The sequence below is a fragment of the Coregonus lavaretus genome (genome assembly GCF_964263955.1).
Source record: "Coregonus lavaretus genome assembly, chromosome: 20".
NCBI classification, from domain to species: domain Eukaryota; kingdom Metazoa; phylum Chordata; class Actinopteri; order Salmoniformes; family Salmonidae; genus Coregonus; species Coregonus lavaretus.
The window spans coordinates 26151454-26223542 of NC_140007.1; the positions used below are offsets into that span (position 1 = coordinate 26151454).

Genomic DNA, 72089 nt, shown 5'->3' on the forward strand with positions numbered 1-72089 from the left:
TTCCTGCTCCCCGCACCAAGCCAGTGGTGCGCGTCGCCAGCCTGGCCCGGCCTGTTCCTGCTCCCCGCACCAAGTCAGTGGTGCGCGTTGTCAGTCTGGTACAGCCCGTGCCTGTTCCACCGGTGCCTGGTCAGTTACCGGTCAGCTGCTCCACACCGGAGCCTAAGCAATCCGCTCCACCGATGTCCAGTCCAGCTCCAGCCAGCGGGGCCAGACCAGACCAGGGGCGCTACGGGGGGGTAGCTAGAGAGTGGTGGTCACGCCCGGAGCCGGATCCGCCTCCGAGGCGGAATGCCCACCCGGCCCCTCCCCTGTTGGGTTTAGTTGGCGCGGTCGCAGTCCGCGCCTTTGGGGGGGGGGGGGGGGGGTACTGTCATGCCCTGGCTCTGGGGACTCTTATATGTTAAGCCAGGGTGTTAGTTTCTATGTTTAGTGTTCTATGTTCATGTTCTAGTTTATTTGTTTCTATGTTGGCCGGGGTGGTTCCCAATCAGAGGCAGCTGTGGCTTGTTGTCTCTGATTGGGAACCATACTTAGACAGCCTGTTTTGCACTTGTCATTTGTGGGATCTTGTTCCGGAGAGGTTTGTGTTTTGTTAACCTTAGGACTTCACGTATCGTTTTATTGTTGAAAAGTACTCATTAAAAGATGTACGCATATCACGCTGCGCCTTGGTCCATTACTTACGACGTTCGTGACACTGTATTAGTGATTTAAATACTTCCTCCAGCTAAATCAAGACAAGACCGAGGTACTTATTGTTGGAGCCAAAGCACAGAGAGAGAATCTGGCCGCACATTTTAAATCATGGGCATTAAAGATCAAACACCAGGTAAAAAACCTAGGTGTTATTTTAGATTCTGAACTCAATTTCAAATCACACATTAGGAATGTGACCGAAATTGCTTTTTACCACATAAGGAACATTGCCAAGGTGCGGCCTTTTCTCTCTCAAGCTGATACAGAGAGACTCATCCATGCTTTTATTACAAGCAGGCTTGACTACTGTAATGCTCTCCTGTCTGGTCTACCCAAGAAAGCCATAGGTCAACTGCAAAATACAGAATGCTGCAACTCGAGTACTGACCAAGACCAGACGGAGAGCACACATTACACTGGTTAATTTTAAGATTCTTCCATTGGTTTTTAAATCAATCCACAATTGTGCACCCCAATACAGTGGGGAAAAAAAGTATTTAGTCAGCCACCAATTGTGCAAGTTCTCCCACTTAAAAAGATGAGAGAGGCCTGTAATTTTCATCATAGGTACACGTCAACTATGACAGACAAATTGAGATTTTTTTTCTCCAGAAAATCACATTGTAGGATTTTTTATGAATTTATTTGCAAATTATGGTGGAAAATAAGTATTTGGTCACCTACAAACAAGCAAGATTTCTGGCTCTCACAGACCTGTAACTTCTTCTTTAAGAGGCTCCTCTGTCCTCCACTCGTTACCTGTATTAATGGCACCTGTTTGAACTTGTTATCAGTATAAAAGACACCTGTCCACAACCTCAAACAGTCACACTCCAAACTCCACTATGGCCAAGACCAAAGAGCTGTCAAAGGACACCAGAAACAAAATTATAGACCTGCACCAGGCTGGGAAGACTGAATCTGCAATAGGTAAGCAGCTTGGTTTGAAGAAATCAACTGTGGGAGCAATTATTAGGAAATGGAAGACATACAAGACCACTGATAATCTCCCTCGATCTGGAGCTCCACGCAACATCTCACCCTGTGTGGTCAAAATGATCACAAGAACGGTGAGCAAAAATCCCAGAACCACACGGGGGGACCTAGTGAATGACCTGCAGAGAGCTGGGGCCAAAGTAACAAAGCCTACCATCAGTATCACACTACGCCGCCAGGGACTCAAATCCTGCAGTGCCAGACGTGTCCCCCTGCTTAAGCCAGTACATGTCCAGGCCCGTCTGAAGTTTGCTAGACTGCATTTGGATGATACAGAAGAGGATTGGGAGAATGTCATATGGTCAGATGAAACCAAAATATAACTTTTTGGTAAAAACTCAACTCGTCGTGTTTGGAGGACAAAGAATGCTGAGTTGCATCCAAAGAACACCATACCTACTGTGAAGCATGGGGGTGTAAACATCATGCTTTGGGGCTGTTTTTCTGCAAAGGGACCAGGACGACTGATCCGTCTAAAGGAAAGAATGAATGGGGCCATGTGTCGTGAGACATTGAAGATGAAACGTGGCTGGGTCTTTCAGCATGACAATGATCCCAAACACACCGCCCGGGCAACGAAGGAGTGGCTTCGTAAGAAGCATTTCAAGGTCCTGGAGTGGCCTAGCCAGTCTCCAGATCTCAACCCCATAGAAAATCTTTGGAGGGAGTTGAAAGTCCATGTTGCCCAGCGACAGCCCCAAAACATCACTGCTCTAGAGGAGATCTGCATGGAGGAATGGGCCAAAATACCAGCAACAGTGTGTGAAAACCTTGTGAAGACTTACAGAAAACGTTTGACCTGTGTCATTGCCAACAAAGGGTATATAACAAAGTATTGAGAAACTTTTGTTATTGACGAAATACTTATTTTCCACCATAATTTGCAAATAAATTCATAAAAAATCCTACAATGTGATTTTCTGGAATTTTTTTCTCATTTTGTCTGTCATAGTTGACGTGTACCTATGATGAAAATTACAGGCCTCTCTCATCTTTTTAAGTGGGAGAACTTGCACAATTGGTGGCTGACTAAATACTTTTTTTCCCCACTGTACATGTCAGACATGCTTTTAAAATATGTACCCAGTAGGTCCCTCAGGTCCTCTGGCACTGGCCTTTTAACTATCCCAAATCCTAGGACCAAGAGGCATGGAGAGGCAGCCTTTAGTTCAGGGATCGTCAACTAGATTCAGCCGCTGGCTGATTTTTTTTCGGGAGCGGATGGTCGGGGTCCGGAACATAATTACAAATAATTTGTAGACTGCAAATTGACCGCAAGAAGCCCAAACAGATATAATGTTTGACTAAAACATAATCATTTCAAACCTTGCTTACATTTGTATAGAATCACGTGTCTCTCTATTACGCGTGGGAATACTTGGGAACAGAGTTCTTAAATTAAAATCAATTGGAACTGATTTCCTGTTTTTTTTACAGTCTTTTATGTCTGTCATAGAAAAAAAAATTTTTTGCTTAGAAGACTTGGTGGGCCAAATAAAACCACCCTCGGGCCACCTGTTGGGGAACCCTTCTTTAGTTACTATGCCCCCAGCCTCTGGAATAGCCTGCCAGAGAACCTGAGGGGGGACGAAACTGTGGACATTGTTAAAAGAGATCTTATAACACACCTTTTTAGCTTTGCTTTTCCTTAGGGTGCTTTTTAGTCATTCAGCTTTTATTGTTATTCTTTTGTTTTTTATCCTCTTATGTTTGTTGTGTAGTAAATATTTCAGTTTTTATTTTAATTGTTTTTATTAGTTTTTTTCCTGTAAAGCACATTGCGTTGCATTCCATGTCTGAAATGTGCTGTATGAATAAATCTTGATTTGGTTTGATATGTAATGTCCTCTTATGACAGCAAACCTATTCACTCCAATACCTCCTTTGTTCAGCAACACCTCCAAATTACTTGCTGGCTTAAATTGACCAAGGACAATAAATATTAGAGATACCCCATGATGAGGTTGTTCCCTCTGGAATCAATAGTTTTGCTTTGTCACATAGTAGCCATAGAAGGTTGCACTCGGCAGATCAATTATTCTCTATGTTCTAGTCAGGATCGTGAAAGGGCAATTCCACGGTAACACAATGACGCTGAGACTCCGATTGTTCACTTTAAAAGTATGACAAAGCCAAAACCATTGATTGCAAAGTTAAACAAACCATAAAACTCTATGCACAAGGACTACTTTTAGCAATTTCCACAGATTTTGTTGACAAAAACACATTTACTCGAAGAACAGTGCAGATGTATAGTTTGGTAACAGAATGACAGTACAATCTCCCTCAGTTTTTTATGTGACTACGTTTTCCAAAAACTCTGTTAAATGTTTACTCCGAATTAAGATTCAAGATGCAGAAATAATGGGGTGTCAGCTATGATATGACACCTTGAGTTTGAAAGTGAAGTGGATTAACACCCGGTAACGGAATGATGGTAATAGAATGACATCATCGGTCCCAGATCTGTACTATACAGAAATGCATAATTATCAGTGGCATTCTCTTTATGGTGATGTATCCTGAATAAGTACACAAAGGTAGAAAATATATTATAGAGTTAAATCCTTGTTTACATGTTTGGGTATTATTCTACACACTGGCCATTATTCTAATGAGGACCAAATCTTTACCAATCATAGACGTTTATGTTTCACAAGTTTGGACATCACAGTAGAGCACAGTAGAAATCAGTAGAGTAGAGTACAGTACAGCACAGCACAGTACGGTACAGAAGAGTTCAGGACAGTAATGTACAGTACAGTAGAGTTCAGTAAAGTACCTTACAATACAGTAAATTATACTGATTATACTGTACTCTACTCTAGTGTGCTCTACTGTACTGTACTAAACTCTACTCTACTGTACTTTACTGACATACAGTCCAGTCAAAAGTTTGGACATTCAAGGGTTTTCTTTATTTTTACTATTTTCTACATTGTAGAATAATAGTGAAGACATCAATCCTATGAAATAACACATATGTAGTAACCAAAAAAGTTTAACAAATCAAAATATATTTTATATTTGAGACTCTTCAAACGAGCCACCCTTTGCCTTGAAGACAGCTTTGCACACTCTTGGCATTCTCTCAACCAGCTTCACCTGGAATGCTTTTCCAACAGTCTTGAAGGAGTTCCCACATATGCTGAGCACTTGTTGGCTGCTTTTCCTTCACTCTGCGGTCCAACTCAACCCACACCATCTCAATTGGGTTGAGGTCAGGTGATTGTGGAGGCCAGGTCATCTGATGCAGCACTCCATCACTCTCCTTCTTGGTCAAATAGCCCTTACACAGCTTGGAGGTGTGTTGGGTCATTGTCCTGTTGAAAAACAAATTATAGTCCCACTAAGCGCAAACCAGATGGGATGGTGTGATAAAGAAAAACCCTTGAATGAGTAGGTGTGTCCAAACTTTTGACTGGTACTGTATACTCTACTATACTCTACTTTTCTTACCTGTACTGTACTTGTGAAACAGACGTTTATGATTGGTTCAGATTTGGAATTACCAAATTTTAAGTACTTTTCAACGTCCATGGACATCCGGTGTCGGTCTGTACTCAGTGGGTGAGAGGGCTGGTTACAGTAAATGTAAAGAGAGGGGGCTCATGGGTAGTTGGCCGGGAGAGGTGACATTAACGAGAGAGAGTGAGCGTGAGAGTGAGAGTGAGAGTGAGTGTGAGAGTGAGAGTGAGAGTAAGAGTGGGTGTGAGAGAGAGAGAGAGAGAGAGGCACCCCCCAGTGGTGTGTACTTAGCCCCCTCCAGTACTCCCTGTTCACCCACAACTGCGCGGCCACGCACGACTCCCACTCAATCATCAAGTTTGCTGACGACACAACAGTGGTAGGCCTGATCAGCAACAACGACGAGACAGCCTACATGGAGGAGGTTAGAGCCCTGGTGGAGTGGTGTCAGGACTATAACCTCTCCCTCAATGTCAACAAAACCAAGGAGCTGATCGTGGACTACAGGAGATAGATCAGAGAGCAAGCCCCCATCCACATCGACTGGGCTATAGTGTGGAGGGTCAAAAGCTTCAAGTTCCTCGGTGTCCAGTCACTGAGGACCTGAAATGGTCCCATCACATCGACACCGCAGTGAAGAAGGCACAACAGTGCCTCTTTAACATCAGTCGGCTGAAGAAATTCGGCATGGCCCCTAAGAACCTCATGTACTTCTACATATGCACCATTGAGCGCATTCTGTCTGGCTGCATCACTGTATGGTACGGCAACTGCACCGTCCTCAACCGCATGGCTCTTCAGAGGGTGGTGTGGTCAGCCCAACACACCATCAGGGGCACACTGCCTGCCCTCCAGGATATTTACAGCACTCGGTGTCGAAGGAAGGCTAAGAAGATCATTAAGGACCTATGCCACCCGGGCCACAGACTGTTGACTCTGCTACGGTCTGGCAGACGGTACAGGTTCATCAGAGCCGTGACCAAGAGGTTTGGAAACAGCTTTTATCACTAGGCCATCAGACCATTGAACACCTATCACTAGCCATCTTCCTGCCCGGTACTCTGTCCTGCAGCTTAGATACTTTTTTGCACACATACTCCAACACACTCACACAAAACATACACACAAGCTCACACACACACACCACATACACATGCAGACTCTTGCACTCACATATACACTCACACACATGCATACGCCCATACTCATAAACACACACACATACACACACACTCACACACACACACACACACAGCCAATGCTGCTGTCCCATGTATATAGAGACATTAAACACTGGAACCTTCCCGTTTCTTTTATACTGTTTTTCACACTGTTTATTTATATACTGTATTCTCGACATAGCTCATTCTAATATATCTACTACTGTACATCACATTTTAATTACACTGTTTATACACACCACATATTTATATACTGGATTCTTGTCATAGATAATATAGCTACTGCTGTACATACATATCATTCTTAGTATATATTTTCGGTGTTTATATACATAGATTGCATTTGGATTACTGATACAGTCTTATTTGGGTTGTTAATTAGATTCGTTCTGACATTTCTTGATTTCCAGAAGGCATTTCTGGCAAAAAAACACATTTTGATAAAACATAAATGTTTACATTCAAATGCTGCTCCTGTGAAGTAGTGACGTGCGACATATGCCTAGTTTATTGAAACGAGTCACATATTTCCTAAACTTATAGAAGGCATGTAAAGTGTGGTGTACCGCACGGCAGCTCTATAGGCCCTCTACTCTTTTCTATTTTTTTACCAATGTCCTGCCACTGGCATTAAACAAAGCATGTATGTCCATGTATGCTGATTATTCAACTGTATACACATCAGCAACCACAGCTAATGAAGTCACTGAAACTCTTAACAAAGAGTTGCAGTCTGTTTTGGAATGGGTGGCCAGTAATAAACTGGTCCTGAACATCTCTAAAACTAAGAACATTGTATTTGGTACAAATCATTCCGTAAGTTCTAGACCTCTTACTGAATCTGGTAATGAATGGTGTGGCTGTTGAACAAGTTGAGGAGACTAAATTACTTGGTGTTACCTTAGATTGTAAACTATCATGGTCAAAACATATAGATTCAATGGTTGTAAAGATGGGGAGAGGTCTCTGTAATAAAGAGAGGCTCTAGTTTTATCTTATCTTCATTTATTGTCCAGTCATATGGTCAAGTGCTGCAAAGAAAGACCTAGTTAAGCTGCAGCGGACCCAGAACAGAGCAGCACATCTTGCTCTTCATTGTAATCATAGGGCTAATATTAATACTATGCATGGCAGTCTCTCTTGGCTAAGAGTTGAGGAAAGACTGACTGCATCACTTCTTGTTTTATAAGAAACATTAATGTGTTAGAAATTCCAAATTGTTTGCATAGTCAATTTACACACAGCACTGACACACACACTTACCCCACCAGACATGCCACCAGGGGTCTTTTCACAGTCCCCAGGTCCAGAACAAATTCAAGGAAACGTTCAGTATTAAACAGAGCCATGAGTGCATGGAACTCTCTTCCATTTTGTAAAGCGCAAGTGAACAGCAGACCTGGTTTAAAAAAATAAATAAAGCAACCCCTCACGGCACAACGCCTCTCCCCCATGTGACCGACTTCTTGTGTATATGTACTGACATGTACAGTATGTGTAACTGATAGATGCACACACACACACATACTACATGTTAATGTTTTTAAATGTATGTAAATGTCACGATCGTCGGAGGAAGTGGACCAATGCGCAGCGTGATAAGTGAACATACTTATTTATTGAACGAACAAAACAACAAACGATACGAAACGTGAAGTCCTTGGTTACAATACACACCATACGGAACAAGATCCCACAAATGACAATGCCCAAACGGCTGCCTAAGTATGGTTCCCAATCAGAGACAACAAGCAACAGCTGATTCACGTTGCCTCTGATTGAGAACCACCCCGGCGAACATAGAAACACAAGCACTAGAACTTAACCACAGAACACAAACACATAGAAACTACACACCCTGGCTCAACATATAAGAGTCCCAGAGCCAGGGCGTGACAGTACCCCCCCCCCAAAGGCGCGGACCGCGCCAAACATAAACCGAACAGGGGAGGGCATTCCTCCTCGGAGGCGGTTCCGGCTCCGGGCTTGACCCCCACCCTCCAAACAACCCCCCAAAGCGCCCCTGGTCCGGTCTGGCCCTGCTGGCCGGAGCTGGACTGAACACTGGTGGAGCGGATTGCTCTAGCTCCGGAGTGGAGCAGCTGACCGGTGCCGGACCAGGCTTGGTGCGGGGAGCAGGGACGGGCCGAACCAAGCTGACGAAGCGCACCACTGGCTTGGTGCGGGGAGCAGGAACAGGCCGGACCGGGCTGACGAAGCGCACCACTGGCTTGGTGCGGGGAGCAGGAACAGGCCGGACCGGGCTGACGACGCGCACCACAGGCTTGGTGCGGGGAGCAGGGACGGGCCGAACCGGGCTGACGAAGCGCACCAAGTATTTTGTCTGTAATGTATTTTTCATTATGTGTCGGACCCCGGTAAGACTAGCTGTCGCCATTGGTGTCGGCTAATGGGGATCCTAATAAATCAAATAAAAAATCTAATAATTTCTGCAAAACTAAATATAAATGTTGATATTAGTTGGCAGGGGTCTTTATTTCAACATGATTGTGTTTTGATGTATTTATAATACCTTTTAAGACTTTAAGACCCCTTTTCCCATCTGGTTGATCAAAAATCAAAGCATTTGCTTATTCAATTGTTTAGGATGGAAAATGGTTGGAAAATGTATATATGCTTATAAAAAAAAGGTTTCGACTCTTAGCTTTCTTTTGACACCAAATGTGATGTGCTCTTATGGGGCAGTGTCCTGTTTACTGATATCAATAACAACAAGTGGAGGATTTGAAAACAGTACAATTTCACAGGTGTTAAAATGTAACATGTTTTTTTTACACAATACTAGTATGAATGGAGTTTTAATTATGATGATAATGATGACTAAAGTGATAAAGAATGTATTCCTTTGAATGTTAAAGGTAGTATTGGGGCGATATCCTGTTTATAGATATCAATAACAAACAAAAAATGTAATCTGCTAATACCACCACTAAGCCCTCCCTTGAGACATGCCCATAATTAGGAGCCAATGGTGGCAGGTTTGACAGATTTGAAGTCTGTTGTTGTTGATATTTTATAAACAGGAAGTGGCCCCGCTGTGCACGCTGATGTCGTGTCTCTGAGTCTACCTTTAAGTTTTCTTATTCAATATCAAGCCATGTCTAATTCTGACTTTATATTATATGACACCCTTCAGTGCTATCTCGCAGCATAATCAAATTGCCCTTTGGGAATCAAGATGACATTCTATGCTGAATATTATGATCAGCTAAACTAGGCCTGACCTTTTCTTTTTACAGTTAATCATGACTGGATTGAAGAAGTAAACTTGTAAAATCAAGGATAAGTTCTTGCTGCATTTGACAGCACAAAGCAGTAGGTTAAAGCCTTAATCTTTTAAAATGTATTACACTATTTATTTAGTGTCTGACATTTGTCATTTCAGGTGCTCCATTAAACTAATTATTATCGGAGTTCAATTTGCCAGAGTTTAGTTAGTCAGAGAGCAGAACTTTGCCTGAGAGGAGAATCAGGTCAGTCTGGAATACAGATGCGGACCTACACAATGTTACATCGATATACGTTTTAGAACCGTTTCATTGTGTAGGTAACTAGACCTTCATCAACGTAACTTCTGTGATGACAATCTCACAGTTAGAAAACACTTTGGGCTGGTTTTCTGATGTAGATTAGGCCTAAAGTGCTTTTTAGTCTAGGATTAGGCTTAATGCATGTCTGGGAAACCAATCCTTCTTCTACAAAACTACTACTATCACTTTTGGTTTTAAATGTGCACCAACATCAAATCTAAAATGGCCTCTCTCCTTTTCTCCCCAGTCTGATGTCTGCTCTACGGCCGGGGAGCTGTCTAGGGCGTCGGGTGTGGATCCTCCTGGCCATGACCCACCTGACCCTGGATTTCTCCCTGTGTAGCCCCCTCAGTCAGGGCCTGGGGATCAAGCTCATCCCCAAACCTGTGCCTCGCCCCCGGCCCCGCTCGGCGCCCCTCTGGGATACTCCCAACATTCTCCACTGGAGGACTGTAAGCACTCTGGCGCACCGGCTCCTCAACCCCGTCCCACTACCGGACAGCAGGGGAGGGCCAGGGCCAAAGGTCAGGGGTCAAAAGTACAGGAGACTGGCACACAAAGGACAGCCATGTAAGGAGTGCCGGTTGAAATACACATCCACCGAGGCGGGGGATTCTGCAGCGTCGGCAGCAGCGGTAGGTCTTCCCAGGGGGAGCAAAACAGACGTGGTGAGGTTGTTACGGAGGGCGAGGAGACAGCTGAAATGGGACGCTGACGACAAATCTCAGGATGGCAGGACCACGACGGTGGCCGGATATATCGACTGGGGACCCACAGGGACGGAGGACAACTTTGACGACGGTGAGGGGAAAACAGCGGCCAACTCCACGCTGTCCACCAAGGCCTTGACTACTACTGTGGCCACCACCACTACTACCACCACCACCACCACCACCACCAAGAGCCCCCAGAGGACATTCGCGGTGGTGACCACCCCGCACCCTAGGAGGCTGAGCACCACCAAGGCCAGCGTCAGTTTAGGGGAGACTGTCAAACCACCAAAGCCATACGGAGACACACCAGGTAAAACTCCTTTCCTATGTTTTCTATCATGCTATTTTGAAAGTATTTCATCTGTATTTCTATCCTGTTAAGCATTCCACTGTTAAGTGAATAATAGTCCTACTGCAAGGAGTGCAGATGGATTTGGCGTGTCAAGGCTAGTCAGGAAGACAGCAGGAGTATATCACGTTATTATACACCAATTGCTAACTGTGAGAAGCAAGATTTTGGCATGAAGTGCTGTTGTCTGGGACAGATAAGTAAAGAGTGGGTTGAATATTTGTGTAAAAGAAGTGAAATATCATTCAGTGATGTAAATGTTCTCCTTTTGACATATCTAGGGTATTGAGAGGGATGGGCCCCTCAAAATTGTTCAACTATTCAAAGCACATCTTCCCTAACCATCGGCCAATTAATATTTTAGGACACTTAATCTCTCCCCTGAACTTAAAGGAGCTGTGACTAAGAGCAAACTGTTTTATTCAACAGTTTGTGGTTTCAGAATAGGCTTCTGCCATGTTTATACCTCTGTAGATACAGTGCCTATCGTAAGTATTCACCCCCCCTTAGATTTCTTTACATTTTATTGTGGGATTAAAATGGATTTAATTGTCATTTTTTGTCAACGATCTACACAAAATACTTTAATGTCAAAGTGGATGGAAAATTCTAAATGTTTTTTAAACAATTATGAAAAATAAAAAATTAGTATATCTTGAGTATTCACCCCCCTTAGTCAATACATGTTAGAAACACCTTTGGCAGCGATTACAGCTGTGAGTCTATTTAGGTAAGTCTCTGAGCTTTGCACACCTGGATTGTGCAATATTGGCACATTATTCTTTTCAAAAGTCTTCAAGCTTTGTCAACTTGGTTGTTGATGGTTGGTAGACAGCCATTTTCAAGTCTTGCCATAGATCATGAATTATTGTAACGCAACAAAATGTGAAAACAATTCAAGGGGGGTGATTTCTTATGATAGGCACTGTAGGTCTATTCGTTTATACACCCATTGTATGACTGATTTGATAAGTGTAGAATATATTGTGATTTGCAGGTAGAGCATTGTTAAATAGTTCTTACCAAATGCTTGTGGTACAATGGTATGATGAAATATATATGTAAGTTCTACACTATGTTGTAGATCATATTTAGGGCTTAAATGTTATTACCGAAAATTACTGTCCATTTGATGTACTTCTTCACAAAAGCAATGTGTGATTTTATGGTGAAGTCTCTCCATGCCGCGAACACATGAAGTTGACTGTCTATGCACATTAGATTTACCATTTCATTAAATCAACGAAGAGGCTCGGCTTCTTAAATGGACTATGCAGGTGGCCATAAAACCAGAGTCATGTTTAACGGTGTATGACCTAGCACTATGTTAATTGACTTTTCCCAGTTAGTAGATTTACATTAATGTCAGACAATCATGTTCCCACTGCAGAGGGCAACCAAAGGGTCCGCTGGAATATATTGACCACTAAACTGTACGTGTTAAAACATCTCAAGACATTGTGGTTTATGGACATTTGGCTAGATGTGGTAAATGCCAATACAGTACTATATGTACAGCAGGATGATGTCATTGAACATACAGTGCCTTCAGAAAGTATTCATACCCCTTGACTATTCCACATTTTGTTGTGTAACAGCCTGAATTCAAAATGGATTAAATATTTGTGTTTTCTCACCAATCTACACACAATACCCCATAATGACAAAGTGAAGACATGTTTTTAGAAATTTTTGCAAATGTATTGAAAATGAAATACACAAATATCATTTACATACAGTGGGGAGAACAAGTATTTGATACACTGCCGATTTTGCAGGTTTTCCTACTTACAAAGCATGTAGAGGTCTGTAATTACTATCATAGGTACACTTCAACTGTAAGAGACAGAATCTAAAACAAAAATCCAGAAAATCACATTGTATGATTTTTAAGTAATTAATTTGCATTTTATTGCATGACATAAGTATTTGATACATCAGAAAAGCAGAACTTAATATTTGGTACAGAAACCTTTGTTTGCAATTACAGAGATCATACGTTTCCTGTAGGTCTTGACCAGGTTTGCACACACTGCAGCAGGGATTTTGGCCCACTCCTCCATACAGACCTTCTCCAGATCCTTCAGGTTTCGGGGCTGTCGCTGGGCAATACGGACTTTCAGCTCCCTCCAAAGATTTTCTATTGGGTTCAGGTCTTGAGACTGGCTAGGCCACTCCAGGACCTTGAGATGCTTCTTATGGAGCCACTCCTTAGTTGCCCTGGCTGTGTGTTTCAGGTCGTTGTCATGCTGGAAGACCCAGCCACGACCCATCTTCAATGCTCTTACTGAGGGAAGGAGGTTGTTGGCCAAGATCTTGCGATACATGGCCCCATCCATCCTCCCCTCAATACGGTGCAGTCGTCCTGGCCCCTTTGCAGAAAAGCATCCCCAAAGAATGATGTTTCCACCTCCATGCTTCACGGTTGGGATGGTGTTCTTGGGGTTGTACTCATCCTTCTTCTTCCTCCAAACATGGCGAGTGGAGTTTAGACCAAAAAGCTCAATTTTTGTCTCATCAGACCACATGACCTTCTCCCATTCCTTCTCTGGATCATCCAGATGGTAATTGGCAAACTTCAGACGGGCCTGGACATGCGCTGGCTTGAGCAGAGGGACCTTGCATGCACTGCAGGATTTTAATCCATGACGGCGTGGTGTGTTACTAATGGTTTTCTTTGAGACTGTGGTCCCAGCTCTCTTCAGGTCATTGACCAGGTCCTGCCGTGTAGTTCTGTGCTGATCCCTCACCTTCCTCATGAGCATTGATGCCCCACGAGGTGAGATCTTGCATGGAGCCCCAGACCGAGGGTGATTGACCGTCATCTTGAACGTCTTCCATTTTCTAATAATTGCGCCAACAGTTGTTGCCTTCTCACCAAGCTGCTTGCCTATTGTCCTATAGCCCATCCCAGCCTTGTGCAGGTCTACAATTTTATCCCTGATGTCCTTACACAGCTCTCTGGTCTTGGCCATTGTGGAGAGGTTGGAGTCTGTTTGATTGAGTGTGTGGACAGGTGTCTTTTATACAGGTAACAAGTTCAAACAGGTGCAGTTAATACAGGTAATGAGTGGAGAACAGGAGCGTTTCTTAAAGAAAAACTAACAGGTCTGTGAGAGCCGGAATTCTTACTGGTTGGTAGGTGATCAAATACTTATGTCATGCAATAAAATGCAAATTAATTACTTAAAAATCATACAATGTGATTTTCTAGATTTTTGTTTTAGATTCCGTCTCTCACAGTTGAAGTGTACCTATGATAAAAATTACAGACCTCTACATGCTTTGTAAGTAGGAAAACCTGCAAAATCGGCAGTGTATCAAATACTTGTTCTCCCCACTGTAAGTATTCACACCCCTGAGTCAATACATGTTAGAATAACCTTTGGCAGCAATAACAGCTATGAGTCATTCTGAGTAAGTTTCTAAGAGCTTTGCACACCTGGATTGTACAATATTTGCACATTATTATGTTTCAAATTCTTCAAGCTCTGTCGTTGGTTGTTGATCATTGCTAGAGAGCCATTAAAAACTGTAATATCTTATGTTTCACCGAGTCGTGGCTGAACGACGACATGGACAACATACAGCTAGCGGGCTATACGCTACATCGGCAGGATAGAACGGCTGACTCTGGTAAGACAAGGGGTGGCGGTCTGTGTATATTTGTAAACAACAGCTGGTGCACAAAATCAAATACTAAGGAAGTGTCGAGGTTTTGCTCGCCTGAGGTAGAGTACCTTATGATAAGCTGTAGACAACACTATTTACCAAGAGAGTTTTCATCTATATTTTTCATAGCTGTCTATTTACCACCACAAACCAATGCTTGCATTAAGATTGCACTCAATGAGCTGTATAAGGCCATAACTTAACAGGAAAACGCTCATACAGAGGCAGCGCTCCTAGTGGCCGGGGACTTTAATGCAGGGAAACTTAAATCCGTTCTACCTAATTTCTACCAGCATGTTAAATGTGCAACCAGAGGAGAAAAAAAACTCTAGACAACCTTTACTCCTCACACAGAGACGCATACAAAGCTCTCCCTCGCCCTCCATTTGGCAAATCTGACCATAACTCTATCCTCCTGATTCCTGCTTATAAGCAAAAACTAAAGCAGGAAGCACCAGTGACTCGGTTAAGAAAAAAGTGGTCAGATGATGCAGATGCTAAGCTACAGGACTGTTTTGCTAGTACAGACTGGAACATGTTCCGGGATTCTTCAGATAGCATTGAGGAGTAAACCACATCAGTCACTGGCTTCATCAATAAGTGCATCGATGACGTCATCCCCACAGTGACCGTACGTACATACCCCAACCAGAAGCCATGGATTACAGGCAATATCCGCACTGAGCTAAAGGGTAGAGCTGCCACTTTCAAGGAGCGGGACTCTAACCCGGACGCTTATAAGAAATCCCGCTATGCCCTCCGACGAACCATCAAACAGGCAAAGAGTCAATACAGGACTAAGATTGAATCGTACTACACCGGCTCTGACGCTCGTCGGATGTGGCAGGGCTTGAAAACTATTACAGACTACAAAGGGAAGCACAGCCGCGAGCTGCCCAGTGACACAAGCCTACCAGACGAGCTAAATCACTTCTATGCTCGCTTCGAGGCAAGCAACACTGAAGCATGCAGGAGAGCACCAGCTGTTCCGGATGACTATGCGATCACGCTCTCTGTAGCCGATATGAGTAAGACTTTTAAGCAGGTCAACATTCACAAGGCCGCAGGGCCAGACGGATTACCAGGACGTGTACTCCGAGTATGTGCTGACCAAATGGCAAGTGTCTTCAGCGACATTTTCAACATGTTCCTGACTGAGTCTGTAATACCAACATGTTTCAAGCAGACCACCATAGTCCTTGTGCCCAAGGACACTAAGATAACCTGCCTAAATAACTACCGACCCGTAGCACTGACGTCTGTAGCCATGAAGTGCTTTGAAAGGCTGGTCATGGCTCACATCAACACCATTATCCCAGAAACCGTAGACCCACTCCAATGTGCATACCGCCCCTACAGATCCACAGATGATGCAATCTCTATTGCACTCCACACTGCCCTTTCCCACCTGGACAAGAGGAACACCTACGTGAGAATGCTATTCATTGACTATAGCTCAGCGTTCAACACCATATTGCCCTCAAAGCTCATCACTAAGCTAAGGATCCTGGGACTAAACACCTCCCTCTGCAACTGGATCCTGGACTTCCTGACGGGCTGCCCCCAGGTGGTAAGGGTAGGTAACAACACATCTGCCACGCTGATCCTCAACACAGGGGGCCCCTCAGGGGTACGTGCTCAGTCCCCTCCTGTACTCCCTGTTCACCCATGACTGCATGGCCAGGCACGACTCCAACACCATCATTAAGTTTGCCGATGACACAACAGTGGTAGGCCTGATCACCGACAACGATGAGACAGCCTATAGGGAGGAGGTCAGAGACCTGTCAGTGTGGTGACAGGATAACAACCTCTCCCTTAACGTGACCAAGACAAAGGAGATGATTGTGGACTACAGGATAAGAAAGAGGACTGAGCACGCCCCCATTCTCATCGACGGGGCTGTAGTGGAACAGGTTGAGAGCTTCAAGTTCCTTGGTGTCCACATCACCAACGAACTATCATGGTCCAAACACACCAAGACAGTCGTGAAGAGGGCACGACAAAGCCTATTCGCCCTCAGGAGACTGAAAATATTTGGCATGGGTCCTCAGATCCTCAAAAAGTTCTACAGCTGAACCATTGAGAGCATCCTGAATGGTTGCATCACCGCCTGGTATGGACACTGCTCGGCCTCCGACCGCAAGGCACTACAGAGGGTAGTGCGTACGGCCCAGTACATCACTGGGGCCAAGCTTCCTGCCATCCAGGACCTCTATTCCAGGCGGTGTCAGAGGAAGGCCCTTAAAAATTGTCAAAGACTCCAGCCACCCTAGTCATAGACAGTTCTCTCTGCTACCGCACGGCAAGCGGTACTGGAGCGCCAAGTCTAGGTCCAAAAGGCTTCTCAACAGCTTCTACCCCCAAGCCATAAGACTCCTGAACAGCTAATCATGGCTACCCGGACTATTTGCACCCCCACCCCATCTTTTTACGCTGCTGCTACTCTGTTAATTATTTATACATAGTCACTTTAACTCTACCCACATGTACATATTACCTCAACTACCTCAACTAGCTGGTGCCCCCGCACATACCCCCCTGTACCGGTACCCCCCTGTATATAGCCTCCCTATTGTTATTTTATTTTACTTCTGCTCTTTTTTTCTCAACAATTTTTTTGTTGTTGTTTTAATGTACTTTTTTATTAAGAAATAAATGCATTGTTGGTTAAAGGCTGTAAGTAAGCATTTCATGGTAATGTCTACACCTGTTGTATTCGGCGCATGTGGCAAATAAAATTTGATTTGATTTGATTTTCAAGTATTGCCATTGATTTTCAAGCCGATTGAAGTCAAAACTGTTACTCAGCCACTCAGGAACATTCATTGTGATCTTGGTAAGGAACTCCAGTGTATATTTAGCTTTGTGTTTTAGATTATTGTCCTGCTGAAAGATGAATTTGTCTCCCAGTGTCTGTTGGAAGCAGACTGAACCATGTTTTCCTCTAGGATTTTGCCTGTGCTTAGCTCTATTCCGTTACTTTTTATCCTAAAACACTCCCTAGTCCTTGCCGATGAAAAGCATACCCATAACATGATGCAGCCACCACCATGCTTACAAATATGAAGAGTGGTACTCAGTGATATGTTGTGTTGGATTTGCCCCAAACATAGCACTTTGTATTCTGGACATGAAGTTCATTTGTTTGCCACATCTTTTGCAGTTTTGATTTAGTGCCTTATTGCAAAGAGGATGCATGTTTTGGAATTTTTTCATTCAGTACAGGCTTCCCTCTTTTCTCTCTGTCATTTAGGTTAGTATACCCACAGTTTTCTCCTATCACAGCCATTAAACTCTGTAACTGTTTTAAAGTCACCATTGGCATCCTGGTGAAATCCCTGTGTGGTTTCCTTCCTCTCCGGGAACTGAGTTACGAAGGACGCCTGTATCTTTGTAGTGACTGGGTGTATTGATACACCATCCAAAGTGTAATTAATAACTTCACCATGCTCAAAGGTATATTCAATGTCTGCTTTTTTTTATTTCCTTGCAAGGCATTGGAAAACCTCCCTGGTCTTTGTGGTTGAATCTGTGTTTGAAATTCACTGCTCGACTGAGGGACCTAACAGATAATTGTATGTGTGGGGTACAGAGATGAGGTAGTCATTCAAAAATCATGTTAAACACTATTATTGCACACAGAGGGAGTCCATGCAACTTATTATGTGACTTGTTAAGCAAATCTTTACTCCTTAACTTATCAAGGCTTGCCATAACATAGGGGTTGAATACTTATTTACTCAAGACATTTTAGCATTTCATTTGTAATTATTTTGTAAAAATCTGAGAAAATAATTCCACTTCGAAATTACGGGGTATTGTGTGTAGGCCAGTAACACAAAATATCAATTTAATCAATTTTACATTCAGGCTGTAACACAACAACATTTTGAAAACTTCAAGGGGTGTGAATACTTTCTGAAGGCACTGTATGGCATAGTGAAATGGGAAACTGCCATACTTCCACAGTAGGCTATATCTTATTTTTTTGCGTTGACCCAGTGGTATAGATCAAATCAAATCAAATCAAATTTGATTGGCCACATGCGCCGAATACAACAGGTGCAGACATTACAATGAAATGCTTACTTACATCCCTTAACCAACAGTGCATTTATTTTTTTATAAAAAAGTGAAATAAAACAACATCAAAAAAGTGTTGAGAAAAAAAGAGCAGAAGTAAAATAAAATAACAGTAGGGAGAATATATACACAGGGGGGTACCGGTGCAGAGTCAATGTGCGGGGTTACCGGCTAGTTGAGGTAGTTGAAGTAATATGTACATGTGGGTAGAGTTAAAGTGACTATGCATAAATAATTAACAGAGTAGCAGCAGCGTAAAAAGATGGGGTGGGGGGCAGTGCAAATAGTCCGGGTAGCCATGATTAGCTGTTCAGGAGTCTTATGGCTTGGGGGTAGAAGCTGTTGAGAAGTCTTTTGGACCTAGACTTGACACTCCGGTAACGCTTGCCGTGCGGTAGCAGAGAGAACAGTCCTCTGACACTGCCTGGTATAGAGGTCCTGGATGGCAGGAAGCTTGGCCCCAGTGATGTACTGGGCCGTACGCACTATCCTCTGTAGTGCCTTGCGGTCGGATGCCGAGCAGTTGCCATACCAGGCGGTGATGCAACCAGTCAGGATGATCTCGATGGTGCAGCTGTATAATTTTTTGAGGATCTGAGGACCCATGCCAAATCTTTTCAGTCTCCTGAGGGGGAATAGGCTTTGTCGTGCCCTCTTCACAACTGTCTTGGTGTGTTTGGACCATGATAGTTTGTTGGTGATGTGGACACCAAGGAATTTAAAGCTCTCAACCTGTTCCACTACAGCCCCGTCGATGAGAATAGGGGCGTACTCAGTCCTCTTTTTTTTCCTGTAGGCCACAATCATCTCCTTTGTCTTGGTCACGTTGAGGGAGAGGTTGTTATCCTGGCACCACACGGCCAGGTCTCTGACCTCCTCCCTATAGGCTGTCTCATCGTTGTCGGTGATCAGGCCTACCAATGTTGTGTCGTTGGCAAACTTAATGATGGTGTTGGAGTCGTGCCTGGCCATGCAGTCATGGGTGAACAGGGAGTACAGGAGGGGACTGAGCACACACCCCTGAGGGGCCCCCGTGTTGAGGATCAGTGTGGCAGATGTGTTGTTACCTACCCTTACCACCTGGGGGCGGCCCGTCAGGAAGACCAGGATCCAGTTGCAGAGGGAGGTGTTTAGTCCCAGGATCCTTAGCTTAGTGATGAGCTTTGAGGGCACTATGGTGTTGAATGCTGAGCTGTTGTCAATGAATAGCATTCTCACGTAGGTGTTCCTCTTGTCCAGGTGGGAAAGGGCAGTGTGGAGTGCAATAGAGATTGCATCATCTGTGGATCTGTTGGGGCGGTATGCACATTGGAGTGGGTCTAGGGTTTCTGGGATAATGGTGTTGATGTGAGCCATGACCAGCCTTTCAAAGCACTTCATGGCTACAGACGTTAGTGCTACGGGTCGGTAGTCATTTAGGCAGGTTATCTTAGTGTCCTTGGGCACGGGGACTATGGTGGTCTGCTTGAAACATGTTGGTATTACAGACTCAGTCAGGGACATGTTGAAAATGTCAGTGAAGACACTTGCCAGTTGGTCAGCACATGCTCGGAGTACACGTCCTGATAATCCGTCTGGCCCTGCGGCCTTGTGAATGTTGACCTGCTTAAAAGTCTTACTCACATTGGCTACGGAGAGCGTGATCACATAGTCATCCGGAACAGCTGGTGCTCTCATACAGTTCTTGCACTTCATATGAACCCAGCCCCATCCGGACCTACTCAGCTATTTTGTCTCAGACAGTGCGGAACACGCACTCATGACTCCATTCTATGCGCACCAAAATTACAATCTGTTTGTCTGAAGTGCCTTTTGAAAGCCTAACACTGTAAGATATTATTTTATAACTTAGCTAGCCATGTAGGCAATAGAATAAGCTTTCAAATGATGCCCACCTGACCCATAATGCAATTTATAATGGAATGTTTTTGGAGTCCGTAAACAACAACAGTAATTGTGTGATGGTGGGGACGCAGGGCTGTGTTCGAAACAAAAAATACAAGTGTGCTTGCTTCAGTTCCTCAATGATAAATCTAGGAGAGCTCAAAAAAGTACCTTATAGTTGAAGGCTCTTTCCTTGAGTCATAAAAGTGCATTAACATTACTTAGGAACTGTGCACAGTTTGGAGATGTGTGTGGCCATTTGGATGCACCAGTTAGACATCTCACTCAAACCCTTGTCATAGTTTTTTTCTTATCTTGCACCTACTCCAAAATGTCAATGAATATTCTTATTATGTTATTGAATGTATCCAGAGTATTTTCCGATTTCATTATTGACAAATGCTGTAAAAAGTACAGTAAATGTAAAATACACATAAATTCAATAGTATAATGGTTGGATTCAGTCTTGTGTCAGGTGAACTGTTGTGTCCTCACCTTTGGTGTGATAATTTCCCCATAATCTCCAAAGTGTTCTCTTTCAATTACTACCATGGTCATGCATATGCATTTTATAGTTTTTCTTTTAGAAACGTTTACATTTGGCCCTATCCATATAGGCCAATATCCACGAGTGTAAGGTGTTCAAAGCAATAGTCAGTTTAATTGGCTTGTTAGTATTATTGTGATTTGCTCTTTCCCATTCCATATTATGGGCAATTTATAGTCAAAAGGAAATGTTTGATTTGGTATTTCAGAGAATAATGAATACCATAATGATTCAAATAGTTCCCTCAGAGCTGCCGGTAATGTGATATTTCATTTGATTATGACTACGCACACAATACATATTTATTTTTCAAAAGTATGATACGCAATAAGAGGAAATGGATAGAGACACATGCATGCAGTAATCACAGCCAAAGCCTTGTAGAAACTTTACTTGGCTTTCACAATGCATAAAATGTATGTCTCGCACACACTCGCCTGCGGGCAAGGTATAATTACCAACTACAGACAACAGCGCTCAGTATTGCTGATGAAACAAAACCACTGTTGGAGGGGGGCAGGAGTAGGAGGGATAGGAGGGGACAGATACTTCCCTTATTCTCTGCTATCTCCCACAGAAGGCATGTCAGGTCACTGGGAGCCTTGGGAGAAGAGAACTCACCCACCCTCAACATCCCCAGACACTAGCAGGATCTGAGGCTCGAAGCACAGGGACTGTTGTTATCTCTGTAGCTCAGCTGGTAGAGCACGGCGCTTGTAACGCCAAGGTAGTGGGTTCGATCCCCGGGACCACCCATACACAAAAATGTATGCACGCACGACTGTAAGTCGCTTTGGATAAAAGCGTCTGCTAAATGGCATATTATATTATTATATTATATTATTATTATCTAAAAGGACCATGCTATATACATTACAGTAGGCTCAGAAAATGCGTTCTGAGCCTTCTGTAATGTATCCCCAGTACCCTACCCTGAACTTTAGTCACTTCTACCACCCGGTACTCAACCGTGCACCTTAGCGACTGCTGCCCTATGCACATAGTCATTGAACATGATTATATGATTTATTTAAGTGTCATACATCTACCGGTGCCCAGCCCACATGGGCTTACAAAACACTACAAAACAAAATAACATTTTACAACTTATACGCATACAATAATCATGGCAAATACAGCTACCATCTAGCCACACTACACAAACAGTACATTTCTCATTATCCTCCTGGCATTGTGAACAAACTAAGCAATCTCAAACACGCCCTGTCTGAAACAAAATTCAAGCCTCTGCCTAGAATACTTCAGGGTTATTTCAATTTTCTTTGACAAATAAAACATGTCTTCGATTTCCCCAAGATCACACAGAAGGCAAATTCTCTCCTCTTCAGGCACACTGTTAAATCTACCCATCTCTACAGCCAGAGGGAGGGTGCCGGATCTGAGTTGTGCACAAACTGACCTTTGACTTTTTGTTAGGTTCAGGAGGACATATGGTTCAGGGGTGTAGTTCTCTTTGATGAGAGTGCACGTTCTAAGTTTAGGTTTAAAACAAATATCAACTGCCCATTTTTCCTGGTGGATCAGAAAAAGTGTGTCCTTGATTTGGTTAACATCACATGGTAGTTTGTTCCTGAATATATACTGCAAATCATTTTCAAAAAAAATTTATAACAATTCTCTGGCTCACGGATAGCTATGAGTAAGGTCCCAGTCGAACACTTTTTTTGTGATTCTGTGTTCTGGCATATTTATTTATGTTGCAAAGACATACCATGTAACCTTTTTGCCTAACCACACATGGTCCCCAACCCATATCTCCACAGATGGCCAGGTTTGGAGTCCTTAAAGAGGTGTGCAAATTTGGCAAATGCCACGCCACTAATGACCTTGGAGAGCCTTGTAGAGGCATAGGCTACAATAGAGTGAGAGGCTCTTCAGGCACAGAGAGAGAGAGAAAGAGAGAAACTTTCCCCACTGGTTACCATGGCAATCTAATAATCTTGCCATTACTCTATATTGACTCTCGATAAGCTGGGTAAAAATGAATCTTCTTCCCGAGTGTTAAATCTAGACTTAAATGCTGATGCCTGGTGACAGCCATGCACAGTCGAGCCTACTGATTTACAGAAACTTGGCCAAGAGGAGATGAAGAGTAGCCAGAATGAACAGATGCTGTTTTACTTCATGTTTCTAATGCTCAGTTTTTTCATGGCTGACATCTCCTCTGAGAGGGAAAGGTGCACTACTGGCAAGCGACCATTTTAAAAACCTTTTGTTGTTTCTGTACTGGCTAGCTAGACTCCAAAACCTTATTCATCCAAACAGGTCAGGAGATAGCAAATTGTTCCTTTACCCAATGTCAACTAGAAATATGAGGTGTTGGTGTATCTATTTTAGAATGTAATCTCTTACAGCAAATATTCACAGTGTACGTCATTTGTTTGTTTTACACAAATTCAGACAGCATAAAGAAACATCAATATCAAGTCAGATAATTGAGTGGGGAGGACATGCGAGGGATTACGGTTGAATACATCACAAAACGTTCTCTCTCTGATGTAGTCCCACTTATTGGTGGCAATCCCCTTTCTGTACTTAAAAAGTGACTGCCTTTACAAAGCATCGATTCGATGCAGAAACAGTTGTGTCAAAATTGACTACAAAGTGTAAGTAGGATAGATTTGGTCATAAAGTCAGCCTCGTCTAAAAGTTTGAAACATCTGTGCGTCACAATGTGTAAATTAAGTTTGGGTGTTGATTTGACGATATCCATTTTCCCACTAACATGGGGTGAACAGCTGCGGTGATTTCTCTCTATCCAATAGCATAGACAGTGAGACAGACCTGCCCAGCAGCTTCGACTTTGTTTAGATCTGACAACACGTCGCACATTTTGTTACTTGAGAAATAATGCACCAAACACCTTAATTAGATGTAAAATTGCGCAACTAAAACATCCTCGGCAAAAATATAAAAACTAATTACAGATTTCTTGAGTTATCTTAGATTCATTCTGGGGATTTTGAGGAAGTGAAATAGGCTTCTCATGGTGTCACGGTTCAGACAGACGACCAGAGGACCACAATTGCGTCACACCAGAAAGTTTATTAAAACTTAAGGGAAAAGGGAAGTAGGGAGTGAATGAAGGCTCCAGGGGTAATAGGGATCCCGTCCAATGTGCTGGGTCTGTGCCCCCCCCAGTGGCAGCGATGCGTCCTATGAAGCCGGTGGTGGGTGGTCCAGAAGTCCTGGGGGGGGGAGACACAGACACAACAGGGCGGAATGAAACAAGGCAGCAGTACAGTTCAAGGGAAATCCAAAATACGTAGTAGCAAGGCAGAAGGCTGGTCAGAGTTACCGGGATTGAAGAGTAGTCAGGAGTCGTAATGGCAGAAGCAGGTCTGGATCTCCTGGGGCAGAAGAGTATCCAAAAATTCAGGCAGGTCCGGGGTCACAAAACCAGGGTGAGCCAGAAGCGCGAGCAAACAGGTTCCGGGTGTGAGCTTTGCAGACGATCTGACACCGGAGAGCTGAAAGACAGGGCCTAAAATACTGGGAGAGGTAGTGGGTAATGCAGCGCAGCTGGCAGAGTAATTAGAGCAGAGCAGAGCAGGGACAGGTGGAGCTAGTTAGGCTGAGTAGAGAGAGTGGTGAGCAGAGTGGAAGAAAATTAAGGTGGTAACCCGGTGGAGTGAGAGGCTCATGACAGAACCCCCCCCCCAAGGGACGGCCCCAGAAGTCCCAAGAGCAACACCACGCCGGGCGGGAGGAGGGGAGCCGGAGGAGGGCTAGAACTCCTCCGAACGGTCCGAGTGAACGTCCTCATCCTCGGAGGAAGCCGGAGGGCCGTGGTCGGGAGATGGGACAGGTCCCGAGACAGGATCAGGCACAGGACAGGAAGCCGAGCGGGCAGGACGGTTAGGGACCCCTCTGGGGCGGCCCCTACGGATTGCAGGTTGATCAGGATGCCGTTGGTGGAAAGCGGTGATGAGAGTCCTATCCACAATCCGACTAGCTGGCACCCAGGTCCTTTCCTCAGGTCCATAGCCCTCCCAGTCAATGAGGTACTGGAGACCCCTACCCCTCCGTCTGGACCGAAGCAGGCGGCGGACGGTGTAAACCAGACCACCATCGACGAGCCGTGGAGGAGGAGGACAAGGCGCAGCAGGGACCAGCGGACTCTCATGGATGGGCTTAATCTTAGACACATGGAAAGTGGGGTGCACCCTCAGGGAATTAGGCAGTTGGAGCCGGACAGCAGTTGGGCTAATCACTCTTATGATAGGGAATGGGCCAATGAACCGAGGTGCCAGCTTCTGCGACTCCACCCTGAGTGGCAGGTTCCTCGATGACAACCACACCCTTTGACCAACATGGTAGGTGGGAGCAGGAATTCTCCGACGGTTGGCCCCGGTAGTGTAGCTGGCAACGGATCTGAGGAGTGTGGCTCGGGCTTGTGACCAGGTGCGGCGACATCGACGGGCAAAAGCAAGTGCAGATGGGCAAGTAACCTCCTCTTCCTGGCTGGCAAATAGAGGAGGCTGGTATCCATAAACACATTGGAAAGGGGACATACCGATGGCAGAGCAGATCAGAGAATTGTGTGCGTACTCCACCCATGTCAATTGCTGCGACCAGGAGTGGGGGTTGCGTGAAGTCATGCATCGCAGTGCCTTCTCGAGCTCCTGATTAGCCCGCTCTGACTGCCCATTGGATTGGGGATGGAATCCGGAAGTCAGACTGACTGTGGCTCCCAGCAGGTGACAGAACTCCTTCCAAAAAGCGGATGAGAATTGTGGACCACGGTCAGAAACTACATCCTTTGGCAGTCCGTGGATCCGGAAGACGTGTTCCAGGACCACCTGGGCGGTCTCCTTGGCGGTTGGGAGCTTGGGGAGGGGAATGAAGTGTGCCATCTTGCTGAAACGGTCAACTATGGTGAGAATGACGGTCATGCCCCTTGAAGGGGGCAGCCCCGTGACAAAGTCAAGGGCGATGTGAGACCAGGGACGTCTGGGCACAGGCAGGGGCTGCAGCAATCCGGCTGGGGGCTGGCAGGACGACTTGTGTTGGTTGCAGATGGGGCAGGCTTGGACGAATTCCCGTACATCCTTTCTCAGAGAGGGCCACCAGAACCTCTGGGCGAGCAGGTTGTAAGTGCGGGTGGAGCCAGGGTGACAAGCTAGGCGGGAGTCATGTCCCCACTGAACGACCTGGGACCTCAGGTCTTCGGGGACAAAAAGGCGGTCAGCTGGGCAAGTGCTGGGACCTGGCTGGTTACGGAGAGCCTCCAGCACCTGTTCCTCAACAGCCCAGGTCAGAGCTGCAACGATGCAGGGACTTGGCAGAATCGACACAGGGTCCTTGGAGGGGGTGTCATCCTTCTGGAATTGACGGGAGAGGGCGTCTGGCTTGGTGTTACGTGATCCAGGCCGGTATGACAGAGTGAAATTAAACCTGGTGAAGAACAGGGCCCAGCGGGACTGCCTGGAGTTCAACCGTTTGGCCGTGCGGATGTACTCCAAGTTCTTATGATCGGTCCAAACGAGAAATGGAATGGTGGACCCCTCCAGCCAGTGACGCCACTCCTCCAAGGCAAGCTTCACAGCCAGCAGCTCACGGTTCCCTATGTCGTAATTGCACTCAGAGGGGGACAACCGACGTGAGAAAAAGGCACAGGGATGGAGCTTCCTATCCTCCGCAGCCCACTGAGAAATCACAGCACCAACTCCCACATCCGAGGCGTCCACCTCCACAATGAATTGCCGGTCCACATCAGGCATCTGGAGGATGGGAGCGGAGGTGAACCTCACCTTGAGGGTACTGAAGGCTTTGTCGGCTGCTGGGGTCCAGGTGAAGGGTTGCTTGGTGCTGGTTAGAGCAGTGAGAGGGGCAGCAACGGTACTGTAGTTCCGGATAAACTTTCTATAGAAGTTAGCAAACCCCAGAAACTGTTGCAGCTTCTTTCTGTTCTCCGGAACTGGCCATGAAGTGACTGCTGATACTTTGGCAGGATCCATTTGGATACTTCCCTCTGCCACTATGTACCCCAGGAAGGCCACTGTCTTGACGTGAAACTCACATTTCTCTGCCTTGGCGTAGAGGGAATTCTCCAGAAGACGATGAAGGACTTGCTGGACATGGCGGGTGTGTTCAGACAGGTTTCTGGAGTAGATTAAGATGTCATCCAGGTAAACGAAGACAAACTTGTTTAACATGTCCCGCAGTACATCATTCACTAGAGCCTGGAACACAGCAGGAGCATTGGTGAGGCCAAAAGGCATAACCAGATACTCGTAGTGGCCTGTTGGTGTATTGAATGCGGTTTTCCATTCATCTCCCTCCCGGATCCGCACTAGGTGGTAAGCGTTTCTGAGATCCAACTTGGTAAAAACAGTGGCTCCCTGGAGCAACTCAAAAGCAGAGGTGAGCAGAGGCAGAGGGTAACGGTTTTTCACTGTGATGTCGTTGAGTCCCCTGTAGTCGATGCAGGGGCGAAGAGATCCGTCCTTCTTCCCCACAAAGAAGAAGCCAGCACCAGCAGGAGATGAAGATGAACGGATTAATCCTGCGGACAGAGAGCCATTGATGTAGTCCTCCATGGACTTTCTTTCAGGAGCAGACAACGAATAAAGACGACCCTTAGGAGGGGCTGTTCCAGGGAGGAGGTCGATGGCACAGTCGTACGGTCGGTGAGGGGGCAGAGATGTGGCTCTTGCTTTGTTAAACACCTCTCTGAGACCATGGTAGCATTCTGGGACATTGGAGAGGTCAGGAGCGGAGTTAGTAGGTACTGGCCGAGGGGGTAGTGCGGCAGCAAGCAGGCAGGTTCGGTGGCAGTCCTCTCCCCACTCCCTGATCACCCCGGTCACCCAGTCGAGCTGAGGGTTGTGCCGGCGGAGCCATGGGTAACCCAGGATGAGGGGTTGGCCTGGAGAGGGGAGCAGGTGAAACTGGATAGTTTCTTGATGGTTTCCGGACAGACCCATCGAGACCGGGGCCGTGACATGAGTGACCGATCCGAGTAAGTGTCCGTCCAGTGCCCGGGCAGGAATAGGAGGTGTCAAACGGAGGTTCTCCAGTCCCAGTTGGCGTGCCAGCTTGATGTCCATTATGTTGGCTTCGGCGCCAGAATCCACCAGAGCAGCCAGGGTGTGAGTTGAGTCAGAGAGGCGGAGGTGAACTTGCAGCAGGGGTTTGCGGTCGGAGGACTGGATGGTCATTGAACTCAACCGGACTCCCCCTATGCCCGGTGAGCTTCGACCCTTTAAAGGGCAGGTTACCACACGATGTCCATCACCTCCACAATAGAGGCAGAGGTTTGAGGTGAAGCGGCGCTGGCGCTCTGCAGGAGTGAGAGAGGCTCGCCCAATCTCCATAGGCTCAGACTGATCAAGCTGACCTGGGTGAGTGGCAGTAGATGACAGGAGCCCAGTCGGATCTCTCCGAATGCCGGTAGTAGGTGGACCTTGGCGCCCCCTCTCACGACGACGGGTCTGTATCCTTCTGTCGATCCTGACAGTCAGTGCGATGGCTTCATCAAGAGTGGAAGGCAGTTCATGGGAGACCAACTCGTCCTTGATATAGTCAGCCAAACTATGGAAGAACGCGTCCACCAACGATGGTGTGTTCCAAGAACTTCGTCTAGCCAGGGTTCGGAAGTCGATGGAATGGTCTGCGACTGTACGTCTGCCTTGTCGAATACTGAACAGTTCACGAGACGCCTCTGCGGTTGGGGAATCCAGGTCAAACACCTTCAGCATCTCCTCAGCAAACAGGTCGAAGGTTGCACATGCGGGGGTTTGACGTTCGAACTCTGCTGTTCCCCAGAGTCGAGCTCGGCCCGTCAGGTGAGTGATGGCATACCCAACTTTAGCCCCCTCCGTGGCGAAGGTCCTTGGCTGCAAGGAGAACTGAAGTCGGCAGCTAGTCAGGAATGGCCGGACCTGGGTTGAATCGCCGTTGAACCGCTCGGGGTTTCCAATCTTGGGTTCCGGAGCAGCGGCTGCAATGACCGGGGCAGGTAACTCGGGGGCAGGGCTGGTGGGCAGACTGGCTGGGGTAAGGTTGGTGAGGAGTTGAATGATCATGGCGAGTTGTTGTTGCTGCTGCTGGAACTGCTGCTCATGCTCATCGGTTTCCATGTCGGGGAAAGTGTGCGCTGAGTCCATAATGGTCAGATCGTACTGTCACGGTTCAGACAGACGACCAGAGGACCACAATTGCGTCACACCAGAAAGTTTATTAAAACTTAAGGGAAAAGGGAAGTAGGGAGTGAATGAAGGCTCCAGGGGTAATAGGGATCCCGTCCAATGTGCTGGGTCTGTGCCCCCCCCAGTGGCAGCGATGCGTCCTATGAAGCCGGTGGTGGGTGGTCCAGAAGTCCTGGGGGGGGGAGACACAGACACAACAGGGCGGAATGAAACAAGGCAGCAGTACAGTTCAAGGGAAATCCAAAATACGTAGTAGCAAGGCAGAAGGCTGGTCAGAGTTACCGGGATTGAAGAGTAGTCAGGAGTCGTAATGGCAGAAGCAGGTCTGGATCTCCTGGGGCAGAAGAGTATCCAAAAATTCAGGCAGGTCCGGGGTCACAAAACCAGGGTGAGCCAGAAGCGCGAGCAAACAGGTTCCGGGTGTGAGCTTTGCAGACGATCTGACACCGGAGAGCTGAAAGACAGGGCCTAAAATACTGGGAGAGGTAGTGGGTAATGCAGCGCAGCTGGCAGAGTAATTAGAGCAGAGCAGAGCAGGGACAGGTGGAGCTAGTTAGGCTGAGTAGAGAGAGTGGTGAGCAGAGTGGAAGAAAATTAAGGTGGTAACCCGGTGGAGTGAGAGGCTCATGACACATGGGGGACAAACAACGCGGAATCGGTCAGGAAACACACCTCCAAAACTGAAATCTCGTTTTTTGTTCAGTGGCTCTTAAAACACTAAAATAAGTATTTCATAGCTAACTGTCCCCAAATGAAGTACAGGCATGCATGACAACTGCATTTCCTGGTAAGTAATAAAATCAGCGGAACTTGAGCAAGAGTCCGACCAAATCTCCTCTCCTCGACTGTCAAAGTTTGCTATCTAGAGTGATTGAATTATGCAGTGCTGCCTTTGACATTGGGAGAAAAGGTGTGTGGAATAATTGGCTCTGATGTCGCGCTCTCTCTCCTCTCTCTCGTTCTACTGTCTCTCTCTCTCTCTGTCTCTCTCTCTCTCTCTCTCTCTCTCTCTCTCTCTCTCTCTCTCTCTCTCTCTCTCTCTCTCTCTCTCTCTCTCTCTCTCTCTCTCTCTCTCTCTCTCTCTCTCCCTCTCTTCTTCTGTAAGTGTTTTAGATTGCTCGGTGACTCAGTGGAAATCAGGCCAGATTGACACTTTGACATCAGCGTTAATTGGCAATTGTGAGCCATCAGCAGGCTTCGACAGGAGGTTTCCCCTGCCCCATCCCTCCCTTCCCTCCCCGCTCAGGTACCACGTTTGGGAGGATGGATTGGAGAGTGGCCACGGGGGAGAGCGGAGGGGACAGGGGGGTTAAGTCTCACTGCATGTCAACCCTCACACTCTCCAGGAAGTTTAATGCATTATAAATGAGGGACAGATTCCGTACATTTGCAATGGGTGGGAGGAAGGGAGGGCTGGCTTGCTCTCCACAATGTCTCCGTTCACAAATGAGCACTGTTCACACATTTTCCATGAGCTTTAATGCTGCTAGCGGACGTAGGCTGTACGGCGGCATTAGGCCTTAATGCTAAATGGCCATTTAGAATGACTGCCTTATAGCTTCACATAACTTTGGACAGTTGAGTTCCACATATTTCTCCTTTGCTCGGCAATGGCTGGTTATGCCTTTGTTATTGAGGCAATTTTGGGAGAACAAAACCGCTCGAAGGCAGTCCCCGCACAAATGGTCTAATAACAGTTTAAAATCGATGCCCACAAGCAATTCAAATAGCCAGGCTATGAAATTGAGCGAAGGTCAAGGGTCCCCTGGGATGGGAAGTCAAGCCAATGTCCATTTATTGGGGAGAACACAGTTTCTGGTTCAAAAGTGGATGGCTTCTTTACTAAATGCACTGTTTGCTTCTGGTACCATTGACTTAACAGGTGAGCGTTTTCAGCTCGATGTCAGTGTTCCGTCTCGTTATCGAGGTTGACAGTATGTTTAATTTTTTGTTGCCGGTTAAGAGCTATAGTGCTGCTAGATTTTTATCAACTGGCTGTGGGGGTTTTCCACAGGCTTGTATCCACTACTATTTAATTAACTGGATGTGCATGCACATAGGTACTGTATATACGTATGTTAAGGTGAATGTGTTTGATAGAATATAATATCAACAAGCAGATGTAAATAGTTTATTGTTCCCCTACTGGGCCGGACTAGGTAGTCTTTTAATAAAGGCAGATAGTGAGATTTTCTTAAAACGCCATGCTTGTCAATGGCATGTTTATCAAACTGTCAAGACCGTGAAGGTGAAAACCTAATTTATTTCTCTCCGGGAGCCTTGGTGTGGCTCAAACCCTGCTGACACAGTAGCTCTTTCTATCCCTCTCTTATTCTCTCTCTTTCCCATTCTCACTCCCCATCTCTTTGTCTGGCACTGATTCTTCCAAACAAAACCTAACCCAGCACCTCTAAAGCAAGGTGACTGCCAAAGGTGATTTTTCAGCCTCACTGCCAGAGCACAATGAGTTTGAGCTAGCAGGGCCAAATATTTCTCCCTTAAACTGGCAGTTCTGGACAGGGATAGAGAATCGTCTGGACCGTCTTCCGGTTGTGTCAGTGGAATCATTATCTGACATTATCTTTACTTGTTAATGCACTGCCATAAAATTAGGTTATAATGAGACCTAAGACTGTATTTGTATGGCTAGGGCTTCAGCCTGATTTTACAGCCCTCTAACCAATTGTACTATTATGTGTGTTTTTCCGCGTTATTTGTAATTTATTTTGTACATAATGTTTCTGCCATCGTCTCTTATAACCAAAAAGAGCTTCTGGATATCAGGACAACGATTACTCACCTCGTATTGGACGAAGATTTTTTCTTCAACGATGTGGCCGCGAAGGATATCCTACAGACACCCGACAAGGCCCAAATCCCCGTCATTCGCATGAGGAAGAGACGGAGATATCGTGGACGTAGGTCGGGGTGCCTTGTAAGGATCCGACTGCGAGCGAGTAAACTGCCTCTCCCATCAATCCTATTAGCCAATCTTCAATCATTTGAGAATGAATGGGATGACCTAAGATTACGGTTATCCTACCAACGGGGCATTAAAAACTGTAATATCTTATGTTTCACCAAGTCGTGGCTGAACGACGACATGGACAACATACAGCTAGCGGGCTATACGCTACATCGGCAGGATAGAACGGCTGACTCCGGTAAGACAAGGGGTGGCAGTCTGTGTATGTTTGTAAACAACAGCTGGTGCACAACATCAAATACTAAGGAAGTCTCGAGGTTTTGCTCGCCTGAGGTAGAGTATCTTTTATTTTTATTTATAAGCTGTAGACCACACTATTTACCAAGAGAGTTTTCATCTATATTTTTCATAGCTGTCTATTTACCACCACAAACCAATGCTGGCATTAAGATTGCACTGAATGAGCTGTATAAGGCCATAAGTCAACAGGAAAACGCTCATCCAGAGGCAGCGCTCCTAGGACTTTAATGCAGGGAAACTTAAATCCGTTCTACCTAATTTCTACCAGCATGTTAAATGTGCAACCAGAGGAAAAAAAACTCTAGACCACCTTTACTCCACACACAGAGACGCATACAAAGCTCTCCCTTGCCCTCCATTTGGCAAATCTGACCATAACTCTATCCCCCTGATTCCTGCTTATAAGCAAAAACTAAAGCAGGAAGCACCAGTGACTCGGTAAATAAAAAAGTGGTCAGATGACGCAGATGCTAAGCTACATGACGAGCTCTGGCGCTCGTCGGATGTGGCAGGGCTTGAAAACTATTACAGACTACAAAGGGAAGCACAGCCGCGAGCTGCCCAGTGACACAAGACTTCCAGACGAGCTAAACCACTTCTATGCTCGCTTCGAGGCAAGCAACACTGAAGCATGCATGAGAGCACCAGCTGTTCCGGATGACTATGTGATCACGCTCTCCATAGCCAATGTGAGTAAGACTTTTAAGCAGGTCAACATTCACAAGGCCGCAGGGCCAGACGGATTACCAGGACGTGCACTCCGAGCATGTGCTGACCAACTGGCAAGTGTCTTCACTGACATTTTCAACATGTCCCTGACTGAGTCTGTAATACCAACATGTTTCAAGCAGACCACCATAGTCCCCGTGCCCAAGGACACTAAGATAACCTGCCTAAATGACTACCGACCCGTAGCACTGACGTCTGTAGCCATGAAGTGCTTTGAAAGGCTGGTCATGGCTCACATCAACACCATTATCCCAGAAACCCTAGACCCACTCCAATGTGCATACCGCCCCAACAGATCTACTGATGATGCAATCTCTATTGCACTCCACACTGCCCTTTCCCACCTGGACAAGAGGAACACCTACGTGAGAATGCTATTCATTGACAACAGCTCAGCATTCAACACCATAGTGCTCTCAAAGCTCATCACTAAGCTAAGGATCCTGGGCCTAAACACCTCCCTCTGAAACTGGATCCTGGACTTCCTGACGGGCTGCCCCCAGGTGGTAAGGGTAGGTAACAACACATCTGCCACACTGATCCTCAACACAGGGGTCCCTCAGGGGTGCGTGTTCAGTCCCCTCCTGTACTCCCTGTTCACCCATGACTGCATGGCCAGGCACGACTCCAACATCATCATTAAGTTTGCCGACGACACAACAGTGGTAGGCCTGATCACCGACAACGATGAGAAAGCCTATAGGGAGGAGGTCAGAGACCTGTCCGTGTGGTGCCAGGATAACAACCTCTCCCTCAACGTGACCAAGACAAAGGAGATGATTGTGGACTACAGGAAAAAAAGGAGGACTGAGCACACCCCCATTCTCATCGACGGGGCTGTAGTGGAACAGGTTAAGAGCTTCAAGTTCCTTGGTGTCCACATCACCAACAAACTATCGTGGTCCAAACACACCAAGACAGTCGTAAAGAGGGCACGACAAAGCCTATTCCCCCTCAGGAGACTGAAAAGATTTGGCATGGGTCCTCAGATCCTCAAGAAATTCTACAGCTGCACCATCGAGAGCATCCTGACTGGTTGCATCACCGCCTAGTATTGCAACTGCTTGGCCTCCGACCGCAAGGCACTACAGAGGGTAGCTCGTACGGCCCAGTACATCACTGGGGCTAAGCTTCCTGCCATCCAGGACCTCTATACCAGGCGGTGTCAGAGGAAGGGCCTCAAAATTGTCAAAGACTCCAGCCACCCTAGTCATAGACTGTTCTCTCTGCTACCACACGGCAAGCGGTACCGGAGTGCCAAGTCTAGGTCCAAAAGACTTCTCAACAGCTACCCCCAAGCCATAAGACTCCTGAACAGCTAATCATGGCTACTCTGACTATTTGCACTGCCCCCCACCCACACCCCCCACCCCATCTTTTTACGCTGCTGCTACTCTGTTAATGATTTATGCATAGTCACTTTAACTCTAACCACATGTACATATTACTTCAACTACCTCAACTAGCCGGTGCCCCCGCACATTGACTCTGCACCGGTACCCCCCTGTATATATAGCCTCCCTACTGTTATTTTATTTTACTTCTGCTCTTTTTTTCTCAACACTTTTTTTGTTGTTGTTTTATTTGACTTTTTTTATTAAAAATAAATGCACTGTTGGTTAAGGGCTGTAAGTAAGCATTTCACTGTAATGTCTGCACCTGTTGTATTCGGCGCATGTGGCCAATAACATTTGATTTGATTTGAAATGAATTTGGTTTAAGCTGGAAATCTCTGCCAGAGAAGCCTTTCATGGCGACACAAATGCAAAACGAAACAAATCTCCATGGAGACGTGGACTATCGATCAAGGTCAAGGGCAAGCTCTATTATCCATGAAGTTGGACAGGTGTTAATTTATTACTCCACACTTTCAACTTCAGCCTTGATGTCAGCCAGGGAGGGAGGGGAGCGAGCAAGAGCGAAAAATGCAAATGACTGCCAGATAAGTTAATGTGTCTTTGCTGCAGAGGGACTGATTGCGGCGAAGGAAGGGAGACATTCCTGAGACAGCCAGAGAAATCATTAATCCAAGGTTGACCTGGCTGCTTTGTGCCCTGCCTACAGCAGTTCGTTATCCAAGGGAATATACAGTGGGGAGAACAAGTATTTGATACACTGCCGATTTTGCAGGTTTTCCTACTTACAAAGCATGTAGAGGTCTGTAATTTTTATCATAGGTACACTTCAACTGTGAGAGATGGAATCTAAAACAAAAATCCAGAAAATCACATTGTATGATTTTTAAGTAATTAATTTGCATTTTATTGCATGACATAAGTATTTGATCACCTACCAACCAGTAAGAATTCCGGCTCTAACAGACCTGTTAGTTTTTCTTTAAGAAGCCCTCCTGTTCTCCACTCATTACCTCTATTAACTGCACCTGTTTGAACTCGTTACCTGTATAAAAGACACCTGTCCACACACTCAATCAAACAGACTCCAACCTCTCCACAATGGCCAAGACCAGAGAGCTGTGTAAGGACATCAGGGATCAAATTGTAGACCTGCACAAGGCTGGGATGGGCTATAGGACAATAGGCAAGCAGCTTGGTGAGAAGGCAACAACTGTTGGCGCAATTATTAGAAAATGGAAGACGTTCAAGATGACGGTCAATCACCCTCGGTCTGGGGCTCCATGCAAGATCTCACCTCGTGGGGCATCAATGATCATGAGGAAGGTGAGGGATCAGCCCAGAACTACACGGCAGGACCTGGTCAATGACCTGAAGAGAGCTGGGACCACAGTCTCAAAGAAAACCATTAGTAACACACTACGCCGTCATGGATTAAAATCCTGCAGCGCACGCAAGGTCCCCCTGCTCAAGCCAGCGCATGTCCAGGCCCGTCTGAAGTTTGCCAATTACCATCTGGATGATCCAGAGGAGGAATGGGAGAAGGTCATGTGGTCTGATGAGACAAAAATAGAGCTTTTTGGTCTAAACTCCACTCGCCGTGTTTGGAGGAAGAAGAAGGATGAGTACAACCCCAAGAACACCATCCCAACCGTGAAGCATGGAGGTGGAAACATCATTCTTTGGGGATGCTTTTCTGCAAAGAGGACAGGACGACTGCACCGTGTTGAGGGGAGGATGGATGGGGCCATGTATCGCGAGATCTTGGCCAACAACCTCCTTCCCTCAGTAAGAGCATTGAAGATGGGTCGTGGCTGGCTCTTCAAGCATGACAACGACCCGAAACACACAGCCAGGGCAACTAAGGAGTGGCTCCGTAAGAAGCATCTCAAGGTCCTGGAGTGGCCTAGCCAGTCTCCAGACCTGAACCCAATAGAACATCTTTGGAGGGAGCTGAAAGTCCGTATTGCCCAGCGACAGCCCCGAAACCTGAAGGATCTGGAGAAGGTCTGTATGGAGGAGTGGGCCAAAATCCCTGCTGCAGTGTGTGCAAACCTGGTCATGACCTACAGGAAACGTATGATCTCTGTAATTGCAAACAAAGGTTTCTGTACCAAATATTAAGTTCTGCTTTTCTGATGGATCAAATACTTATGTCATGCAATAAAATGCAAATTAATTACTTAAAAATCATGCAATGTGATTTTCTGGATTTTTGTTTTAGATTCCGTCTCTCACAGTTGAAGTGTACCTATGATAAAAATTACAGACCTCTACATGCTTTGTAAGTAGGAAAACCTGCAAAATCGGCAGTGTATCAAATACTTGTTCTCCCCACTGTATATGCACAATAAGGGAGCTAGCAGTCACTGTGAGCGCTGGCACCATCGTTTTACAATGACTGAGTGGCAGCTCCTTTTGAGCTATCCCGAAGACAAACTGGCCTGGATCAGCAGACAATCAGCTGGCTGATGAGGGTTTGGATGTGTGGGCCCGCAAGGACGTTTTCATCATGAAGAACTTGGCGTTCTGCTGCGTGTGGCCCACTCACTGCTGGTGAATTGTCATCGTCCCCCCTTCCCAACCCCCCACCACCTCATCATACTGTATGTCTGCCATTGAGAGAAATCCGTGGTGCTGACATGCTCTGCATTTGTGTCTGTAGATGACCACATTCCTCCAAAACGGATGGATCAGCACCTTGCAGGTTTCTCCAGGGTTTAAGTATGATTCGAACCAGCGAAACATCTGGAAGTCAGCATCTGTTTTTCGGCATTATGCAAAAGCAAGGCTGCGATTGGTGGATAGAGACTCAGGGATGGAGGTTTGTGTCCCAATAAGCAGAGAGGGGGCACCACTGTGAACCATGTAATATGCCCTGTAGAAATGTGCAAATGTTTTTGTTTGTTCTTATTAGCGCCTTGGTACACATTAATTGATAATGTGGCTGTTACAGGATCCTAGGCTTATTGTATTTTTTACAAAAAGTTTTGTCCTCCAGAACAGGGTTTCCAAAACTCAGTCCTGGGGGCCCCCATGGGTGCACGTTTTGATGTTTGTCCTAGCACTACACAGCTGATTCAAATAACCCACTCATCATCAAGCTTTGATGATTTTAATCAGTGCTAGGGCAAAACCCAAATCGTGCACCCAGTGGGGGCCCCAGGACCGAGTTTGGGAAACCCTGCTCCAGAAAGTAGTCTCTTACAACTTTCTCCCACTGAGCTTTGTCGATAGCACCAGCTAAGTATGCCAGCAATGTTGTTGAGAGCAGTAGCAACACTTTTGCATGACTATATATATTTTTTAAATGCTGTAAAAAATATGATCTACTGTATATACTGACCAGGGAAGCCCCCATTTTGTTATAGACAGAAGCCTGTAACATGACAGACTAATCGGCATGTCCAGCCCCTCAATTATATCAGCCAATCATGGAAGGATCCTGTATTTCGCCTTATATAGCTCAGTGCTTTCTCCTAGGCTAAACTAGGGTCATAATTGAAATGTGTTATTTATATTTACAGATCACATACGAGTTTGTTATTAAGGCACTTGAAAGTTCACATGTTCAAGTAGGCATTTCAAACAGGCCTCCTGTAAAGTAGGAACTAACGTCAAATGCCCAGCTTGAGGAATTTTGACACGTATACAGACTTCATTATTCAAAACATTATCTTTACATTTGTGGTGAGGAAAACAAAATGTAACATGGCCCATTGGTTTCCATTCATTTTGGTCCAATGAGGCTAATGCAAGCCAGAGGCTGTTGGAACATAGCTAACACAAAATATGAACTTAAAAACTGTCTGGGTTCATCAAAAACAGCTTAGGCATGGATAACATGTATATTTGTATTTGATCTGAACTATAGGTTATTTTGAGGTAAAGACTTTGAGATTAAGTTTTGACAAGTGAAAAGTATTAGTGCTTTGAATTCACTAATAGGGAATCAGGGAAGTGTTAAGAAACTCAAAGGGAGTTTAAGGGTCACACCAGTTCAGGAGAAGTTGTAAAAGTGTTGTACAAAAACAGATAACTAATCTAATATGTGGGTGGTTGGCTTTGATTTAATAATTTATAGTTCTGTTAAATAATGAAGTGTATATGATGATATTTTCATCAATACCTTAAGTAAATCTCTTCACAGATATCTTCCTCTGACCTTGAGTAGATTGCCCTTGGTGCTATGTGGAGCACATATGCTTATTCAAAAACATCCTTAAAATGTTACTAGTTTTCTGTAACATGGCAAATTACTACCGGCCTTTGAAACAGTTCCCTTCATAACTAAGCGCTTCTTTGTGTTTTGTGTCCTCCTTTCTTTGCAGGACTGGCAGTTCACCAGATTATTACAATCACTGTGTCTCTCATTATGGTCATTGCAGCCTTGATAACTACACTTGTCCTTAAAAACTGGTAGGAAAGATTCCTTTACTTTGCAATTACTTCCTGACACACACACACAACACATCGCTTTTGAAAGTGGCAATTAAACTTTTACCAGAGCCACTCATCCACAGTGGTACAAGGTATGATTTTATGTTTGTTTCTTGTCTTTGGTACGTGTTTTTGTAGCTGTGTACAGTCGGGGAATGGCCGTCACAGTAGCCATCAGCGGAAGATTCACCAGCAGGAGGAGAGCTGTCAGAACCTGACCGACTTCACCCCTGCCCGCGTGCCCAATAAGGTGGACATCTTCACCGCCTACAACGACAGCCTGCAGTGCTCGCACGAGTGTGTGCGCACCGCCGTGCCCGTCTACACGGACGAGATGATCCAGCAGACCCCTATATACAAGACCACCTACAACGGAAATAGGTACGCCAGCTTTAAATCGCTCTCAGCGCTAGGTTTCTGGGTCAGTTTGATCACTGCTTGTGTAAGTGCTTTCCTCTCACTTTTGGGTTAGTTATTATGAGCAGTGTTGGGGTCGTTACTCAAAAAAGGTAATATATTACCAATTACTCGTTACTTCTTTCAAACAACAACACATTACTTATTACTCCCTGGGAAAAGTAATTAATTACACTCGTTATATTACTTTTGCGTTACCCCCCAAAACGTTGCGCGTCCTCACGCAATGTCAAAGTTACGTTACGTAGGCCTATACACAAACACAAGTAGCCTAATAATGAGCGACACAAAAAAAGAGGGGGATTCTACCGCGGATAAGGGCAGCATTTCCTGTGCTACAAGCTTGTTTAGCTCTCACAGCCTGTCCTCCAGAATGATTCAAATCAAGCCTTGATTGTTTGGATGAGGTAGGCCTACAGTCATCTTCAGCAGTAGCGGTCAGGCCTTGGGGGTCTTTCGCTTCGAGTTTTGTCTTGGCGTGTTGCTTTTGAAGGTGCTTCAAGAGATTGGAGGTTGTGTTTCTAGCAGTGGAGAGGTGTTTCTCTCATTTACATTACATTTTACATTTACATTTTAGTCATTTAGCAGACGCTCTTATCCAGAGCGACTTACAGGAGCAATTAGGGTTAAGTGCCTTGCTCAAGGGCACATTAACGTCATTTAGCAGACGCTCTTAGCCAGAGCGACTCGCAAATTGGTGCGTTCACCCTATAGCCAGTGGGATAACCACTTTACAATTTGGGGGGGGGTTAGAAGGAACACTTTATCCTATCCCAGGTATTCCTTAAAGAGGTGGGGTTTCAAATGTCTCCGGAAGGTGGTGAGTGACTCCGCTGTCCTGGCGTCGTGAGGGAGCTTGTTCCACCATTGGGGTGCCAGAGCAGCGAACAGTTTTGACTGGGCTGAGCGGGAGCTATGCTTCCGCAGAGGAAGGGGAGCCAGCAGGCCAGAGGTGGATGAACGCAATGCCCTCGTTTGGGTGTAGGGACTGATCAGAGCCTGAAGGTACAGAGGTGCCGTTCCCCTCACTGCTCCATAGGCAAGCACCATGGTCTTGTAGCGGATGCGAGCTTCAACTGGAAGCCAGTGGAGTGTGCGGAGGAGGGGGGTGACGTGAGAGAACTTGGGAAGGTTGAACACCAGACGGGCTGCGGCATTCTGGATGAGTTGTAGGGGTTTAATGGCACAGGCAGGGAGGCCAGCCAACAGCGAGTTGCAGTAGTCCAGACGGGAGATGACAAGTGCCTGGATTAGGACCTGTGCCGCTTCCTGTGTAAGGCAGGGTCGTACTCTCCGAATGTTGTAGAGCATGAACCTGCAGGAGCGGGTCACCGCCTTGATGTTGGCGGAGAACGACAGGGTGTTGTCCAGGGTCACGCCTAGGCTCTTCGCACTCTGGGAGGAGGACACAGCGGAGTTGTCAACCGTGATGGCGAGATCATGGAATGGGCAGTCCTTCCCCGGGAGGAAGAGCAGCTCCGTCTTGCCAGGGTTCAGCTTGAGGTGGTGATCCGTCATCCATACTGATATGTCTGCCAGACATGCAGAGATGCGATTCGCCACCTGGTTATCAGAAGGGGGAAAGGAGAAGATTAGTTGTGTATCGTCAGCGTAGCAATGATAGGAAAGGCCATGTGAGGATATGACAGAGCCAAGTGACTTGGTGTATAGGGAGAAAAGGAGAGGGCCTAGAACTGAGCCCTGGGGGACACCAGTGGTGAGAGCACGTGGTGCGGAGACAGCTTCTCGCCACGCCACTTGGTAGGAGCGACCGGTCAGGTAGGACGCAATCCAGGAGTGAGCCGCGCCGGAGATGCCCAGCTCGGAGAGGGTGGAGAGGAGGATCTGATGGTTCACAGTATCAAAGGCAGCAGACAGGTCTAGAAGGACAAGAGCAGAGGAGAGAGAGTTAGCTTTAGCAGTGCGGAGAGTCTCCGTGACACAGAGAAGAGCAGTCTCAGTTGAATGACCAGTCCTGAAACCTGATTGGTTTGGATCAAGAAGGTCATTCTGAGAGAGATAGCAAGAGAGTTGGCTAAAGACGGCACGCTCAATAGTTTTGGAAAGAAAAGAAAGAAGGGATACTGGTCTGTAGTTGTTGACATCAGTGGGGTCGAGTGTTGGTTTTTTGAGAAGGGGAGCAACTCTCGCTCTCTTGAAGACGGAAGGGACATGGCCAGCGGTCAAGGATGAGTTGATCAGCGAGGTGAGGTAGGGGAGAAGGTCACCGGAGATGGTCTGGAGAAGGGAGGAGGGGATGGGGTCAAGCGGGCAGGTTGTTGGGCGGCCTGCAGTCACAAGTCGCAGGATTTTATCTGGAGAGAGAGGGGAGAAAGAAGTCAAAGCATAGGGTAGGGCAGTGTGAGCAGGACCAGCAGTGTCATTAGACTTAACAAACGAGGATCGGATGTCGTCAACCTTCTTTTCAAAGTGGTTGACGAAGTCATCTACAGAGAGAGAGGAGGGGGGGGGGGGGGGGGAGGATTCAGGAGGGAGGAAAATGTGGCAAAGAGCTTCCTAGGGTTAGAGGCAGATGCTTGGAATTTAGAGTGGTAGAAGGTGGCCTTAGCAGCAGAAACAGATGAAGAAAATGTAGAGAGGAGGGAGTGAAAAGATGCCAGGTCGGCAGGGAGTTTAGTTTTCTTCCATTTCCGCTCCGCTGCCCGGAGCTCTGTTCTGTGAGCTCGCAATGAGTCATCAAGCCACGGAGCTGGAGGGGAGGACCGAGCCGGCCGGGAGGATAGGGGACACAGAGAGTCAAAGGATGCAGAAAGGGAGGAGAGGAGGGTTGAGGAGGCAGAATCAGGAGATTGGAGGGAGAAGGATTGAGCAGAGGGAAGAGATGATAGGATGGAAGAGGAGAGAGTAGTGGGAGAGAGAGAGCGAAGGTTGCGGCGCCGCATTACCATCTGTGTAGGGGCAGAGTGAGTAGTGTGGGAGGAGAGCGAGAGAGAAAAGGAAACAAAGTAGTGGTCGGAGACATGGAGGGGAGTTGCAGTGAGATTAGTAGAGGAGCAGCATCTAGTGAAGATGAGGTCAAGCGTATTGCCTGCCTTGTGAGTAGGGGGGGACGGTGAGAGGGTGAGGTCAAAAGAGGAGAGGAGTGGAAAGAAGGAGGCAGAGAGAAATGAGTCAAATGTGGACATAGGGAGGTTGAAATCCCCCAAAACTGTGAGGGGTGAGCCATCCTCAGGGAAGGAACTTATCAAGGCGTCAAGCTCATTGATGAACTCTCCAAGGGAACCTGGAGGGCGATAGATGACAAGGATATTAAGCTTAAATGGGCTAGTGACTGTGACAGCATGGAATTCAAATGAGGAGATAGACAGATGAGTTAGGGGAAAAATTGAGAATGTCCACTTGGGAGAGATGAGGATTCCTGTACCACCACCCCTCTGACCAGATGCTCTCGGGGTATGCGAGAACACATGGTCAGACGAGGAGAGAGCAGTAGGAGTAGCAGTGTTTTCAGTGGTGATCCATGTTTCCGTCAGCGCCAGGAAGTCGAGGGACTGGAGGTTGGCATAGGCTGGGATGAAGTCAGCTTTGTTGGCAGCAGAACGGCAGTTCCAGAGGCTGCCTGCGACCTGGAACTCCACGTGGGTGGTGCGTGCAGGGACCACCAGGTTAGAGAGGCAGCAGCCACGCGGTGTGGTGCGTTTGTGTAGCCTGTGCAGAGAGGAGAGAACAGGGATAGGCAGAGGCATAGTTGACAGGCTGTAGCAAATGGCTACAAAAATGCAGAGGAGATCGGAATGAAATGAGCTAAGCATCTGGGAGCGGAGAGAGCAGGGCCTCCCTCACCAAAAACGTCTACCTCAGAAACTAAAATTGTTTCACTGAACCACCCGAACAAAAACTCTCCCAACTTCCGCCTTTAGAAATCAGAATTGTTGTGAACCACAGCGGTTCAATGTTTAAAGGAATAGACTCAACCCACTTTATTCAGCTAGCCAACTATGACACCATAGCTAACTAGCAAGCTAGCATCCAATAACAATAACACACCGTTTAGCACCAACACTTGGTCACAACAAACCACCAATAGTGTGATAACACACTAAACAGATCATTCGTGACTGTGTCAAGTTCCTTTCATGACGCAGTGCTTTCTGTGCTCTCCTGGGCACAGTTTACATTTTACAGTTATATTGTTGTCATTTTGTCATCCTACCAAATCAAAGTAATGGGAGTACTTCCACGCTGAGAAACAATGTTTTAAACGCTTCTGCAATTTTTCAACTAACACGGTCAGTAGTAGGGCGTGCGTGCTTAAACAGGAACTTGGTGAGAGGACGATAGAATAATCATCACAAATAATAACTTTAATAGGAAGGGAATGATAACAAAAGTAACACAGTAATAATGACCTACTGTATCTTTGATCAATAACTGTAATATTGTTTCTCAAATTGGAACAGTACTCCATTAAGTTTCTCCTGGTAAAATCACGTATTTGGGAAAAAGTCCTGGCCCTAAATGGCGTAAATCCCCTTTTTGTAAGTGGTATTGTTTTCCTTGCGAAATACCTCTATAACAGTGTCTCCTGGACCCAGGTTCTCACTATCTTTGTGTCTCAATCCTTTGTCCTACAGACCTTCTCCCATTGAAAGGCAGCTGATTCCTGTGGCCTTTGTGTCAGAGAAGTGGTTCGAGATCTCCTGCTGACTAACTGAAGGCTTTTTTACATCACATGGATGGAACAGACTTCCTGAATTTATGCTCTGGTGGGTACTATGCCACTTTCCCCCCTGCAAATCCTTTCCTGAGCCTTCCCCACCTTGATCCCTGTGGTGATAGTGTCCCAGTTTGGGAATAGAAGGGAAATGGCTTATGGTTGTTATTTCGGCGAGGATTTTTCACAAACTGCCCGGAAAAATGTAATTTAACGGCAAGATCACTAAAGGTCATTCATTAGCCATTATAATACAATTATGTTTGATTCATGCCCTTCGACAACCTAACCTTTATGAAAAATATTACGCATTTATGGGGTTGTGGCCCTCATTCATGCGGCCAGTGAAATATTGTTTCAATGTTTTGTTATGTGAAAGAGCCACTTTCACTTGACTTTCCTGCATTTTTTATGCATTGCCGATTAGCTGGACTGCCTCCATTTGAAATTCCAAGCGTGAAAGTTAAACACATGCTCTGGCCCAGTGTGTGGCTAAAAGCCCAGGGGGCCACACGTCTGTTATTGACCCAGATTTGAAAAGGAATAGAACGCCTGCAGGAACATTAGCTGGAGTAAGAGGTCCAAGACCATCGTCTGTACGGACATTGGTCTCAGTCAGAGAAAGAACTAAAACGCCCCAGTTCTTCCTTCCAGCACTGCAGTCTTAAAGACCATGGAGAGCCATGGTAGTTAGATGGGCATAAACAGTGTAATTGCAGTGTAGGTGCACATTGTGACATGGTACTTACAACTGGCAGTTATGGCACATACTGTAGGCTCCCGAGTGGCGCAGCGGTCTAAAGCACTGCATCTCAGTGCTTGAGGCGTCACTACAGACCACCTGGTTCGATTCCAGGCTGTATCACAACCAGCCGTGATTGGGAGTCCCATAGGGCAGCGCACAATTGGCCCAGCGTCGTCCGGGTTTGGCCGGTGTAGGCCGTCATTGTAAATAAGAATTTGTTCTTAACTGACTTGCCTAGTTAAAAAATGAATGTGTTCAATGTTGAGTTTGACACATGCTTATTTTGCTTTAACTACTGCTATTGGTTTTCTACAGCTCTTCTGACAATTTCATTTACTAATGTCTTGATTTTTCTCCACAGGATCCTTTGGTAAACTTTTCCAACCAAGAGAAAGAAGCGACTCAAACGAAGGCCAATTTTGTAAAGTAGTGGGAACTCTCTCTCTGGACACAGATTAAGATATTTATTTTTCTATAAATGATGACAAACCAAGCAGCCATACCGCTGCCACTCCAAACTATTTTCCAGAGACCTGTGTTCATTTAGATATCTAGTTAGAGTTAATATATAACTATATTACTGGATGTGCCGGAGAAGACCATCTACGTCAGCGTCACCTTGAAGAGGACTAGGTTTCTTGGAGAGCTAGGAGACTTGGAGGAGCTGCTCTCAATGGAAAAAGCTGAGCTGTATTACTGAACAATGTGCCAATTACGCCACTATGTGCCATAATCTGTACAGAAGGAACTTTAGACAACAATTCATGGACAATATTAACCCTGTATCAACCTAACTCCATCTTTTTTTAAAGAAAAGTGAGAAAAAAAAAAATGTTTAAAAGTATTTGAATATGTTTTCTGAAATAGTTGTAAGAATTGTGTTCCAAAGTCCAAAAAATATTTATAATATGAAGCACTATTCATTGAGGGCAAGTGGGGAAAGAAAAGAAAACAGTACATGCTTTAGTCAACACCTACATTTAATGCATTGTTACTATGTCCCATTTTAAAACCAGAGTAGTCTGTCTATTTTTATACACGAAAAGAGGTCAGTCACAACCCAAACAGTGCAGTTCCCATGCCACATGATGTTTGGACAGCGGAACACCATTAACAGTCCAATCAGAGATTGAAGCAAAGGGAATTCAAAACACTCATCGAATCCAAGCCCAGATTAATTACCCTTTCGGAATGTCCTTTTTCTCAGAGGTTTTGTATTATGCTTAATACACAATGGTTGTCGAACATTGCATACCATATGTCCTGTTGTGTTCAGTTCTATCTGAATCAGGGTAGCTAAGGCAAACAGAGAGGATTAGCAGTGTGTTTACATATATACTGCCTCAGGTCAGTGTCCAATACACAAGTCTTCATTCCATTTTCCATCCCAAGCATTATTCACAAGGGATAAGACATTATGTGTTACTATGAGTGGTGGTAGGATATGAGCGGTACCGCACAAGGGTGGAATTTAGAATTAACTTGTAAGAATATAATTATTCTAACTCTGCAATTACAGTAAGTGAGAAATATTGAATATCTCCTCTCAACTATATATACATTTTCAGTGTTTACCTACTGTTTCTCATAGTCTAATTGCAAAAATAATAATAATTAGTCTTAAAACAACCAAGGGTCAGATTTATCAAACAATGTTTCTAAGGCCACTAATAAGTGTCATTTGTGTGTATTATTGGGGGAATAATAATACCTTTTAGTGTTGCATTTATCAAGCCCATGCTAATTGGAATTATCATATTATCATCAAACACCTTTACAAATGGTGCCCTGTGTGAGAAGTATTTACAATCGGAAGTAGTCTTTTCTATACCATAATCTCAGAAATGCATGCAAATCAAGAAATGGAAATGAACAGAACATCTGAATAAAAATGGTAAAGTATCCCTCCAAATTAGGTCCAAATTAGCTGTATATCTTGTGCTGTGAATGCAAACACAACCATATATAACAATGTTCCTCCCTAAAGCTCACTTATATGAAGGAATACACTCCCTCTTTCATGTCAAGTGCAGTACAGTGAAAAACAGGCATGTTCTTTCCTGGTTCCTGAGGGTTGCTGATGGATGCGAATTTGCGGAATATCAGCCTCGTCAAAACCTCCAGCATCATCAATGAGATGCGGAACTAGGGGGATTAGGAGCAGCCAATCGGAATCGAGAAGACTGGGCCACAGGTAATACATTAATTAATTGATTAGTTAATACAATTCCACTATTAGTGAGACAGGACACAAGGACATAACACAAAACATTTCATTACGCTAGTGGGTTGGTAGAAAGCACAAAAAAGAACAACACGTGATTGCAATTATTCTGTGTCGACAGCAATATGTACAGATTTAAAGATGGACTGGATTCTGGCCCGGGTGTGGGCTGAGATCTGCATTTACTCAATGAGATGGACAAGATTCAGGCTTCAGCTATTCTGTTCCCTTAGCTCAATGTAGAGGTGGACCCTTTTTCAGATCCTAAATCACTAAATCATAAGCTTATGTAACTGGAGGGGTAAAGAACTGACCTTGGATCAGTGGCTGTGATGCAACTGTGACTCCTAGTACACCACTCTCCACTCACACGCCAAAACACCATGAATGACCATGCCAATTCATCCCAACATGTACGCTGAGACCAAGTTGCGTCAACATAACATATATTTTTTGAATGAAGAGTGTTATCTTAATAGTCAAGAGGGTTACTAAACTGTATATTATACATGTGTAAATGTATTTTCTATATATTTACTTCTATTTGTGTACAGGTATGTTCTATTTTTAAAGACCTGTCTCTTTTTGGGAAAGGTTCGGCTAGGTCGGGGATAGTGTCTTTGTTTACATGTGTAACTACTGTATTTCTTTCATAACACAAACTAACCTTGTGCCAAGCTTCCTACCTGCACTTTCAAGCAGTACCTGTATTATATATTTAACTAACCAATACAATACTTAAATAGACACTGCAATATTTCACATACTGAAAAAAGTTGTGAGAAGTAAGAAAGCTACGGCCCAGGAAGAGAAGGTCTTTTGATTGTATACTATGATGAAATCGGCGTGCTGATGCTTGGTGTTTGGTTGGTAGAAGATGCGCAATTATCAAATGCTGACACACCATTTTCATATGAAATCTATTTGCTTCTGGAAATATGATTAGTCATGGTGAAAAGGGGAAGTAATGTAAACCCAACAATAATTGTTATGAGAGAAAGTTAGACTGAGTTTATTTTTTGTTCATTTTTGTTGTAATATTTAAAACTACATGTAACCACTCTAGAGACCTAGATATATGTGTTATTTTTCTCTTTAAAGGCAGGGAAAACTATTAGATCTATGACCTCATACTATTTAGCATGAGTTGAAACCACATATAAATTATCGGAAAGAAGTACAGTAGTAAACAGAACAAGATTAAGGGTTCAAGGGGTTTTTAGGGTATATATTTCACTCCCCTTTGCATTTGCAGAGAACAAGTACCGTATTTTCCGCACTATAAGGCGCACCGGAGTATAAGCCGCAGCAGCTAAATTGAATGATATTGAATGATGTGTACATATATAAGCCGCACTGGACTATAAGCCACAGGTGTTTTAATGTTTAATTACCATATGTAAGGGTTCGTGCACAGAGGGGATTGTCGGGAAAGAGACAAACTGTCTCGCTCTCATAATGTCTGTCTGTCTTGCTCTCGTTCTGTCTCTCGTTCTGTCTCTCGTACCACTCTCGGTTCCACTTTTACTACCTGTCTCACTCTTTTCCGGCCTCCAGCTTTTCCTGCTGGAGCCCGCCGCTTAAAGGTGGGGGGCGCGGACCGGTCATAGAGCCCATAGAGTTAAAGTTGGTGGACTGTAACCTGTAAAATCCATAGATTTAGGAGGTCTTCTAGTGGCCATTAGCTGTAAAAATCCATAGATTAGCCGCACTGTTATATAAGCCGCAGGGTCGAAAAATGGGAAAAAAGGCGCGGCTTATAGTCCGAAAATTACGGTACATGAACAAGGATTTTTTATGTTTTGGTTTGTTTTGGTTATGCTGGTACTGAAATGTATTGGGTATGTACTTATTATGTCTTTCTTTCATATGATGATGACTGAAACACCACTGATGTTTTGCCACACAATTCTCCACTTTCATGAACATCTTCATGATCAGATTTTTAGATACAGCATGGTTGTTTAAAGCCAGCTACATACTACACTATTTTCCCCTCAATATTCTAAAGGAAGTTTGGGACATCATAGGAATATCAGGGGCACCATTTCTCAAGTGCTGTCTACAAGCCTCAGATGTATGTATATCCTCCCAAGCATTGTCCCCAATGCGCATTTCTTAAATTCCTAATATACTTTGAAATTGTTACATGTGAAAGTCTTGCACCTTGCAACATTAATAGCAGAACTGTCTCAAGTGTCTTGAAATACACTACATGTCCAAAAGTATGTGGACACCTGCTCGTAGAACATCTCATTCCAAAATCATGGGCATTAATATGGAGTTGGTTCCCCCTTTGCTGCTATAACAGCCTCCACTCTTCTGGGAAGGGTTTCCACTAGATGTTGGAACATTGCTGCGGGGACTTGCTTCCATTCAGCCACAAGAGCATTAGTGAGGTCGGGCACTGATGTTGAGCGATTAGGCCTGGATCGCAGTCGGCGTTCCAATTCATCCCAAAGGTGTTCGATGGGGTTGAGGTCAGGGCTCTGTGCAGGCCAGTCAAGTTCTGGACAAACTGACTTGTTGGAAAGGTGGCATCCTATGACGGTGCCACGTTGAAAGTCACTGAGCTCTTCAGTACGGGCTATTTTACTGCCAATATTGGCTATGGAGATTGCATGGTTGTGTGCTCAATTTTATACACCTGTCAGCAACGGGTGTGGCTGAAATAGCCGAAGCCACTAATTTGAAGGTGTATTAATGGTAATACGCCCATAGGACTTAAAAACGTAGTGTGTACCTGGCTTTAGGGTCATCACTTCAGTACCTAAACTAGCACTGGAATGGCAAAGTAAATGTAACTTGCCATAAGCAACTCACAGTTGCTTCCCTCAGTTCCCTCAGTTCCCTCAGTTCAGTTCTTCCCTCAGTGTGAAATATCAGTGCCAACAACAGCACCCATGCTTCTCTGCTCAATATGTTATGTAGAATATGATTCACTGAAGCATACCTGTGCAGTAGTCCACTAACGCGTTCACAGTACACTCATGCTTCCGCCACATTTTACCTCAAGTTTCCTTGTAAAATTGACCTTTTTCATCAAATGCTTGAGGGGATATATCAATTCTTGTGGCAGGTAATTGCAACGTTATGACGTTATGATAAAAATCAGGGAACATGAAAGAACATACCTGGATCATGCAAAACCTATTTATTTTTCACATTGTGGGTAACACGGACATAACAGAGCTATTCTATATCTTATCTGCTAATTTTACAGTTAGCCCATAGTGGTTGAGGCAGTTCACTTGACTGTGTGAAGATGACTAATGACTAATGGAGTTGCAGTAAGATCAGAGAAATATGAGACTGAACACCTTTTGTGAGCAAACAAATATCTACATAAGAGACAGACTGTATGTGCTCTAGCTGTCTCTTCAGTGATCTGTGACACTTATAGTACACCATGTCCCCAATGTGTCACCTATGACAAAAACTAACTGTCAATTAATGAAAGGATGCAGTCAGTGCCATCAGCAAGATGAAAGGAGGTGTCACACACATATTTTGTTGTATTTCGCTTCATGTTAATAATACAGTATATCAGTCGTATTGATTGCAACCTATTGACATATTCAGAACGTCAATTCCATGTTTACCTGACGTCTTACTAGCCCAATAGTTTTTTTATTTTTTATTTTTTATCTATGAGATAGGATCCAGAACTAGCATGATCAATCTGTATTGTGTCTTAGTCTAATCACAGGCCAGGGGGTTCAGTCTTAAGCTATTTCAATATGGCACTATACTGATGGGGAACATATTATCATAATGAACATTGTGAGTAGCCTAGCAACGACTGATTGATAGCACTGGAATTCTTCTGGCCACAGGCTAATTACGGTACAGGGGGGTACTGAGACTCCTTGTTGTTCTGAAATACTTAGAGAAAGGGGATAAATGTGTGGTGTTTGGGTTGTTTTTGGGTGTATATTTTTGCTTTACACAGGGTTGTTCATTCAAAAACTGCTTCCCTCATCATGTTATTATGACTTCACGTATTGTGCGCTTAAACTGTATCAAAAGAGGAGGGCTCCAATTCTCCTCGCAGATCATGTTTTTATTTTTCTATTCATAAGAACTATTGTACTGACATAATCACCAGTGTTTGTCAATAGTGTTAATGACTTGAACTATCATTCAATGACGTCACCATTTCCTATATGGCCATTTTGGGTCAAGCGGAGTCTGGTTGCATGAAACACATCTGCCTATGAGCATAGTTATATGCCACTGCACAAAAGAGGGCCTCAGACTGACACTCAGTATGACGCCTTGAAAACGGAGTGTATATTGATCTGGACTGGTTTAACATTGATATTTGAGATATATCGATTGAGCCGTGCTATCACTGGACAGGTCGTCAGAATGGAACAGAGTCAACCCTGACAGTGAGGCATTGCTTCAGCATTGCCTCGTCACTGTCTCAGAGCAGATGAAGCCAAACTGATATATGTCTGAGAGATATTGGTAAGATGTTTGTTCAAGTATTGAAATCATTCGCAAAGCTAAATGGTAGACACACACATATGTCTGACTGAGATGACATATTTTTCTTTCTGGTGTTTCACACAGGTGCACACAACAACAGTTTGTTCAGCGAAACAATCACAAGAATCCATACTACTACTACACAGAACCTGACTGAAGTCTTGTTGTTGCCATAGAAATGAAAAATTTGTACTTTGTGACTCTTAAACTTTTTATATTTGTGTTTAATATATCAATGAGTACATCTGTTACTTTTATATAAGATCTATCTATGACTGTAGTACACACAAACACACACAGAAGGACTGTATAAACAGTCAGTTTCTGTGTCAGCTAAATGTTGTATCATTTTGTTTTGTGTCTTATGGATCACATCTCTTTTTGTAGTTATTGGTAATGTTTAAATTTACAGGTGATTTTGATTTGGTTACTCTTGTACTTCTAAGCTCTGTATTTGCAAGCACTGTAAATGCGATTCTCATCGGATTCGTCCTCTGTACATTTAGTACTCTGATGTTGCTATTAATAAAATGTAAAACAACACAAACTGTCCATCTAAATTCATGCTGGGGAGTTTGTCTAATAACACAAATAAACTATTTGAATATGAGGTGTACCCACATACATTTTAGCTCCTTTCCTCCCACATCTCAAACAAAAATGTCTAAGCAAAACACCCAGGGGAGTTGTCTCTCCCCCTAGTTACCCTGAAGTTTGCTCTGCCTGACTGCCTGCCTGCCTGACTGCCTGACTACTTGCCTGCCTGACTGTCTGCCTGACTGCCTGCCTGCCTGACTACCTGCCTGCCTGCCTGACTGCCTGACTGACTGCCTGACTACCTGCCTGCCTGCCTGCCTGCCTGACTGCCTGACTACCTGCCTGCCTGCCTGCCTGCCTGCCTGCCTGCCTGCCTGCCTGCCTGCCTGCCTGCCTGCCTGCCTGCCTGCCTGACTGCCTGCCTGCCTGCCTGCCTGACTACCTGCCTGCCTGCCTGCCTGCCTGCCTGCCTGCCTGACTGACTGCCTGACTACCTGCCTGCCTGACTACCTGCCTGCCTGACTGACTGCCTGACTACCTGCCTGACTGACTGACTGCCTGATTCACAGTAAAATGCAACAAAAAAAGAAGAGAATGTAATAAAATCACACACACATATAACTAATCTAATTATTTGGATAATGTCGTTCCCAGAAAACAAGAAATCATAATAATTATCTAAATTTTTTTTAGTTTTTTTACATTTCTGTACATTTAGTACTCTGATGTTGCTATTAATAAAATGTAAAACAACACAAACTGTCCATCTAAATTCATGCTGGGGAGTTTGTCTAATAACACAAATAAACTATTTGAATATGAGGTGTACCCACATACATTTTAGCTCCTTTCCTCCCACATCTCAAACAAAAATGTCTAAGCAAAACACCCAGGGGAGTTGTCTCTCCCCCTAGTTACCCTGAAGTTTGCTCTGCCTGACTGCCTGCCTGCCTGACTGCCTGACTACTTGCCTGCCTGACTGTCTGCCTGACTGCCTGCCTGCCTGACTACCTGCCTGCCTGCCTGACTGCCTGACTGACTGCCTGACTACCTGCCTGCCTGCCTGCCTGCCTGCCTGACTGCCTGACTACCTGCCTGCCTGCCTGACTGCCTGCCTGCCTGCCTGCCTGCCTGCCTGCCTGCCTGCCTGCCTGCCTGACTGCCTGCCTGCCTGCCTGCCTGCCTGACTACCTGCCTGCCTGCCTGCCTGCCTGCCTGCCTGCCTGACTGACTGCCTGACTACCTGCCTGCCTGACTACCTGCCTGCCTGACTACCTGCCTGACTGACTGACTGCCTGATTCACAGTAAAATGCAACAAAAAAAGAAGAGAATGTAATAAAATCACACACACATATAACTAATCTAATTATTTGGATAATGTCGTTCCCAGAAAACAAGAAATCATAATAATTATTTTAAAAAATTTTTTTCAAGGTTTTCGTCTGTATTATCAGTTTGTTTACAGTACCTTCACATTTGATTAAAGTATTGCCTAAGTACGGAATGCCTCAATAATCAACAAACCGTAGTTTATGAGTTAAGAGGGCTGTAAGGGAGACAGCATGTGACGCACACAAATATAATGAACTTTTTCTATAATTTCTACCTTTGTTTTTTGATAGCTAAAGTAGTCAAGCTGTTAATAATACAGTTAATTATAGCTTGGCAGGCTCTACCCATGTTTGTTTGGATCTTTATTTCAATATTAATTTATTAAATTAATACTGTCATTATTGGCCGTCGAGTGGAAAAGCCACTCCAGTTTTTTTGCCTGCCTCTTGTTGCCAACTTTGCCAACATATTCTGTAACTCGTACGGTCATCACCTTGTACCTGAATTTCATATAATTTCTACAAGAGAAAGTTAGGTGTATTCCTGCTTCTGCAAACAACATTTCCATTTCAGTCATTATTTTAACTAAATGTTATTCTGGATTCTGGATTGAACAACGGTCTACCACTTGAACTACGACCTGACACAATGGTCTGATTTTACTTTAGTTTTTAAAAAGGCCTTTGTAAATTGGGTATCACATGGAGACATGGTCTACCATCAGCAGGGCGTAAGCCTCCTCTCCAGACCCTCTTTGATGAATGTGCATGGGCAGAGTGAGTCCTCCTGCTGCCTGCCCTGGTCTCCTCTCCCCCTCGTCCCCTCAGGGAGGGCTGCCAGGCGGCATTAGTATGAGGCAGGGCAGATCAGTCTCTACTCCCTCTGACAGTCTCTGAGCCCCTCAGTCTTCATACATTAAACAGAATTATGCAGCCCTACACAGATGCCTGGATCAATGAGGTCGACAGCACATGCCAACTGCTGCCAGAGAGACACTTTAGTGCGGCGAGATAAAGTACCCACTGCAACCTGTGCCCATCAAAGGAGGTTCCATGGCCAGCTCAGACACTCCAGTCAGAGTTGATTTGCTTGTGACTGTGACTGGCTTAGGCTTAGTCTGTGAATATTAAAGTATATGTGGTCATGGACCTGTATAAACAAAGTTAAGGCTGGGTTTTAAAAAATGGCTCCTGGGTTTCTGGGATAAATCAAGAATAACATTTGTCTTGTCCCGACAACAGTACACACAATTTGAATCATGTAAATATGGAAAATATTATTTAAAGTGTCGAACAAAGTAAGACTCAATTCAAAGCAGGGGAAACAGTTTTGATTGAATAGTCTTAACTACAATTCATATATTTCTTAGCCCTACATTTGCACATGATTAAGTGCAGAGCCACTTTGTTTCTAATCTAGGCTTTATGGATCAAACAGCCCCAAACAGCCAATCCACAAAGGACTAGCACAAGTGATTATTGTTTATTGTTTCTATCAAGTCATTTAAGTCAACTCTGATGCATTAAGACAGATTGCGGTCTTCAATTATTGTCTCCGATTATTCACAGTCCAATCTGCAAGTGACCAAACATTTTGGAGCGATCAACTAATGGATGTCTGCCACCGGGGAGAGAGTCCGAGGGGAACAAGGGAGACGACGAGGTGCTAGCATGCTAGTAGATACCAAAGACTTCCAGTCATTGCGCTAAAGCTAGTTAGCATAGGCTCGCGAAATTACCTCTAACTTCCTTCAAACTGGATGCATAAAAATGGTATCCATGAGTTCATCTCACTCTGGGAAAGTAGATAAAAGGCTTCATTGCCAAAATCCTGAAGTATCCCTTTGAGCAATAAATTATTTGCCAATTACAAACCTGATTCATACTACAGAGCCAGCCAAGCTATGCTGGGCTGGTCGGGTTACGCATCATCGACCATAGTTACTGGAACCACCGGGTACATCTGTGTACTGTATCAAGGTTAAAGGATAACTCTGAGCAAAAGTAAACAAGTTTCCTTTTCACACCTGAACCATATGATTAATTGTTGAGGATTACAATATTACAACAAGTCAGGCGTGAACTAATGACACTATTGACATACATACAGTCAGGTCCAAGATTATTGTCACCCTTGATAAAGATGAGCTAAAAAGACTGTATAAAATAAATAATACAAATACTGAGATATATTGTATGCATTTTGTTTTTCTAAGAAAGATAGGGGTAAAAATTATTGGCAACCCTGTTTAACGCTTTTCAATACCTCACCTTTCAATAAGGCACTGAGCCTTTTTCTAAAATGTTTGATGATATTGGAGAAAATCTTTCCAGATCCTTGATATCCTTCGTCTGCACTTATGGACTGCCCTCTTCAATTCAAACCACAGTTTTTCAATGGTGTTCAAGTCTGGAGACTGAGATGGTTATTGCAAAATGTTGATTTTGTGGTGAATTAACAATTTATTTGTGAATTTTGATGTGTGATTGGGGTTATTGTCTTGCTGGAAGATCCACTTGCGGCCAAGTTTCAGCCTCCTAGCAGAGGCAACCAGGTTTTTGGCTAAAATGTCCTGGTACTGGATCAAGTTCATGATGCCGTTGACCTTAACAAGGGCCCCAGCACCAGTGGAAGCAAAATAGCCCCATAACATTAAAGATCCATCACCATATTTTACAGTAGGTATATGCACCATATCTTCGACGCCAAACCCACCACTGGTGTGCGTGGCCAAAGAGCTCTATTTTCAGGTCATCTGATCATACCACCTGTTCCAGTCCGAGTGCAAATGGCGTTTAGCAAACTCCAGGTGTTTACATTTGTTGGATGACATGAAAATAGAGGTCTTAACATCTACCAGAAAAAGTATTTAAGAGGTATTAGAAATACATAAAAACACAATAATGTTGAAGTAAAGACCTCTGCCAACTAATATCAACACTTATATTTAGTTTTGGATTGATTATTTGCCTTATGTTACATTTGCCTTGCATTGCCTTGTGCCTTGTAATTCCGTTACCAAAAACAGCCTGGACAACCCCTCTCTCTCGCTGCTGCTTTCTCTCTCTCTCTTTTTTCTCTCTCTCTCTCCAGTTAATGTCACCTCTCCCAGCTCTTACTGACACCTACCATGATACCTACCACCTACCCTCTTTCCATTTACTGTAACAAGCATCCTCCCCCACTGAGGACCGACTGACACTGGACGTCCATGGACGTTGAAAAGTATTTGAAATTTGGTAAGTTCGCCCTGGCCGGACCAAATCTGAAACAATCATAGAAGTTTGGACAGCACAGTACAGTACAGTAGAGCACAGTAGAGAACAGTACAGAACAGTACTGTATTGTACTGTACTCTACTGTACTGTACTGAACATATCTACTTTAATGTACTCTACTGTACTCTACTCTGCTGTGCTGTACTACTGTACTCTTCTGTGCTGTACTGAGATGTCCAAACTTGTGAAACATAGACGTCTATGATTGGTTCAGATTTGGTCTGGTCCGGACCAACCAAATGTGGTCTTGTTTGGTGGTGGAGCTCATTAGAATAATAGTCAGTGTGTAGAATAATACACAGATATGAAAAAAAAAAAATATATATAAACAAATTCTTATTTACAATGATTGCCTACCAAGGGGCAATATGCCTACTGCGGGGACGGGGGCTGGGATTAAAAATAAAAATGTAGGACGAAACACACATCACAACAAGAGAGACACCACAACCCTACATAAAGAGAGACCGAAGGCAACAACACAGCATGGCAGCAACACATGACAACAACACAGTAGCAACACTGTAGGTGAAGTGGATTTAGGAATGATATTGCATATTTCTACCTTGGTGCACCTATTCAGGATACATCACCATGAAGAGATTGATATTCACATCCATAATTATGCATTTCTGTATAGTACAGATCAGGGACCCATGATGTAATTCCGTTACCGTTATTCTGTTACCGGATGTAAATCCATTTCGCCTACTCTAGTTCAATAACCAAAATATTTTTTTTTAAACTCAAGGTGTCATGTCATAGCCGACACCCCATTCTTTCTGCAGACATCTTTGAATCTTAATTCGGAGCAGATATTTAAGAGTTTTTAGAAAACCTGGTTGCATAAAAAACTGAGGGAGATTTGACCGTAATTATGTTACCAAACTTTGTATCGGCACAGTTCTTCCAGTAAATGTGTTTTTGTGAAATTGTCTATGTAAATTGTTCAAAGTAGTCCTTGTGCATGCAGTTGTATGATTTGTTAAACTTTTAAATCAATGGTTTTTGTTTGGCATACATTGAAAAAGTGACAAGTGAAAAATCAGAGTCAAAGCGTAATTCCGTTGTCGTGGAATTGCCCCTCAGTATTTGTATTGTTTGTTTTATACAGTCTTTTTGCTCATCTTTACCAAGGGTGCCAATAATTTTGGACCTGACTGTATACGGGCAATTCCACGGTGGAATTGTACTGAGACTCAGATTTTTCACTTAAACGGGCAGTGCAGTTAAAAATTGTCACGACTTCCGAGGAGGCTGTCTCCCCTCCTTGTTCGGGCTGGTTTCGGCGTTCGTCGTCACCGGCTTACTAGCTACTGCCGATCCCATTCTCATCACTCCACTTGTCATGTCTTGTCTTGTCAATCACACACCTGGTGCTCATTCCCCTAATTAGTATATGTATAAGTGTTCCCTCTGTTCTCATTGTCTTTGTGAGTGATTGTTTCATTGTGAGAGCGAGTAACTCTTCCATTTGTTATTGCCAAGGTGGAATATTTCCCTTGTGATAGTTTCGTTTTGACGCTGGGTGCGTTTTATTTATGTAAACGGAAAAAACTCTGGACTTCGGTGTTTTACCTCCTGCGCCTGACTCCTTCATTCACACCTCGTCACAAAAATTTGTTTTTCCAGAAAGAAAAAATAAATATATTTCCACACTATGAGTTGGAAATAACACTGAAATTGTGAAAATGATCATAATGCCCTTTTTGTGTAAGAGCTGTTTGAAAAAAACATGGAATTTCAGCCTGTTCAGGTGGGATGTAATTCTGGCCCTCCACATATCATCACCCGACGATCTGATTATAATAGAACAATTAACGTTCATCATTTATTTACATATTCCCTCCTATTTTTGGTGCTGGTCCCGCCCAGAAGCAAGGGAGATTGTGCAGTATGGCTGCCTTTGCACTGTATTCCATCCGAACAATCACTTCGTCTGATTTGGCTTCGATTTAGTTTTCATAATCAACTGTCAGACAAGTTCAGTCGAACCTCCTACACAGCACTCTTTGCATCAAACTAAATCGCAAATCAGGCTAGGTACACGTGGATTTCCCAGCTGCTCCATCAATCATCTCATGAAATAAAAATGTGAGCGAGTTAGAGGCGCAATCTGAGGGCTGCCGATCTCGTCTTTGAGCAGTCCCAGACATCCCGATATTTTCAAACATGTTTGATTTTATTGGTATAAAATCTTAAATACTCTTGTAGTGTGCGATGTGCAACGACAAGTTTTGAGAACGGTGATCAGGGCAGCTGTCTAGGCCCCTAACTTTTTTCAATCTTTACTAATGACATGCTACTGGCCTTGAGTAAAGCCAGTGTGTCTATGTATGCGGATGGCTCAACACTATTCACGTCAGCTAGTACAGCAAGTGAAATCACCGCAACACTTAACAAAGAGCTGCAGTTAGTTTCAGAATGGGTAGCAAGGAATAAGTTAGTCCTAAATATTTCAAAAACTAAAAGCATTGTATTTGGGACAAATCATTCCCTAAACTCTAAAGCTCAACTAAATCTTGTAATAAATAATGTGGAAATTGAGCAAGTTGAGGTGACTTAACTGCCTGGAGTAACCCTGGATTACAAACTGTCATGGTCAAAACATATTGATACAACAGTAGCTAAGACAGGGCGAAGTCTGTCCATAATAAAGTGCTGCTATGCCTTCTTAACAGCACTATCAACAAGGCAGGTCCTACAAGCTCTAGTTTTGTCACACCTGGAAGACTGTTCAGTCATGTGGTCAGGTGCCACTAAGAAGGACCTAGAAAAATTACAATTGGCTCAGAACAGGGCAGCACAGCTGGCCCTTAAATGTACACGGAGAGCTAACATTAATAATATGCATGTAAATCTCTCATGGCTCAAAGTGGAGGAGAGATTGACTTCATCACTACTTGTTTTTGTAAGAAGTGTTGACATGCTGAATGCACGAGGTGTCTGTTTAAACTACTAGCACACAGCTCAGACACCCATGCATACCCCACAAGGCATGCCACCAAAGGTCTCTTCACAATCTCCAAGTCAAGAACAGACTATGGGAGGCGCACAGTGCTACATAGAGCCATGGCTACAGGGAACTCTATTCTACATCAGGTAACTGATGCAAGCAGTAGAATCAGATTTTTAAAAACAGATACAAATACACCTTATGGAAGAGACACACACATGTGAAGAGATACACACACAGGCACAGACACACATACACATGATAAGACACGCACTCTACACACATGTACACATGGATTTTGTATTGTAGATATGGGATAGTAGAGTAGTGGCTTGAGGGAACACACTTAATATGTTGTGAAAAGTGTTATGAAATGTAATGTTATGTAATATTTAAATTGTATATAACTGCCTTAATGTTGCTGGACCCCAGGAAGAGTAGTGGGGATCCTTAATAAATACAAATACAAATAGCAAATGAGTGCTCACCAGAGAAGAAGCCAGTGAGATTATGACGGTTTTTCGCTTCACCCAGAATGTGTAGACTCTCGAGCAGGAGCGATGACTACTACTAGTATACATCCTACTTGCCTTTAACCAAAGCCAAAGTGTAAAACCGTTACAGCTCTGAAGTTCACCAGTAGTTATTAAATTCAAAATGTTGGATAGATATTTCAACTCTGTGTGGCAAGCATGAATGTCTGACTGAAAACTTTTATGAGGCTGCTTTGAGCCATAGCTCATTGTAGCTGCATTAAATCTAATCACATTGTTTTCGTGAGACAACGTGGTATCGAAAATCCTCAAGACCAAGTGAAGAATCTTGTAGTGTGTGACCCCCCATCTGTGCCCCATCCTTTAGTGTGCAACCACTAAGTTAGCAAGACAAAAAAACTATATTACCCGGAAAGACGGTCATTTAATGTGAGAGGCTCAGCGATGTTAGGATTTTGAAAGTCGTGTAGTGTACACCCGGCTTGTGTCTAGATAATTATTGTTCTATTATAAGTAAAGGACATGCTATTATTCATGCGTTGCATGCTTTGTCACAATATTGTTTTGAACGTTCCTTTTGAGGACTGATGCCCGAATGAAAGTTCTACTAGCTAGTCAATGGCATTCTCTGAGACACCATGTGCTGATGAAGAGTAATGTTAGCTAGATTGCTAGCTACCAAGTCTGTGAGCTAACTAACGATAGCTATTATTATTATTAGCTAGCTAGATATCTCATTAGGTGTATGTTTATCTTTTATATGATTCCTAAAAAATAGTAAGCCTTCTGGCAGTTGAATGCAAGAACGAATGTATAACCCTTATGAAAGCTCAGGCTGGAGGTCTAGCTGGTTTGACTTTGCTACAGGCATACATGATCATATTAATTCAGTTATGGACTATCAGATATTAAATTGTTACGTTTTCTCAAATGTGATAGTTAAAAACCTTAGGATTATAAAATGTAACTTTGTCACCTTGCCAATTCCCTTCCATTCATGATCCACTTCTTTATGTGCTCAGGGTCATCACTGAGGAAGGCCTGAAGGGTGAAGAGGACCATGAGGTCATGGACTTCTTGGAGGAAGATGCTTTTGATGAGGAGCTACTTGGTGAAGATTAGGACGAAGAGTATGAGACACACACACAGACAGACAGGTGAACATCACCTGGCAGAGAAGCAGCTGAACTGGTTCCCCCCCAACCCTCCAAGGTTGATGCTGGTGGTGGCTGCTGTACATACCAAGCTGGTGGTGCAGGTCGTAGAAATGCTATAGCCTGGTCCCAGATCTGTTTATGCTGTCTTGCTAACTCCTAATGTATGATAGTTAACATGGCCATGTTACCATAGCAGTTGGCTTGGCTATACATAGGAGTTGGCTATATAGCACAAACAGATAAAGACCAAGTTAACATTTGGCTGATTGTCAGAATAGAAAGAGTGAAACTTCAATGTACTTGAGGACTACTCTATAAATTGTTGGCTTTGTTATTGCAAAGATAGAAAGAAGAATGATGTGACTTGCTTGTGTGGCACCTGAATGCGAGGGCAAGTGTTTGTGTATGATGTTATGGTTATGATAGTGATGCAACTTGCACTTTGTTTTCAGGTTTGAATGAGACAGTGTTTTCCCCTAACATTATTCTTTCAATAAAGTTGTTATTTTATTAATATGATATTACTTGTGTATGTCTTTACATATCATATGTAAGACTCAATGCTTTCTCAATGCTTTCTGTCATTTGTTTTGTTGCAGATACGTGTTGATGCAGATATATCACGTAAAATTCCATAGAATTTTTGAAAAGTACCATCAGTCACTAAAACAGGTGTTCCTTATTTTGTAAAGATCAGAATATAAATACCTTTTACTGTGAATGAGTTATACCTTCCAGAGCTTGAGTTGTAAAACAATAACTAAACTATATTTACATGCCATGATTTTGACTTTCATTATAACCTTGTTTATGATGTGAGATACAGTTGAAGTCGGAAGTTTATTTACACTTAGGTTGGAGTCATTAAAACTTGTTTTGATAACAAACTATAGTTTTGGCAAGTCGGTTAGAACATCTACTTTGTGCATGACACAAGTAATTTTTCCAACAATTGTTTACAGACAGATTATTTCACTTATAATTCACTGTATCACAATTCCAGTGTGTCAGAAGTTTACATACACTAAGTTGACTGTGCCTTTAAACAGCTTTGAAAATTCCAGAAAATGATGTCATGGCAATAGAAGCTTCTGATAGGCTAATTGACATCATTTGAGTCAAATGGAGGAGTACCTGTGGATGTATTTCAAGGAATACAGTGAGGGAAAAAAGTATTGGTAGGTTTATTTGAACAGTGAGAGACAGAATAACAACAAAAAAATCCAGAAAAACACATTTTATAAATTGATATGCATTTTAATGAGGGAAATAAGTATTTGACCCACTCTCATTCAGAAAGATTTCTGGCTCCCAGGTGTCTTTTATACAGGTAACGAGCTGAGATTAGGAGCACACTCTTAAAGACAGCTGTCCACAGAAGCAATCAATCAATCAGATTCCAAACTCTCCACCATGGCCAAGACCAAATAGCTCTCCAAGGATGTCAGGGACAAGATTGTAGACCTACACAAGGCTGGAATGGGCTACAAGACCATCGCCAAGCAGCTTGGTGAGAAGGTGACAACAATTGGTGCGATTATTCGCAAATGGAAGAAACACAAAATAACTGTCAATCTCCCTCGGCCTGGGGCTCCATGCAAGATCTCACCTCGTGGAGTTGCAATGATCATGCGAACGGTGAGGAATCAGCCCAGAACTACACGGGAGGATCTTGTCAATGATCTCAAGGCAGCTGGGACCATAGTCACCAAGAAAACAATTGGTAACACATTACGCCGTGAAGGACTGAAATCCTGCAGCGCCCGCAATGTCCCCCTGCTCAAGAAAGCACACATACAGGCCCGTCTGAAGTTTGCCAAAGAACATCTGAATGATTCAGAGGAGAACTGGGTGAAAGTGTTGTGGTCAGATGAGACCAAAATCGAGCTATTTGGCATCAACTCAACTCGCCGTGTTTGGAGGAGGAGGAATGCTGCCTATGAACCAAGAACACCATCCCCACCGTCAAACATGGAGGTGGAAACATTATGCTTTGGGGGTGTTTTTCTGCTAAGGGGACAGGACAACTTCACCGCATCAAAGGGACGATGGACGGGGCCATGTACCGTCAAATCTTGGGTGAGAACCTCCTTCCCTCAGCCAGGGCATTGAAAATGGGTCGTGGATGGGTATTCCAGCATGACAATGACCCAAAACACACAGCCAAGGCAACAAAGGAGTGGCTCAAGAAGAAACACATTAAGGTCCTGGAGTGGCCTAGCCATTCTCCAGACCTTAATCCCATAGAAAATCTGTGGAGGGAGCTAAAGGTTTGAGTTGACAAACGTCAGGCTAGAAACCTTAATGACTTGGAGAAGATCTGAGGAGTGGGACAAAATCCCTCTTGAGATGTGTGCAAACCTGGTGGCCAACTACAAGAAACGTCTGACCTCTGATTGCCAACAAGGGTTTTGCCACCAAGTACTAAGTCATGTTTTGCAGAGGGGTCAAATACTGATTTCCCTCATTAAAATGCAAATCAATTTATAACATTTTTGACATGCGTTTTTCTGGATTTTTTTGTTGTTATTCTGTCTCTCACTATTCAAATAAACCTACCGTTAAAATTAAGACTGATCATGTCTTTGTCAGTGGGCAAACGTACAAAATCAGCAGGGAATCAAATACTTTTTTTCCCTCAGTGTACCTTCAAACTCAGTGCCTCTTTGCTTGACATCATGGGAAAATCTAAAGAAATCAGCCCTGACCTCATAAAAAAATGGTAGACCTCCACAAGTCTGGTTCATCCTTGGGAGCAATTTCCAAACGCCTGAAGGTACCACGTTCATCTGTACAAACAATAGTACGCAAGTATAAACACCATGGGACCACGCAGCCGTCATACCACTCAGGAAGGAGACGCGTTCTGTCTCCTAGAGATTAACGTACTTTGGTGCGAAAAGTGCAAATCAATCCCAAACAAAAGCAAGGGACCTTGTGAAGATGCTGGAGGAAACAGGTACAAAAGTATGTACATCCACAGTTAAACAAGTCCTATATCGACAAAACCTGAAAGGCCATTCAGCAAGGAAGAAGCCATTGCTCCAAAACCGCCATAAAAAAGCCAGTCTACGGTTTGCAACTGCACATGGGGACAAAGATCGTACTTTTTGGAGAAATGTCCTCTGGTCTGATGAAACAAAAATAGAACTGTTTGGCCATAATGACAATTGTTATGTTTGGAGGAAAAAGGGGGATACTTGCAAGCCAAAGAACACCATCCCAAACGTGAAGCACGGGGGTGGCAGCATAATGCTGTGGGGGTGCTTTGCTGCAGGAGGGACTGGTGCACTTCACAAAATAGATGGCATCATGAGGAAGGAAAATTATGTGGATATATTGAAGCAACATCTCAAGACATCAGTCAGGAAGTTCAAGCTTGGTCGCAAATGGGTCTTCCAAATGGACAATGACCCCAAGCATACTTCCAAAGTTGTGGCAAAATGGCTTAAGGACAACAAAGTCAAGGTATTGGAGTGGCCATCACAAAGCCCTGACCTCAATCCTATAGAACATTTGTGGGCAGAACTGAAAAAGTGTGTGCGAGCAAGGAGTCCTACAAACCTGACTCAGTTACATCAGCTCTGTCAGGAGGAATGGGCCAAAATTCACCCAACTTATTATGGGAAGCTTGTGGAATGCTACCCAAAACGTTTGACCCAAGTTAAACAATTTAAAGGCAATGCTACCAAATACTAATTGAGTGCATGTAAACTTCTGTCCTACTGGGAATGTGATGAAAGAAATAAAAGCTTAAATAAATCATTCTCTCTACTATTATTCTGACATTTCACATTCTTAAAATAAAGTGGTGATCCTAACTGACCTAAGACAGGGAATTTTTACAAGGATTAAATGTCAGGAATTGTGAAAAACTGAGTTGAAATTTATTTGGCTAAGGTGTATGTAAACTTCCGACTTCAACTGTAGATTGGTTTTATTTACACAAATATATGTGCCACAGTGGAGCACTTTGCAGTTTACAATAAATAATTGAATTGCAGGCATGTTTATTATTTTATGTAAATAACTGACAGGAGAATTTATTAAGAATGACTACAACCATTCATTGCAGTTTGGTTTCTTTATTTATTTTCAACAACTGAATTCAAGAGTGTTTTAAGTACGTTATAATCTCCAGTACCATCACAAAGTCTATTTCGCAAAATGATGAAATAGACTTTGTGATGATACTGAAGATTATACAAAGGCCATTGCGTCTCAGAGGCCTAACACAGCAAGTATGACCAAGTATACTGTAGTATTGCTTACAGTGTTTGGCCTCAGATGCAGAGGCCTATAGTCTGCCCTGTAGATAGTCATGGCATTCTGCAATGAATAGATGGCAGACAGGGTATAGGCCAGGATGGTCCACCAGGCAAACAGGCTGTTCTTGTCCTGCATCTTCTGGTGACCTATTGTTTTTTGAAGTGGTAAGACTGTGTATGTAAATATCTAATTTCATATTACACAACGCCCACACGATCAGACTGAGCATTTCAGTGGCCCAAGGAGGATCAGGGAAATACATTATAAAAAATATATGTTGGAGTTATAATTTATATACTGAACAAAAATATAAACGCAACATGCAACAATTTCAAAGATTTTACTGAGTTACAGTTTATAAAAGGACATTAGTCAATTGAAATAAATTCATTAGGCCCAAATCTATGGATTTCACATGACTGGAAATACAGATATGCATCTGGTGGTCACAGATAAAAAAAAAAAAAAAAAGGATGGGCGTGGATCAGAAAACCAGTCAGTATCTGGTGTGACCACCATTTGCCTGATGCAATGCGACACATCTCCTTCGCATACAGTTGATCAGGCTGTTGATTGTGGCCTGTGGAATGTTGTCATACTCCTATTCAATGGCTGTGTGAAGTTGCTGGATATTGGCGGGAACTGGAACACGCTGGTGGACACGTCGATCCAGAGCATTCCAAACATGCTCAATGGGTGACTTGTCTGGTGAGTATGCAGGCCATGGAAGAACTGGGACATTTTCAGCTTCCAGGAATTGTGAACAGATCCTTGCGACATGGAGCCGTGCCTTATCATGCTGAAACATGAGGTGATGGCGGCGGATGAATGGCACGACAATGGACCTCAGGATCTTGTCACTGTATCTCTGTGCATTCAAATTGCCATCGATAAAATGCAATTGTGTTCATTGTCCGTAGCTTATGCCTGCCCATACCATAACCACACAGCCACCATGGGGCACTCTGTTCACAACGTTGACATCAGCAAACCGCTCGCCCACACGACGACATACATGTGGTCTACGGTTGTGAGGCCGAGTTGACGTACTGCCAAATTCTCTAAAACGACATTGGAGGCGGCTTATGGTAGAGAAATTAACATTAAATTATCTGGCAACAGCTCTGGTGGACATTCCTTCAGTCAGCATGCCAATTGCACGCTCCCTCAAAACTTGAGACATCTGTGGCATTGTGTTGTATGACAAAACTGCACATTTATTATTGTCCCCAGCACAAGGTGCACCTGTGTAATGATCATGCTGTTTAATCAGCTTCTTGATATACCACACCTGTCAGGTGGATGGATTATCTTGGCAAAGGAGAAATGCCCACTAACAGCGATATAAACAAATTTGTGCACAAAATCTGAAAGAAAGAAAAGCTTTTGTGCGCATGGAACATTTCTGGGATCTTTTATTTCAGCTCATGAAATATGGGACCAACACTATACATGTTGCGTTAAAATTTTTGTTCAGTGTATAGAAAAAAATAACACACTGATTTATTACATAAAGTTATGATTGAAAAATGAATTGCATGGGGGCTTAAAAATGTGTGCTAAACAAAAAACATTGATTTCAAAGGACTACTTTTAACAATATACATGAAAATCTTTACTGGAAGAACTGTGCAGATTCCACGTTAGGTAATATAATTTTTGTAAAATCTTCCTCCGTTTTTTGTGTCCACGTTTTCCAAAAACTCTTAAATATCTGCTCCGAATTAAGATTCAACAATGTCTGTAGAAAGAATGGGGTGTCAGGTATGAAATGACACTTTGGTTATTGAACTACTGTAAATGAAGTGGATTTACACCCGGTAACGGAATTGCGTTAAACGGAATGTCATCATGGGTCCCTGATCTGTACTAGACAGAAATGCATAATTATGGATATGAATGTCATTCTCTTCATGGTAAAATGTATCCTAAATACAGTGGGGGAAAAAAGTATTTAGTCAGTCACCAATTGTGCAAGTTCTCCCACTTAAAAAGATGAGAGAGGCCTGTAATTTTCATCATAGGTCAACTATGACAGACAAAATGAGAAAATAAATCCAGAAAATCACATTGTAGGATTTTTTATGAATTTATTTGCAAATTATGGTGGAAAATAAGTATTTGGTCACCTACAAACAAGCAAGATTTCTGGCTCTCACAGACCTGTAACAACTTCTTTAAGAGGCTCCTCTGTCCTCCACTCGTTACCTGTATTAATGGCACCTGTTTGAACTTGTTATCAGTATAAAAGACACAACCTCAAACAGTCACACGCCAAACTCCACTATGGCCAAGACCAAAGAGCTGTCAAAGGACACCAGAAACAAAATGGTAGACCTGCACCAGGCTGGGAAGACTGAATCTGCAATAGGTAAGCAGCTTGGTTTGAAGAAATCAACTGTGGGAGCAATTATTAGGAAATGGAAGACATACAAGACCACTGATAATCTCCCTCGATCTGGGGCTCCACGCAAGATCTCACCCCGTGGGGTCAAAATGATCACAAGAACGGTGAGCAAAAATCCCAGAACCACACGGGGGGACCTAGTGAATGACCTGCAGAGAGCTGGGACCAAAGTAACAAAGCCTACCATCAGTAACACACTACGCCGCCAGGGACTCAAATCCTGCAGTGCCAGACGTGTCCCCCTGCTTAAGCCAGTACATGTCCAAGCCCGTCTGAAGTTTGCTAGAGTGCATTTGGATGATCCAGAAGAGGATTGGGAGAATGTCATATGGTCAGATGAAACCAAAATAGAACTTTTTGGTAAAAACTCAACTCGTCGTGTTTGGAGGACAAAGAATGCTGAGTTGCATCCAAAGAACACCATACCTACTGTGAAGCATGGGGGTGGAAACATCATGCTTTGGGGCTGTAAATTCATATAAATTCATAAAATTCAATAAATTCATAAAAAATCCTACAATGTGATTTTCTGGATTTCTTTTCTCAATTTGTCTGTCATAGTTGATGTGGACCTATGATGAAAATTACAGGCCTCTCTCATCTTTTTAAGTGGGAGAACTTGCACAATTGGTGGCTGACTAAATACTTTTTCCCCCCACTGTGTGTACACAAGGGTATAAATATTATTATATTATTCTAGACACTATTTTAATTAGCTCTGCCCCCAAATCTGAACCAATCATAGACGCCTATGTTTCACAAGATTGGACATCGAAGTACAGCACAGTAGTGCTCAGTTGAGTACAGCACAGTAAAGTTCAGTACAGCACATTGGAGTACAGTAGAGCACAGCAGAGTTCCGTAGAGTAAAGTTCAGTACAGTACAGTAGAATACAGTAGAGTATAGTTCAGTACAGTACAGTAGAGTTCAGTGCAGTACAGTATCCACATTTGTGAACCAACTGTGGTTTGTGACTATTATGCTTTCCCATTGTAGCCAATTCAATTGCAGAAATTCCATTTCCGATTCTTCAGAAATTCCTTTACCGATTTGGTAACGGCATTTCGACTTTTAATCACTTAATAATTCATAAACAAAATGTATATCAGTAAAAACACTATAACTAATTGATAGGTCTACCTTTACTTGTTACTTCTGTGAATTTTCATTAACCTCCCTTCTCAAGAGGGAGAGAAATTAGAAAATATGTTAAAGATATGTGGGTTTTTGGTAACGGAATTACAAGGCAATATTTCCTAAACTTACAGAAGGCAGAAACATTTCTCCCCTGCCTATAGGCATGGGTCTTTACTTCAACATTATTGGGTTTAGATTTATTTCTAATACCTTGTAAGACTTTTTCTGTTAGATGTTTTCTAAAACCCCTTTTCCATCTGTTTGACCAGCAATCAAAGCCTTTGCTTATTCCAAATGTTTAGTGGAAAATGGTTGAAAATTGTATATATGCCTTAATTTAAGACTCGTAGGTTTCATTTGACACCCAACTTGACATACTCCTATAAACTTCACATTTTAGTGCTCATGGGTCCTTTTACATGGAAATGACCACACCAAGGTAAGTCATTATGGATGCTTGAAATCCTTTGGTCTTCAACTGTATAATGTTAGTTTTTGTGCGTGCATGCATGCATGGTGAAAAACATTTATATCATTCAAGTACATGACTTCACTAAGTACCATGGACAACACTGTGAATTAACTGCTACTGTTTAGCTTTGGTACCATAGACAGCGCCATTACATTACTTTGTATAGGGTGGTAGTGTATGTGTACAGTATGTGTTCAGTGGTACTGTGTTTGTGTGTGTTCTTCTCTCTCTTTTCTTTCTCTCTCTCTTGACTCTGATCTGACGCCCACATCATCTCTAACACTGAACATAGACGCTAAGAATAACATATTGTTATGACCGTGCTCACACAATGTTTTTCAAACATTTATGAATAATTTGCTATCATGGCAGTATCTCATACTTCAGTATAGCATGATAAGATATACAGTAAATCTGCAAGTACATTTGGAAGTATATGATTCACTACATTTTCTGCCCTAAGCAGTTAAGTCCTCTTCAAGTTCCAAAAGACTGATTCCATCTTCTGCAATGGGGCTTCCAAGCTTATATAGGAGAACATTGACAGTTGCAGAATGGATGCAGAAATAAAACTCCTAACTCGTGTAGAGATAAAATGTTTTTATCACTATAGTTTTATCACACCATATTTGCACGGGGGACCAAGGCATTCCACCCCCTCAGAACCTATCCCGCCTTTCTCCATATCAAACTTGATGCCATTGATTGTTGAAATGTACACTGACTGTCAAACTTTTGTCCACATTTCTTGCATGGTTAGAGGCAAGGCAACTCATTTCAGCCGGGGACTAGCCTCCTCAAGGTATTGATTTGTAGAGGGTCAATGTATATTAAAATAGTTATCAGTGAGCTGCAGTAAACCAGGAAGGAAGCCCTGTAGGCTATCCTTATTTCACAATGAAAAAGAGAGGGGATAGAGAGTGTGTGCATATATATATATATATATATATATATATATATATATATATATATATATACAGTGGGGAGAACAAGTATTTGATACACTGCCGATTTTGCAGGTTTTCCTACTTACAAAGCATGTAGAGGTCTGTAATTTGTATCATAGGTACACTTCAACTGTGAGAGACTGAATCAAAAATCCAGAAAATCACATTGTATGATTTTTAAGTAATTAATTTGCATTTTATTGCATAACATTAGTATTTGATACATCAGAAAAGCAGAACTTAATATTTGGTACAGAAACCTTTGTTTGCAATTACAGAGATCATACGTTTTGTTACACGTTTCCTGTAGGTCTTGACCAGGTTTGCACACACTGCAGCAGGGATTTTGGCCCACTCCTCCATACCTTCTCCAGGGCAATACAGACTTTCAGCTCCCTCCAAAGATTTTCTATTGGGTTCAGGTCTGGAGACTGGCTAGGCCACTCCAGGACCTTGAGATGCTTCTTACGGAGCCACTCCTTAGTTGCCCTGGCTGTGTGTTTTGGGTCGTTGTCATGCTGGAAGACCCAGCCACGACCCATCTTCAATGCTCTTACTGAGGGAAGGAGGTTGTTGGCCAAGATCTCGCGATACATGGCCCCATTCATCCTCCCCTCAATACGGTGCAGTCGTCCTGTCCCCTTTGCAGAAAAGCATCCCCAAAGAATGATGTTTCCACCTCCATGCTTCATGGTTGGGATGGTGTTCTTGGGGTTGTACTCATCCTTCTTCTTCCTCCAAACACGGTGAGTGGAGTTTAGACCAAAAAGCTCTATTTTTGTCTCATCAGACCACATTACCTTCTCCCATTCCTCCTCTGGATCGTCCAGATGGTCATTGGCAAACTTCAGATGGGCCTGGACATGCGCTGGCTTGAGCAGGGGGACCTTGCGTGTGCTGCAGGATTTTAATCCATGACGGCGTAGTGTGTTACTAATGGTTTTCTTTGAGACTGTGGTCCCAGCTCTTTTCAGGTCATTGACCAGGTCCTGCCGTGTAGTTCTGGGCTGATCCCGCACCTTCCTCATGATCATTGATGCCCCACGAGGTGAGATCTTGCATGGAGCCCCAGACCGAGGGTGATTGACCGTCATCTTGAACTTCTTCCATTTTCTAATAATTGTGCCAACAGTTGTTGCCTTCTCACCAAGCTGCTTGCCTATTGTCCTGTAGCCCATCCCAGCCTTGTGCAGGTCTACAATTGTATCCCTGATGTCCTTACACAGCTCTCTGGTCTTGGCCATTGTGGAGAGGTTGGAGTCTGTTTGATTGAGTGTGTGGACAGGTGTCTTTTATATAGGTAACAAGTTCAAACAGGTGCAGTTAATACAGGTAATGAGTGGAGAACAGGAGGGCTTCTTAAAGAAAAACTAACAGGTCTGTGAGAGCCGGAATTCATACTGGTTGGTATGTGATCAAATACTTATGTCATGCAATAAAATGCAAATTAATTACTTAAAAATCATACAATGTGAT

General features: G+C 44.0%; 1 protein-coding gene across 1 annotated transcript; it reads left to right on the forward strand.

Moving 5' to 3' along the window:
• Positions 1-10146: 10146 nt before the first annotated feature.
• On the forward strand, positions 10147-44155 carry ajap1 (adherens junctions associated protein 1; the record flags this gene model as incomplete). Its single annotated transcript, XM_084184522.1, has 4 exons — positions 10147-10918; positions 38962-39049; positions 39209-39451; positions 44083-44155. The coding sequence occupies 4 exons, from the start codon at positions 10147-10149 to the stop codon at positions 44153-44155; spliced, it is 1176 nt and encodes a 391-aa protein (XP_084040648.1).
• Between the last annotated feature and the right edge of the window lie 27934 nt (positions 44156-72089).